This window comes from Dendrobium catenatum, unplaced genomic scaffold (genome assembly GCF_001605985.2).
Source record: "Dendrobium catenatum unplaced genomic scaffold, ASM160598v2 original_scaffold_51051, whole genome shotgun sequence".
Classification (NCBI taxonomy): domain Eukaryota; kingdom Viridiplantae; phylum Streptophyta; class Magnoliopsida; order Asparagales; family Orchidaceae; genus Dendrobium; species Dendrobium catenatum.
Genome location: NW_021369505.1, coordinates 159,361 through 219,827, shown reverse-complemented (window position 1 = coordinate 219,827; position 60,467 = coordinate 159,361). Strand labels below are relative to the sequence as shown.

The window sequence follows — 60,467 nt, the reverse complement described above, 5'->3', positions numbered from 1 at the left end:
GACTCGACCCGGTGGGTTGCCGGGTTGACCCGACCCGACACGGGTTGACCCGAAATTGGTGCGCGAGTGGCCGAGCTAGCGAGCGCGAGCGTCAGCGGTCGCGCGTGGCGAGCAGCAAGCAGTGGCTAGTGCGGGCGAGCGTGTGGCGGCAGCGGGGCAGCGATGCGCGCGGCGCAAGGCGCTGGTGCTTGACGGGCAGGCGGGGCAGTGCGGGCAGTTGATTTTAAAGGGTTCACAGGTTGACCCAGCAACCTGTCGGGTCAACACGAACTCGAACCTGTGTTTTCAAACGAGTCGATTTCTGAACCACGAACCCGACCCGTTTGAAATCGGGTTCAGTGAGAACCCGAAATTTTGTGGTCGGTTCGAGTCGGGTTTTCGGTGTCGTGTGCAAATATTGACACCCTAATATCAAGCAGATAATAAAAATTTAATTAAAATTACTTAAATTTATTTTTATTATAAAATGGAATAAAAATAAAGTAAAATTACATGGAATCGCGATTGAAGATGACACATTTTTTAAGAACTTATTGATGAGATTGATGCGTGCATCAAACTTTTAATTAATTGATGAATATAATCTAAATTTTCAATTTTTAAGTGTCAACAAAGACGTATAGTAAAATAGTATATATAATTGATGGGGGAATTGGCACACATGCACCTCCGTGGTTACATTTCGATTTTTCGAATAATATTGGAAACATGATAATTTAAGAACTTTAATTCTTATTTTTTAGTTGAGGTTTGGTTTTCATAATATCTAAAAAGGCCGGTATTATTTTTTTCTCATATAAGTGTAATAGAAGTAAGATAATGGTTCTGCTTTTTTTTATAAATTTATTAATTCTGGTCGAAAATATCTCAGACATCTTGTTATTATAGTGTAGAAAAACATCTGAAAAATAAATTAAAATAATAGTAAATGAAATGTGATTAATGTATGAGAAGTAAAGCAGTATTAAAGCTGTCTGCTAACAAGGTTGCAATAATGGTCGAGCGGCGTACTCGAGTCGTACTGAGTTGTGTACAATTAAAAAGGTGATAGGACGATTCTGATGCAATCTTGCGGACGGACGTTTAATGGACGGTCGCAACAAAGATATGTTTTATAACAGGACCCTTAAAGAGGTTAATTAAGTGAGTGCTTGGATCCTTGATGTTATGCCATGAAATAAACGGAAATTTTTGTTGGTTACCTTAATTGTAAGTGGAAAAATTTACTTTTGGCCCCTTCAATAAGAAAATTGCAAAGAACTGCCCGTCGAGCCAGTATTGTAGATTCTGATTTGATGCAGTGTAAGAGATTATATTAATTAATCAAATATTTACTATCTTAGCGCTTTTGTGTGCATAATGAAGCAAGAAATTACCAATTTCGAAGTTCACATTTCAATATCATCAAATGTTTGAGTGTTGATTTGTTACAAGATAAAGAAACTTATATATATGCCTGCTAATATTTTCGAGCCCAAAGCCATTATATAAAGAACCGAGAAAAAAAGGTAAACATATGCGGTAGAGCGAAGTTTCATTGAGAGATGGAGTTTGTGCTGTTAGTGCTTTTTATAGGCAGCTTTCTTTGTTATTTTTTTTTTATTTTTGGTTACTTAGAAAGAAATGCTATTAAGATGCCATGCACGAAAGTCTATCACTAAATAAAACTTAAGCTTCAGTTAGCGACAGATTTTTATGATGCTGCTTATTAGATAGTATCAAAAGAAAACTTAGTCTAGCTAAGAAAATATGATGTATAACACAAATGAGCCCATAATTTCATAGTCAAGAAGCAGTTCCAAAAATTAGAATGTGCTTTCATTATTATATTCTAAATAGATTGCAATGATTTAGATAATGAATTATTATAAAAATTTTAAGATTAAAATACTAATATATAGAAAGTAAAATATTGTAATGTTCAACAATAATAATTTTTATAGATAAAATACTTTACATTAATAGTATTAGTGGACCAGTCAAATTAGGATCTGAACATTGATCAAAACAATTATCTTAAGTCGGGCAACGTATTCTCAAATGCAAACTCAAGTTGGAAGGCTTTGCCGAAATTAAGATGGGAGCATCTTGACTCCGATGTTAGAGCAAACTTGTATAGTCAAACTGAAACGTCTCGGAAATTACGAACCAGAAGCCACTTTAAGGCCCTGAAGGCCTCCCGTCGAAACCACCACTGAGGCCCGTCCACCCTCCGGCCGGACACACCGACAAGAACGTCGTTGCTCCGCTAGACCGCTCCTTTGAGCCCTCACCGTCCGCCGGGACGCCACGACTGACGTCGTTGGCTCGCCAGACTCACCACTCTGAGGCCCATCAACCTCTCGCCGGACCACCACCTGACGCGGCATTGCTCCGCTGGAACCACCAACTTGAAGCCCTCTCCTCCGCGCCGACCACCGCCTGACATCATTGAAATTCCCGCCCATGGCTGGCGAGCCGGCTCGAGCTCGTTAACAGTGACACGAGCTCGAGTTCGAGCTCGCTTTCTATCTAACGAGCCGAGCTCGATAAGAGCCAAAACTCGACTCGTTTACACCCCTAGCCCTAATTCATATCAAGATGAGGTTCCAAAATTAAAATGTGGCTTTCATTATTATATTTAAATAGAATTTCATGATTTAATAATAATAATAATTATTATTATTATAAAATTTTAAATAAAATACTAATTATTAAGAAGTAAAATTTGTATGTTCAAAATAATAATTTTATAGAAAAATAATTAACATTAAGATATTATTGGACCAGTCAAATTAGGATAATAAATTACTCTCATCGAATATATATTTATCAAATACTAAAATAATTGCTGACTAAAAGTCTAAATCATTATTATGATAGATTTGATGACCATTATCATAATTTGATTCACCTATTTTTATTTAAGTGATTATTATGTGAACGCGTCTGAAGATCAATTCAGACTAGCCACTTCATTCAATACACTGTGCATTGAGTGATGTGACGCGTCCAGATTATCCTCTAGATGCGTCCGGAATACGGATCCAAACTGACATCCGAACGCATAAGGACACCGTACGGTATAATTTTTCCTTTTATTAACATATTTGTGTGCATGAGTTTTTAGTATTAACATTCTAATACACACTTACAAAAAATTCATAATGTTAGATACAAAAATTAATATAAAAATACACATTTTAACACTAAGATGTCTGATAAGCTCAATTAGATCGCATTTTATTTAGGGTTTAGCTAAGATTGACTTGGATTGATTTGGATTAATTTTAACTAATTAAAAAAGGTTCCCTTTTGGAAAACCTAAGGAGCAAACTATTTGACCTTAGGCGCGCCAAGTCCTTTGCCGGGTCAACTACGTCTTCCACGTCTGTCCGAAGCTAATAAATGTAGAAAAAACATTAACATGATGACTTGACGAGACAGACACAGAGAAAGGTAGAGAGCGTGAAATGATTTCTGGTCAAATGCAGCGCAAACGTCAAAGGTAGCTATCGGAAATGATATATATTAGCGTTGCATCTGAGTGAAGTGAGGAGCCAATGCTGTTAAGTCATAGGCGGAAGAAATCGAGTTGGAAGAGTGAGGATCTATTTTTATTTTTTTAATAAATTTTATTTTATTTTTATATTGAACGCATAATGAGAAAAAATGAACAAGATGAGAATATTAATATTTTTTTTTTACGTGAAAAGTCTTGATGTCATTTTGAAATTGCCAAAATTAAGTAATTGATGGTGAGAAATATAAATATACCGTCACGGTATAAGTATTTGTTATGTCTTATTTAGATTTCATTTTGTGATGTTTCTTTTTTTAAAAAATTTTTTTTTTTGTATCATAATAATAGGTTTTATCTAGCCTTGATTTTTCAAGGTTTTCAATAATTTTTTTGCAATGAAGACGATAGTTTTAAAAAAATTATTTTTTCTATAGCAACTTTTCAACCAACTTAATAAAAATAGCCGTAGTCTCGGACCAAAATGAATCCTTAGTATACTTAGGAGAGGAACGGGCCTTAATTATTAGGGGGGCGCAAATTTATAAAAAAATAAAAACATATACAATACAAAATTCAAACTAACATTTGATATTGCATTATATATGTGAAGAAAAAAAATCACAAATTTAACATTTTATTTTGCATTTTCTAATAATATTACATTACAACTTTTTTTAACGTAGGGTGACCCATCAATAAAAAAAACTTGATTAATATCATTTAATTATTATATTATTGAAATCAACTGTATGAATATTATGATTCAATCAAATATATATTTTTTGATATAATATGATTATATGCTATTATCTATTCTAGTCATGCAAATCCCACATTATTTTTATTACATATTTTTCAAAATAAAATTTAGAACATATCTTAACCTAAATTTTCTCCTAAACTATAGGAGAATATTAGCCCTTAGGCCCAAAAGAGCTAATTCCACTCTTAATCAAATATCTAAGCCATAGGTAACTACTCATTATAATTTGCAAATCAAATGAATTATTACAAAGCCCACTTCCGAATTGCAGAAAGAACAAAAAGACATATCACAGGTTAAAATCATCAAATAAAATGTTACATCACTCCTCTTAATCAACAATAAGAAGAATAGAAAGCCAAAAATTACAACTTAAAGTCGAATTCATCCGAAGCATGAAAAAAAAAAAAAAACATAGGAGCTTACTTGGATTGGAAGAAGGTATGGTAAGAAGAAGATGGGCTTTTTGGCTTTCGACCTTGGACCTTCGAGCTTCTGACGGTGCAACAACAAAGAGAAATAGAGCGAATCATCAAACAAACGAAATGTCACTTACGATTTACCAAGGGCATGAAAACGGTCTGCTAGGGCAAAGAAATAAAATGAAGGGCAAATTGCCTAAAACACCACCGACGTATTTACATTAGATAGAACATATTAAATTATTTATTTGAATATTATGTTTTTAGTAGTAAAATCTCATATATAGCCTCTTTTTCCAAATTTTTTTCCTATAATCTCAAATTCTTTTAGCTATAAGAATCATTTTCATCTATTCTGTCTTATTAAAAAACACATTTTCACTTAAATCTAATAAAAAACATAAATTTTAATACTTATGACAGTATTTTTAAGTGCGTCTATATTTTTTCACATAGGTTGAATATAATACATCTACTCTCATAATCATACAATTGGAAGGCAAATTAAACCATCTAAGGTGACTCTCTTTAATCTTATTTGTCACCAAAACTACTCCCAACATTTTCACGTATATACTCATTTTGCATTCTGTCTCTAATTAAGTATAAAGCCACTCATCCTCATAAGCATTTACGTATGAGCATACTTAACTTAATTTTATGCATCTCTTTTAATGGTGACAATCAGCCAATGAAAGTCTAGCGACGATCTGCTGGTGAAAGTCTGACAGCGATGGCCTGATGGTGGGGGTTCATAGGTGGTGCTTTTAGGTTGCAGCTTCAAGATTCTTCAAGCTTCATGGCTAGCTCTCTTGATCTTTAGCCCGAGGTTTAAGCTTCAAGTCCAAGCCCCCTCTCACGTTGGGGGGGGGGGGGGGGCCCCGCGGGGGGGGGGGGGGGGGGGGGTGTCTAGAAAAATTTGGAGTGATCAATTAGACGACTCATATTGATCTCTTCGACCATAGATCATTTCTTTAGTATTTAAGTGCTTTAATGATGTTAAAATTAATCAAATGATCTTGGCTTGTTAGATTCGCCTCATTGAATTGCTTGCAAAAATTATTTGATCACCGAATTAATATTCTGAAGCTTGTAAATATTCTTCCAGCCATTGATTTGGGCCAATTGGGCTCGTATTGGATCAATTTTGATGTCGTTGGATTCATCTCGTCAAGACATTTAGTTTGGCTATAAGTTTCTTTAAATCAGAAGTTCGAAAATCCCGAATTTAATTATGAAAGTTTCCAATTCAAATATTAATTGATATTCATGTCCGATCAAGGCTATATTTGGCGACCTATCAATAATCATTAAATCAATTTCATTATCATTATTCGTTTAATTTATAATCATAATCCAGTTTATTTTTACATAATAAAACTTAAGCTTTCCATAATTAAGCTCATTTTTTTTTTAAATAATCAATCTTATCGTTTTATATTTTAAGTAATCTATAAGAAAATGGATTTAATATTCATTAAAATAAAAATAATCATCATTAAGTTTGTAGCATAATTAAATTCTCTTAATGATTAATCAACATTTGTTTATATAATATTAGAGCATCATGATAAATTAGGAGCCCGATTTCTTTTTATATACATATAGTTTTATTTTATTTACATCTTAATATAAAGTAAAAATATATTTGATATTCTAAGTAAATGTTAACTAAATTTTTATTGCATATTACATAAATGGTGATGTTGGGCAATGGCCACTAGTAGCAGTGAGCAAATTATAATAATTTAAAAAAATATTTTTTGTTATAATAATTTAAATTATTTTTTACAAATAATTATAATTGCTTGGTATAAGCTCTATGAAAGAATAAACAATAAAATAATAGCATATTAATATTTTTATGACTAATTGTTTTAAATTAGAGTAAATTAGTTTGTTCGTGATATTTGTTTTATAAATGATATATTAATATCATGTTAAAAAATTAAAATACTAGATCAATATAATGTATAAAAAATTATGGAGTTTTACATGCAAATTTTTAAATATTTATGTATTTATATTATATATCTATAATACTTAAATTTATGTATTTATATTATATATTATAATATTTAAATTATTAAAAAATAATGCTATTGTATTTGTATATATAAATTGTGATATAATTTAGATACTAAATTAGTATAAAGATAATTAAAAAATTTAGATATTGAATATGTATAAATAAATAAATAATATAAATTTAAAATTAAAAATGATATCAAAAGAGTCAAAGTCATTCCATCGCTTCTCATTTCCGTGTCTCTCGCAGTCTCGCTACCCCCCCTCACCCCGCACACGCCTCTCTCTCTCTCTCTCTCGTTTCGACTGAGTTCCAATGGCATGGAAGGGATGGACATATCGCAGATTCTCCGTTATAGCTACTCGAGTCTTTTTCTTACTCATAATATTTCAAATCCCTCTCTTTAGGTGAGGTCTCATCCCCGATCCTTGCCATCTGAAAGTGAAAATTTTTATTCGTTCTTGTTTTAATTGTTCTCAATTAAGTTACCACTTCTCTTTATAATTCCCGCATTCAAGCTGAAGAACTTATACTTTATGATTTTTTTAAAATCTAACAACTGATTGACGCAAACCCTAAATTGGATTGAAAAGGCACTTTCTTGTGTCCTTTTTTTTGGACGACAGTTGTGCAGGAAAGAGGCACAAATGACAAGATCAAAATTCTATTTTTCCTTGATTGATAACTTTGTAGTATCCTTTGCTGTTTTTAAGAGGATCGAAGCCGAAATTAGGCAGTTTTTTAACCCCCACAGTTCAATGGACGAAGATTCTTTGAATGCTATCGGTGGAACTTATTATATACTTTGTGCAAGCGTGTAGTAGTAAAGGATTTAAGAACTCAATGGTGATCTTATGCCGTATAATTTCATAGAGTTCACTGCAATTTGAAAGGCTGTATAGTGTATTGGAATTTTTAAATCAAGAGCAATTTTAGGTTGATTCTCGTAGCTCCCATCTTTATTACCGTTATTGAATAGATTAATGGGCCAGTAAATTGTCAAGGTTGTTGCTACCCTGAGGGCTAACTCCCCTTTATAGGAACCAAATTACAATGTTTTATGGTTTGCAAATTTTTGTAGCTAGCTTTACTAATATTGGAAATCCCCATGTAACAGATAAATTCTCACTCATTTATGTATCTAAAAATCTTCAAATATCTAATTGCATCTAATTAGATGTATCCCGTCATCAATGTTTTATCTATAGTATGTCAATGGGAATTGTTTTGCAGACTAACACCTCTAACAAGGACGTTTCTTTCATAATGATTAATTTTTTAGATCTACAGCCTAGTGAATTTAATGACTTGTGTAAATCCTAATGTAGCAGGAAAGTAAGAAGGATACTTATGATCTCATAGAATATTATGTCTCAATTAGAAGAATATGAAGCATCATAAAAATCTTAGCTTGGTTGGCTAAATGCCCAAAGCAGTACAAAATATTAAATCTAAGTTCCAACTAAAAATAAACGATTCTTTATAAAAGTAGCCTTACGTCCAATTGACAATTCTCCTAAGGGATCTTTGGCATAGGAGGACTCAAACAAACTCAAAATTTGCAAACAAAATATTACATAAGCAAATTGATTATGATCATCAAAGAAATAAGTTCCACAACTAGGTTGGATAGCTGCCATTAATTTATTTGGGGATCTATGGTGGAGATGGAAGGCGGTAATGTGACTAGAAGACTCTCAAGTAGGCTGCATGGTCCGGAAGTTTATAAATTATCAAATTAACGGTAGAACCTGCAATGAGGTATTTGGAGGAATTGTCTAGGTGGACTTTCAGTGACCATATATAGAAAAAGTAATGGAAGGATTGTTACATCGATCAAATAATAGCCATTTATATAATACATATGAATACCATTCATATGAACATTCAACTTAAATACAAAATAAATGGTTCACACCACACGCACACGCACACACACACGCATATGCACTGTCACACGCACATATGCATATATGCATATACATAGAGAGAGAGAGAGTGTGCGTGTGAACACAACATAGATTTTTAAGAGGTTTGATAATGTTGTAGAAATCCATTATTAGGAAGAAAATAGGAGAAGCTTCACTATTCAAGTAGAACATTACAAAATTAAATGTATGGTAATTGGCAAAATTACAAGGCTTAAGTTGTTGTATATGCTAAATAACCCTTTTATTGTAGGCCAGAAGTTGAATTTTATAGACACAAGTTGAGGCGATGCTTGCATGTTGGCGACTTAGGGCACTGTGGTTATCAAGGTTTGGTAGTGTGTGTATTGGTCCTGATAGTGCGGAAGTAGTTGAATGCAACATCGTTGTGGCATGCATGCAATAAATGAAGAATCCTTGGAATTTTGGGATCATGATTTAGGTATGAAAGAAGTGAGGCATAGTTATTTCTTTGTACTAGAGGTGATCATATGGTGTCTTCCGAATGATTGGAATGAACGATGATGATTGCTGGAGGAATCTTTTACATTTGAGGAGTTAACTTAGTTGAGTTTAGATGATATATCTAGGCAAAGGCGTTGATCCTGTTGTTTCCCTCTTGATGATCCAATCTTACTTGGATTGAATAAAATTAAGCAACAAGCCTTGTAGCATCAATCTATTTTGGAGATGAAGAACTTGTTTGTGCTTCACAAAGTGGGAGTGACTTGGCTTGGTGCTGGGAAAGCCCCTTATAGATTAGGTTTTGAATTCAAATGGCTAGTACTAGAAAATTGACCAAACTAAATTTTGAATCTTCTTGACACATGGATGGTTTTGATGAGCTGTGTGTGAAACTAGGTGTTATAGCCATATAAATCATTTTCTTATCATAGTTTCCCTCTTCTATTTCTCTCCTTGGAAATATCTTTTTATTAATGGTTTGTTGAAATTATCTCATTTATTCTCATTGTCCTTTCACTATGTAAGCTTCTCCCTAAATTTCCTCATTTGCCATTAATTGGTTAGCCACATCTAGATCTCCCTTAAATTTAATTTTGTTAATTAGTAGTCCTTGTACTTTAGCCTATATATGGGTTTATTTTGTATTTTAAGATGATGATGAATGAATGAAAGATTATGTTAATGCTAGGGTGTCCCCTGCCTATTTAATACTGCCGTTATCAGGTCCCAAGTCCTGGATGAGAAAAGTGGAGGGTTGCGTTAGGTAGTCGACAACCAGCGTAAAATTTGTCGAACAATAATGACATGAATCCTTTAAGAAATTATGTTAATGTTGGGGCGTCTCCTGGAAGCGACGCGCTGTATGGCCTGAATACAGTGCCAACTGTGCAAGGGCCGCTGCACCGGCACCCGGGTGCCATGTTAAATAGGCAAGGGTTCCCACATTAAGGATGGATGTGGGCAAAGAAGCTAGTTCATGAAACTAAAATTAGGATATGAACTTGGAATATAGGTTCCCTTACAGGAAAATTAATTGAATTAATAGATATTATGATTCATAGGAAGTTAAATATTTTGTGCATTCAGGAAACTAAGTGGGTTGAAGAGAAGGCTAAGGAAATTGATAGTTTAGGATTTAAACTTTGGTATTCGAGTAGGAGTCGTACTAGAATTGGTGTAGGTGTTATTATAGATAAGAGTTTAAAGGATAATGTTATTAAAATTAATAGGATTGAAGCTAGAATTATAGCTTTAAAGATTGTTGTTGATGATAAGATTGTTAATATTATAAGTGCTTATGCTCCTCAAGTAGGTTTGGATATGAGTTCTAAATTAAATTTTTGGAATGACTTAGAAGAATTAATACAAAAGATACCTCTTGAAGAAAGAGTTTTTATTGGAGGAGATTTAAATAGATATGTTGGTAGAGAGGTAGATGATTTTAAAAACATTCATGGTGGCCATGGATTTGGAACAACGAATGAAGGTGGCAAGACCATATTAGATTTTTGTTTAGCTTATGAAAAAAGTGGCTAGTGATCTTAAGAATATTGCAAAAGATGTCCTTGGAGTATCAAAGGGAAAAGCTCCTAATAGTAAAAATAGTTGGTGGTGGAATCCTAATGTGCAAGAAAAGATAAAAAATAAGAAGCTTTGTTATAAAAATTGGTTTAATTTTAAAAATTCCGATAATTGGGAAATATATAAAGTTGCTCGTAAGGATGCTAAGAAAGCAATATGCGATGCAAAGACATTAGCTTTAGTGATTTATATAATAGATTAGATACTAAAGAGGGAGAAATATATATGTATAAGTTAGCCAAACAAAGAGATATGAGTAGTAAGGATTTAGTTCAAGTGAAGTGTGTTAAGGATGAAGATCAAAAATTACTTTTCTTAGAAGATGATATTCAACAAAGATGGATGAGATATTTTGCTAACCTTTTTAATGAAGATTGTGAAAATAAGATTGACTGTAGTGACCTTAGCACCCTAAATGAAAGTAAAGATTTCTGTTTTTATCGGCGTATTAGTAAAACTGAAGTTAGAGAGGCTTTAAATAGAATGAAGGGTGGAAAAGCTGTTGGACCTGATGATATTCCAATAGAGGTGTGGAAATGCTTAGGAGATGAAGGGATTTCTTGGCTTACTAAACTTTTTAATACTATTTTGAAGACTAAAAAGATGCCAGATGAGTGGAGAATGAGTGTGTTAATTCCTATTTTTAAGAATAAAGGTGATGCTCAAGATTGTGCGAATTATAGAGGTATTAAGTTAATGTGTCATACTTTAAAACTATGGGAGCGAGTTATGGAGCATAGGTTGCGGTGTGATACTAATGTTTCTCAAAATCAATTTGGATTCATGTCGGGTAGGTCGACTATGGAAGCCATACATTTATTCAGAGGTTTGATGGAAAAATATAGAGGAAATAAGGAGGATCTACATATGATATTTATTGATTTAGAAAAAGCATATGATAAAGTTCCAAGAGAAGTGCTATGGAGAGTTCTTGAAAAGAAAGGAGTTAATAATGCTTATATTCAAATCATTAAAGATATGTATGCAGGAGCTATTACTTGTGTTCAAACACAAGGTGGTTTGACCAAGTATTTCCCTATTTCGGTTGGGTTACATCAAGGATCAGCCTTAAGCCCATATCTTTTTGCTTTAGTCATGGATGTTCTCACTATACATTTGCAAGATGATGTACCTTGGTGTATGCTTTTTGTTGATGATATTCTTCTTGTTGATAAGACTAGAGAGGGAGTTGAAGGTAAACTTGAATTATGGAGGTCAACCTTAGAGTCTAAAGGTTTTTGCTTGAGTAGATCTAAAACGGAATATATGGAGTGTAATTTTAGCAGTAATAGTCCTAGTGAGGGGATTGTGACTTTGGGCGATCAAGTCATTAATAAGAGTACACGTTTTAGATATCTTGGATCTATTGTTCAGAGTGATGGTGAAATAGATGGGGATGTTATCAGTAGAATTCAAGTTGGATGGTTGAAGTGGCGGAATGCATCGGGCTTGTTATGTGATAGAAATGTTCCCCTCAAACTTAAGGGAAAATTCTATAAGATGGTAGTGAGGTCTGCAATGCTTTATGGTGCCGAATGTTGGCCATTAAAAGAGAAACATAATACTAAGTTAAGTTTGACAGAGATGAGGATGCTCAGGTGGATGAGTGGCTTTACCCTTAGAGATAGGATACGAAATGAGCATATACATGAAAAGGTTGGAGTAGCTCCAGTAGAAGATAAGATTAGAGAGAGCCGCCTTAGATGGTTTGGTCACATAAAAAGGCGGCCTTCCGATGACCCGGTTAGGAGAGTAGAAGTATTAGATTTGACTTGTGTTAAGAAAGGTAGGGGTAGACCTAAAAAGACTTGGTTAGAAAATATTAGGAATGACCTTTCTTTATTAGATTTAAACGAGAATTTGACTTTTAATAGGACACAATGGAGAAAAAGGATTCATGTAGCCGACCCCACGTAGTGGGATAAATGCTTGATGTTGTTGTTGTTGTTGTTTGTTGTTGATGAATGAATGAAAGATCTAAGAATTCCTCTTACATGTACTGTTCTTCCCTTTGAGGGCTTAGTTGATGTGATTATTGCCACTTTTAGCATGGAGTACATCTTTTAGTTTTGAGAATCAACTTCTTGATGAAGGATTACTCATGAAATTGCTTCTTCAACTTATCAATATCTTATTTTCTTTCTTTCTTTAGCTATCTATTTTTTTATTAAACCTCCTTCCTATAAAGTTTATTTTTAGCTTTCTCTTTTAGGTTATTATTAACTTTGCTCATTATTGGCTATCTCATTTTTTGTTTAGCGATAGTTCTTTATAGATAGTTTAAGTATTTTTAAGACCAACTCTAAAAAGTTAAATCACTTATTCATTAACTTAGATCTCTAAGTATTTTATCTTGAGAAAGTAATCGATAATTTATTGCAAGACCTCTTTTTTATGAAAATAGTGAGAATTATTCTTGCATAATTGGTAGGATAACCTGGGCTTTTCATTCTACATCATTTTGATATCAAATTAAGTTGATCATTGCTTTAATTAAACCTTAGATTATTAGCATGAGATTGCTTACTAGTTCCTCTTTAGGAGTATTTGAGTACTCCTTGGTTTATCTCATACAATGCAGAGGTATAGCTCTATCTTTGTGGTTATAGGCTGTTCTGTTCGATGCTAGTCATGTCTCCCGTGGCCTCTTCGTGTGCTGTCCAACCGATTGGTTTTTTTGGCCTTTTTGCCTCCCTCTGTTCTATTGGTTTATGTGGGTGGCTATTTGGCTGTTGGGATCCCTTTCTTCTCCTATAAATAGTGGTTGTTTTGTGGCATTTAAAAGGAGATTTTGGTGAGAAAATATTTGGAATGTAAAACCTGTGGGTTTTGTTCTAGCTTGCGAGCTAGCCCTCTTTCTCTTCTCCTCTATTTGACTTCGTCCCGGGCTTCTTATCTATTTCTTCTCTCCGCAAGTTTCCACCCCATTTTTATCTTTCTTCTCAATCAATATAAAAGTTGTAAGGTGTCTTGAGTCGTATTTTTAGGGTGTCATTGCAACGTGTTATGTCTTTTATTTCAAGTTTGTAGTGTCAAATTTTGTGTCTTACTTTTTGTCATTTTGAAAGGAAGACGTCAAGTTTATATGCAATATGTTGGTAGTCCCTATGCCTTGTTATTTTTTATTGCATAAAGTTGGTATTAGAGCTTTAGGTTGTAATGAGTCTTCCTTTCTTTGAGTCTTAAAAAAAAAGAGGACAGTCTGTGCACCTTGGAAGTCTAGAATATTTTTCATCAGGAGATGAAATTCTTCTGCCAGGGGAGAATTGATGTAGGTAGAGCCGGCCTTTTGGTGTTCCCCATGCCGATTTTAATTCCCAAAAGATGCATTTTCGGTTTCCCCTTTATGAGCCATTTAATGCTTCGGTTTTCCCCCACTTTTGGGGCTGTTTTGATGCTTCGGTTTCTTCCCCAGGTGGCTGCCCCTTCGGTTCCCGCTTGCTGCGGTTTTCAAGGGTATTCTATTGGCTGATTTTGAGGTGCATTAAATACATGTATTAATTATTTTTTTTACCTTTTCTTCCCCTATATAAGAGTTGTTTTGTGTATATTTTAGGAGGGTTTTAGAAATGAAAAATGTGGAATGTAAAAACCTGCGGGTTTACATAGCTTGCGAGCTATGGTCTTTTTTCCCCTGCTCTTAAAATTTATCTTGGTCTTCTAATCCCTTCTTCTCTATCCACGGTTTCCGCCCCATTTGTATCATTCTTCTCTAAAATATATATAAGTTTTATGATTTATGTTTGTCTTTTGTAGTTGAAGTTGTGTCTCTTAATTTGCAATCTTAGCGTTTATATTTATCTATGTTGTAAGAAAGGAAGATTTGTGTCTTTGTAATATTTTTTTATTGCATCAATTTGGTATCAGAGCTTTAGGTTGTGTACAAGTCTTTTTGTGAGTTTTTTTAAAAAAAATATATTTACAATAATGAGCAGAAAGATAACTTTTATATTAGAACATAAAAACACCTAACTTTTCATTGATTAAAAAGAAAGATTCTGATGGGGTGGACACTTGCGGAGAGAAGAAGTAGATAAGAAGCCCGAGACGAAATCTAAGAGAGGAGAAGAGAAAAGGGTCTAGCTCGCAAGCTAGAACAAAACCCGCAGGCTTTATATTCCAAATATTCTCTCACACAAAACATACTCTCGAATGCCACAAAACAACCTCTATTTATAGTAGAAGAAAGGGATCCCAACAGCCAAACAGCCGCTCACATAAACCAATAAAACAGAGGGAGGCAAAAAGGCCAAAAAAACCAATCGGTTAGACAACACACGAAGAGGCCACGAGAGACAGGAACAGCAGCGAACAAAACAAGCACCAGAAGGGGGGGAAGCATCAGGACAGGCAGAGGAACTGAATAGGCTAAAAGGGGAAATGAACCCGGTAACACAGAAGCAGCAAAAAGACAAATAAATCCCATTAAACTTCAAATCCTTATTTTTCCCCAACACCAAACAGAAACACCTAAATAATGGGCTAAGGCCCATTAAGCTAAAATCAGCCCACCAATTAAATACCCAAATAGGCATGTCTTGCTTGCATCAATTCTCCTATGGTTGAGAAATCTCATCCCTTGATGAGATGACTTTAGAGTTTTCCTGACGAGACGAAGGCGCCACATCCAATTCTTGTATTAAGGCCGCATATTTTCTCTGAATCATTTCTCTTTCTTCCTTAAACTGGGCTTGCAGAAGTTTCTTCCTCTTATCGTATTTTTTCATACACAAGTACATTTAATATTGAATTTTATACAACTTGTTCTGTATGGGATTGGTGGAACTTCCTTGCGGCGGGATCCATCGGCTTTTAGGAATAGCTTCTTCAAGATTATTTGGCTTACGTTCTCCAACTTCAAACTCAATTACATCATGATTTTTCATTTTTTCTTTAATACTTAAAAAAAAGGAAGACCCAACAAAAACCTAGACTCTGATACCAATTTGATGTAGACAAGATAAATTGCCTACAAATACAAAATTTGCAAGTCTTCCAAAATTGACCTACTTCAAACCAAATATACTGAAAAAAATGACTAATCGGACGACTTAACAACAAAATTACTAATTATAGATGATATGATAACAAAGACACGTTAAAAGACACTTAAACACAATACATTGATAATAATATAAGTTGAGAAGAAAGATACAATGGAGTGGTAACCTGGAGAGGAGAAGGTTAGAAGACCGCGATGAGGTTATAGAAGAAGGAGAAGAAGAAGCGGCATAGCTTGCAAGCTATCCAGAAAACTCTCAGGTTTTACATTTTCCAAATATTGTTCACACATCACATATTCTAAAATAACCCAAAACAATCCTTTATATAGGAGGAAAGAAGAAGCCCAAAAGCCCACAAAATAGCCCTCATAAATTAAAGAAAAGAAGCCCAAGAGTCACCCAATCGGCCCTATTAAAATGGAGAAGAGGAGTCCCAAAAATCACCATAAATTAGGAATTCCAAATGCCAATTCAACCGCCCACTCAAGCCAACCAGAAAAGAGAAGAAAAATGCAGCATTTAGTTTACATTGGGAGCCCAAGCATCCAACTTTATATACATACAGGAATCGAACAGCAGCCAGGGACCCGAACAGGCAGAACCAGGGAGCCGAACAACCAGCAAGAGGAATGGGACAACCAAGCAGGGAAATTGGGAAAGTACGAGCAGGAGCCAAATAGCCACATCAAAGGGAGCAGGAACCGAGCAACCACAACAAAGGGATCAGGATCCGAACAGCCACCAAGCAGCCAGTAAATCAACTGGCTCTTCCCATTTTGCTTGCATCAATAACTCTCCACTAAACCCACTTTAACCCCTTTAATATATTGTTCTCATGTTTAATAAACCCATCTCAACCCCTTTCTTCTTTTTTATCTCTCTTATTTCTCCTTCAATAATCCTCCACAAGGCCAACTTAATATCCATGTAATTAACAAACCTCCATCTTATCTCCTAAATATCTCATCTAATTTCCTCCAACAAAATTTCAAATTTTAAATCAATTATATCTTTTCCTGCCCATCTTTTCTAACTCTCCAAAAAAAAAAAAAAAAATTACAGACAACGTAAAAGAAAGAAATAAAGCAAAAAAAAATCAACTAGATTCTACAAGCAATTATGAATCTCCATTAATGCAATCCACCTTCATCTAATAAGTGTTAGTCATATTTATCTCAAGATGTTTAAATCATCTTATTCAAATGTTGTTTTTCCATTTTTCGAGAGTAGTTCATATGTCAATTTATCTGCGACTTCCAAATGAGCTTGTTGGTGTTTCTTCAAGATCACAATCCTTGGAAGTTTCATTCGTTGTTTTGTGATCCATAACTAATGGAGCATGATGTTTACTTTCTTTGTATCATGACTACTATTCTTTGGTTAGTGTTTTGTAATAAGTTGAATTGACATGGTTGTAAATTTTGAATTTTATTTTGCTATGGATATTTTGAATTATTTTTTGCCTTTTGGGTATTGCTTGGTATGGAGCTGTGAAGCTACTGCTGGATAATTTGTGAAAATTGTTAGACTTGTTGATTATATTTGGTGTGGGATGCATTTACTCTGCTGTGCATAACTCAAAAATTGATTTTACATGTTTGCTTGAAGTATTTTTATGTGCTATATGAGGTCGAAAGGTCAACATGACAACAACCATTCCAAGAAAATTATTATAAATGATCTAGAAAATCAAACTAAAAAATTGAACATCATATCAATGCTTTGGGTCTTCTTTTTTTGCATATCATTTAGTGAAGTTTTTTTATAAAAAAAAATATGAAATAGGTCAATGTATATCTTCCTCATATAGTCTCAAATCCCATAGATGATTTCTTTCCTTTGGTAAGTCCTTAAACATAGCCCACATACAACACAAGCCCATATGGTCAACTGTCAACTACTTGTGAGAGAATTTCAACAATGGCATGTGAGATTTTTATTCTTGTGCGGAGAGGTTCATTTGAGACCAGAAACGATTTCATGGGGAGAGGGTTGCGGATGCAAGGCATGCCAACAGGAAAAACAAATCATGGCGTCCTAGAGAAATGGGAGTAGAGGAGAATCATAGAGATCGCCAGAGGGAGAGTTGTTGAAGGCTTTTGCATGGGGTGAGGGTCGTGCAAGTGAGCTGAGGAGTTGATTGGTTGCGAGTATGGAAAGCTAAGGTAAAGGAGCTAAGGCTGTCAATATTCATACGCTTAGGCAATAATACAGAAACTTTGAGGATGTTGTGGACATTTAGTGTTTATGAAATGTTGCGTAGTAGGCTTCGTTTGGTACGGCTTTCTTTCTGCTTCTTAAAGTAAATTTTTAGTATAAAATTTTAATTTTTGCATTAAAAGCTGCTTTAAGAAGCAGCAAAAAAGCCGTCCCAAACGAAGCTTTAGTTTTTGTGAAAGGAGAAGTTGTATGAGATTTGCCCGTCTTGGTGCCGCATTTGCATGTCCAGCTTTCTGTGCCTCTGCTTCTTTGAATGGAGGATATGCTGCAAGCTCGCTTTTGTGATTTTGTGAGGGAGCTTTCTCCTCTCCCCTTTCTTGCCTCGGAGTACATCGGATTGCTCTCCCAAGCTTTAAAGCCCCCTCTGCAATCTACAATATTTGTTCCCTTTTCAGGAGATCATCCCCTATTGAAACTGCATTCATTTTTTTTATTAAACTGAATGAAATTTGATTACTTCCAGTTAGGTTTCCAGATTAGCAAAATTGAAATCAATCTTCCTTGCAATTCAGTGAATCAAGTGAATGCATACCCATGTATGCTTGTATACATCATCTAGCTCGCCAATATTGTTATTGTTTTTCTTATAATAATACAACTAACATAATTATCTTGTAAGGAAAGCTGTTAGAAGCTTTACTGGCAGTGTATGCTGAACTTGAATGTTATGATTTGCACATTTTCAACTTTTGTCTTCAAGATCAACTCAAGCAGTGCCTCAGCCAAAGTCTAATATCCAAATCGATCAATCCAGAAACTCCTCAGTTTATTCTTCACTGTGTACTTTGTTTTTTTTTTGGTGACGTGCATGACAGACATACTTTTCTTCTTCACTGTGTACTTTTCTTTCTTTTTTTTGTGATGCGCATCACATACAAGTAATTTTCTTTTAATTTCATTGTCTGTCAGTACATATTGAAATATTTCGGGGTCCAGCACTCCAAGAGTTATTTCTCTTTTCTTCACGTAGCATATTTGTCCATCAGTTCTCGCCTTCTCACACTCAAATTATTTTATTTGAACTGTACAGTTTCATTGAAAGCTTATATGTTGTGAATCTAATTGGATAAAAAAGGTCACGCCTACTCTTCTCGTCTTCAAAGAAATTTTTTTGGGATTAACAAATATTGAGAATTGCCTAGGATTGTATGCTCAACATGAATTACCGATAATGCCTATATTTTATACATCCACGGTTCATTCTGAAGAAAGTTTTTGATGGACTAATATCGATATCATTCAAGAAAATGCTACAGATGATATGATTGAAGATATTGGGTCGCATTTTAATGAAGCTCGCCAAAATAAATATGACATTGACTGATGTTGTTCTTAGTAGAATATTTAGGCATGCCTCCACGCTTGAGTCTATTATAGTATAAATCAAGCTCTTTAAGTGTCCATCAATTAAGATTATATCTTGCGACCATATTTTTAATTTAAATACATAAGGCAGATCTGTTTGAGAAATTGCAGTTGAATGGATGGCCACCATATTTATTTAATCTACTTGGAAGTTTGACCTTCAGGTCAAAGGTCATTGTGGCAAGGGATTTTTTCGTGCAGATGCTGAATATGTCCGGAGGCGAATGAGAAAGCACCACATCATGCAATGTAATATGCATTGGGTGATGCGGCACCTCCTCATTTGCCTCCATACGCGTTTGGCGTTGGCATGTAATAATTCTTCCATTGTGGGAGGGGGAGTGATTCTGTGGATCTAATTGAGTTAAGTTAGTTCGGGAGGGTTAGTGAGTGGATTTGCCTTTTATGCAGTAAATACCCCCATATTTAGGGAGGATTATGTTATTTTTATATTGAGAGTGCTGAGCAACATGAAATGCTTTATTAGTATCTTGGATCCTAAGGTTATAAATGACCAAATTGATTTTCATAAGGCTAGCAACGAAGTTTTTGTTTGATGGTTCCCTAGAAAATTTCGGCAACATCTGATTAAGGCTTCGTTTGTGATGACTTTCTTGTTGCTTCTTAAATCAGTTTTTTAGTATAAAAATTTTAATTTTTTACTAAAAAGCTGCTTTAAGAAGCAATAAAAAATTCGTCCCAAACAAAACCTAAATTGCTTGAGTGATTAAAAATGTATTTGCTAATGATCATTGAGTTCCATTCCAGCTTTGAACCTAAGAATCCTACAGACAAACTCTGTCTTAGTACATTCTGCAGGCTTTAGACGACTTCTGAGTGACGCTGCCAATTCCTTTTCATCACTGCAGAATTTGATTCTTTTTTCACAATTTTGCTTCTGCTATTAGGATACAATGCCGGTCTGGTATGTGCACAACACCTATACAGGTGACGGCATCGCAGTTAGTCGCAAATCAAGTATTTCCACAACCTGTTGTGAAGGCTCTCCTCTACCCCGGTGCAATACTAAATGGCATTTATACCAACTTGACATTTCCAAGCTGGGACAATCTGCTCCAAATATACAACCTCACTAATATTAATAATGCTTCTGCAGTAGTTGATCTTCAGCGCCTCGAGGTTCTTCTTCTTCGCAGCCCGAAACCTGTGAATTAATTTTTCATCAGTCTCAGGCTTCATTTGGAACAACTTTCTTTCTGCTTCTTAAAGCATAATTTTTATACTAAAAAGCAGCTTTAAGAAGCAAAAAGAAAGTCGTCCCAAACGAAGCCTCATTCAGTCAAGTCACTAACTTGGTGTGAAAGCTCAGGTTCTTGCAGGAAGCTACTTCGCGGTCGCCGGCGGTATAATAGGAATCTTGAATCCTGGGAGAATGAGCATGTTTGGTACTCTTCTAGTGGTTTGGGGCTTGGTGAAGGAAGGAATACTAGGAAAACCAGTTGCCACTGATCCAGAAAAGGCAGTTTATGTGTACCCAACAATGGTGATTGCACTCATATGTGCTGTATGTTCGGTGAAGTCTAATCCCAGGAAAGCTAGCAGAACTAGTAATGCTCAACCCACTGCGAAGCCTCTGAAGAGCTCAACAAAATCGAAGTTGAATTAAAAGGAGCTTCTGAGATGGTTTTAGTTTTATTACTGTATTTTAACTTTTCAATCTGTATGGATTCTTATGAGGTTTTACTGGAGTTTTCTTTTTGTGAGGCAGTGAAACTCTGGTCATGTTTATTATCCATTTGCAGTGCAAAGCTTGTAATGTGAAGGCTGTTATTGAATGGGGGATTTACATGCATAACATTATTATTATTATTTTTTAATTTGTATATTTAGTAATTTTTTTAACTTTATTTTTAATTTAGTACTAATCATGTCTCACAAAACTTTAAGGGCAATAATAAAAATATTGCTCAATTTTCATCTTTTGTTAGGGAGAATGATGCCCAAAGGTTTGGGATTTGTTCAGGATAATTTTCTTATTATTTTGTAAAACTATTTTTTATATAAAAGATTAGTGAGTTAAAAATTTCTTTATGAAAAAATTGACTTAGAAAACAGTAACAAAGTTATCCTAAATTTTGGAGCTTGCGTTGGATTAATTATTTTGTGCGGACACCATATGCTGTGCGGAGGTAAATCAGAGTACATCATGTCATCTTATTGCTGTGTATCATAGTTGTGTACCTTCTGTGCATCGGCTGAACTTGTGCGTTTTGATTCGTCTCCGGATATAGAGCTATGTCCGGTGTCCGTTATAGAAATAATTTCTCCTTGCAATGTGAGCATTTGGCCAGAAGATGTTCGGTGGGTTGGGTGGGGGGGGAAGCAAATGGATTAGTATGAACTTGCATTCAACAACAATACTCGACCTCGGTTGGTGGTTTGCAAGTAGGTTGAGCCTCGAGTTCAGCTTTTCTTTTTGTATTGGTTAGCTCGAATTCGATTTTTGGCTTGAGGTTGTTGGAGAAGTGTCACGAGGAACGTGTTGGGAGTTCCTTGGAGAAGATATCCACTGCAATTATAATAAAATTGATGGAAATCATACTCGAGAGAGAGTTTGTAGACATGAAATTGTGCATGAATTGAAGTATAGTATGATAGTTGCATTTCCAGCCAAAATCCATTGATTTAGAATTCGAATTCATGCTCTAAACTTATAAAATTTTAAAACAATTAAATTACAAAACAAATCAAATAATCCTAAATATTTATAAAAAATCATTTTGATTTTATGCATTTAAGGTATACGCAAAGGGGAATGTACCTTTATCTAAAACATAATGAATTCTATTTAATCAAATAAAATGAAAAATATTTATTTTAGTTAATCAATATTTATTTAGTTAAAAATTAATTATTTTTATAATATATTTATTCATTATACGAAAATCATAATAAACAAAATCATATATTAATAAATTTTATATTACATGCCATATATAAATTCTTATATTTATTTATTAATAATCAATCTAAATTATATTAAAAATACTATTAATATTAATGTATATAATCTCTTTATTTAAAATTTTCATTAATTATTTAAGTGGTATTTAATTAGTTTAATGATATATATATGATAAATTATATTAAATTTTAATTACTAGCCATACACAATTATTTAATTAAACTTGTTAAAAATTATTTATTATACTATTAATTACTTAACTTCCATATTTAATTAACTTATTTATTAATATTAAATATATAATTAATAAAATGCCTAATTTATTTTAGATTGTAATAAGATTTAAGTTGACAGACCATATAGCCTTTAGGAACGTAATTAATTTACTACTTTGAAGTATAAGTTAAACTACCTAGTTATTCTATTTTAATAACAATCAATCAATAATTATAATTAAAAAATATAATTGAAAATAGTTAAATAATTTCAATACTTATTAATTTCAGTTTAATTATATTTTAATATTAATTATTAAGTTTTATACCATCTCAATAATTAACAATTATAAACACAAAATTAACATTCTATGTGCTTAGAGTTTGTTCCTCTTCTCCAGACTTGTTGTTCCTGTTCACTTCGCATGCTCGAACGGTGAATGTAAAGTTTAACCATGAACAAAGCTCTCGATAAAAGACTTCTTCGCTATTGCTGTCCTTCCTTACGTCAGGAACCATCACGATAACCCTCCGCAACTTACTTTTGATTTATCAAGTCCAGCTAACGACGACAGCAGGGCGCAAAGCTCGCTCTTTGCAAAAGTAACCATTTCTTCCCGTCGCGTGCTTCTCGACAAAATCCCATAATCCGCCCGAATCCCCTTAATCGGACGATTTACGCAAAGTACACCAGTCACGTTTAATACCATCCGCCGTAAAAGCGAGATCGGAAACGATTATTGGACCTAAGAGATCGAAATTTTGAAATATGCAGGCATTTACCCTAAGGCGAGCGTTTTGGACAGCAATTTTAGGATTCATTTAATAGGATTCACCGAAAATCCTACCAAACTCCGGATTACGAAATCCGAGGGTAAATCCTAAAGGAAAATTTAAGATTCATTGATAAACCATTAAATCCTCTCTCGCTACTGTTTGGCCTAGAATCATTTTAAATTATAAAGACGGTTAAAAAACTGACATACTTTATACAAAATAATTAAATAGTTAAGACTTACCAATTTCAATCGATTATCAACGATTATTAGTTCAAAATTACTTATTAATTTTATTACACTATTAATTACCCCATACCTACTACTATTTTAGTAACTATATTTTTTAAGTTATATTAATTAAAGCTAAATGATATTTATATATTAAAAATATATCATTAATTTTTACTAATTAAAAATAGATAACATTTATGAACTCCATCTATACTATTTAATGTACTCAATTTTATTATTTAAATTATATTAATTAAGTTAAGCAGTAATAACAATCCAGCGGCGTATCGAGTTTGCCTTTCATCTTCTCTTTGGCTTCGTTGCTTCGCAGGAGGTTGTAAGATTTTCACGGCGTGTTCTTCGGCTCCTATCGTCCTTCGTGGCTTGCTCGACTTCGCTCCTTCGTCGATTTTCCTTCCTATCGGATCGGAAGTTACGACATTTTGATTCGGATTCAACAACGGGAGCTCGCTTGCTGTGAAGGTAACTTTCTCCCTTTCGCGCGCTTCTTTGGCCAAATCCCCTAAATCCGCCGAAACAAAGGAATTTCGGAAATCCGGGAATTTAGAGCGAATCGGACGGATTTTCCGCCGTCCACGGAGGATTTCGTTTTGCCGTGAGAATTTGGATTTGATTTTAGGCCGTTTGGCTGATTTTGCCCAAATCCGGCCTTAAATCCGCCTAAATCCGCCATACCAAACAGCCACCTAACTATTTGGATAGATATTCTCAGCGCATCATATATTCAAAGATTAGCGATTAATAAATTTCCAAATCCGGATTTACGAAATTCTAAGGGGTTAAATCTTGAAAACTGTTTGGTAACATTCATGATAAATTTAGTTAAATCTTATGTGACTGTTTGGCTGTTCAATTCAGGATTTAAGGCGGTTAAAAGAGTTGACATATATTATTAGAACAATTAAAGTACGACAAAGAAGTTTAAATAAAATATAACAAAATTTATTAATACTAATTAATTATTTAATTATTATTTATAATATTTTATAATAATTTTTTTATTTAAGATCATGTTTAATCTTATTAATTATTTTGAAATAACTAAGTATTTAACTAAGACTGAAATGAAACGCTCCGCTCCTTTGAGAAGCAAACGATCTATCCAAATCCAAAATTCGAAATATTTTTCTAGTAAAACAGTTGTCCTTTCAAGACAGAGGTGTATACATGTAATTAGAAGTTCATCATGTTCGTAGATTAATCTTTGCTTTGAATATCTTTGTTCAAACTTCTGGTGCTGGCTCCGGAGGTATTAATAATTTTATCAATTATTTAATTATTTTCATTTAATTATTAATATTTTAAATTATATTAATTAAAATATCCAACAATTAGAAGTAGGTTTTACTTTCTCTTCCTCTCTTTCGTTCGTTCGGCTTTGTTCCTTCGCACGAGTGTAAATTTTTCACGAGTTCTTCATCCTCGCCGTTCGACTTTGCTCCTTCGACGATATTACCTTCCTGTTCTGTTGGATCGGAAGTTACGACATTTTTTTTGATCTGAAGCAACAACGGGAGCTCGCTTGCTGTGAAGGTAACTTTCCCCTTTGGCGCGCTTCTTCGACCAAATCCCTTAAATCCGCCGAACCAAAGGATTTCGTAAATCCGCGGCTTTGATTTACCGTGAGATTTGATTTTGCATTTTAGGCCGTTTGGCTGGATTTCACCCAAATCCGGCCTAAATCCGCATACCAAACAGCCCCTAAGTTGCCAAATAGCCCCTTTAAGTTGCCAAGGTCCTAGGAACGATACTTCACTTTGTTGACCTTGCTTCTGAGTATACACTCATCTGCATCTTTAATTTTATTCCAGTCCCATCTTGCAGCGGATAGAAGGAAAATGACGGAGTCGGAAGTCAAAGCTACTCATACTAAGAAAAAGAAATCAAAGAAGAGGCTAAAAGCAGATTTAGATTGTTCCACTGGAGAGAAACATGTCAATACTGAAGGTATTTGGAAACTTAAATTGTAACTTACTGTTGATGAATCTATCTTTTGTTTAGGATTTCAAATTTTCTCTCTATTGAAATTGTTTTCTGTTCATGTCAGAGCCTTCGCTGCATTTGGCCGTTGCACTTTTGTCTGGCTTTTCTTAGCTTTTTAATTCTTACATTCAGCAATTTACTTTTTCAGTACTTTTTTTTACCATTTTCTTATGTGAAATGTGTCCAAGCTACCAGGTGAAATGCAAGAGTTGGATGCTGAGCTTGACATGAGTGGGCCCACCATGGCAGAAAAACTTGCAAGTCTTGAATTGCTCAGTGACAGTGGTGCAAAAAATGCTTCTGAGAAGGAATCACTTCCCTCTACAAACATTCCAAGTGTTGATTCCGTACATGTTTTGTTGAAGCAAGCAATTCATGCTCAAGATTATGCATTGCTGGTGAACTGTTTGTCCACGACTGATGAAAAGGTATCTCATTTTTAGTTATACTTAGTAAATTACTTAGGTGATTTACGTTTTCACACATCTTTGACATCAATGCAACTTCTTCCACCAAGACCACAACAATCAATGTTATGTTCACAGATGCAACTTTCAAATTCTCAGTAGGATTTTTGGTGTATTCTAAATTTGGGCAATCATTAAATGAAACCCAAAGATAGGAAGGGCTGTTTTGTGCCTTTTTTTATAACTTTATATCAGGACTTATGCAAAAATATGAGATTGAAACATTAGGCATTTTTAACATGATATGAAACATGGTGCGTCCATTGTATGCTTGCGGCTTCCATGCAACCATGACAATGTCCATGCTCTGGTTTAACCAAAAAAATTGATGCTTTCTTGCAGGTTATCACAAAGTCAACTGCACTTCTAAATCCCTCAGATATTCTCAAGTTTTTGAAATCCCTTCTATCTATGATTGAATTAAGGTAGAAAATTTTTAGTCAAACTATTTTAAATTTTGCAGTTATAGAGCTGATGTTAGCTTGTTTTTTATGTCCCAATTTATTTGTCTTTTTAATGTGCACACTGGTACACCAAATTTATAATCTAACCCTAAGCAAATGTTCATGCAATGCTAACACTTAGCACATTTTCTTCTATCTTGTTCATTGCATTTAATGTCATATCGGGACTTCAATTATGTGAATTTTTTTTCTTAAATCCATTTTATTTAAAGGTTTTATGTTGTATAAAATAAGTAGATAGGCACTTCGTGTAATATAAACCATATTACTTGTGTTGAACAAAGATTTGTCAATCACTGTAACATTAATATTGTACAACTTGCAAAAATTGCTCACCATGAAGTATTGCTTCTATGCTTTAATTTTATCATATTGACCTTTATCATTTTTTATGCTACGCATCGCAATCACTAAAATTGATTTGACTTTTATTTCTAAGCCCTATATCAATTTCATCATGGATTGTCTAATTATTTTCACTTAATCTGTTTCTATTTGAGGTTGTTTGGTTGAGAGTATTTTTAGTGTACTATATTTAAAATGCAAATATTTTAAACATTTGAGTGATTGATTGAGCGTAAATTAAATCTAAAGTAGTTCTTAAGGAAATTTGAAACCCACCCTCACAATATATCATTTTGGATGCATTTAGAATTCACTCAAATCAGGTGAATTAAGGGTAATGAACTCGTGTGAAATCTAATTCCCGTGCCTACTGATGGCCCTATTGATCTTGTCCCCAAAACCTGCGATGTTAATGCCTACCCTCGAAGCCTCCAACAATGATAACACCGACATTTAGGGTTGTCTTATCTCATTCCTATGGCATCTCACATTTGTACCATGCACTCTTGTGACTGCTCTACTAATGCTGAAATTGCTTACACCACCAACCCCATCTACCACTTCAACTTCGTCCTTGAATCTACCACTCATGTTAACTCCATCTTCCATCGATGCTAAGCCCCCAAACCTTGTTCGCCTAATGCTATGTACTAACAAAAAAAAGACCATTTACTTTACAACCATCCAAATACATTAAAGAATTTTAGATATATTGAATTTATTTACAATGCATTTAAAATAAATATGAATTCTATATACTTAGAACCAAATAACCCTTTAAGGAATTTGTATACCATTTCATGTCCAGAAGGAAGTCTTAGTGTTAATTTTACTTGGTAATTTGATGTGATAATGAATTGTATTTTATTGTTGCAATTAAGTTTTCAACCAATATTCATATTAATAAAGTTATATTTAAAAGCTTCTAGGACCACCACGTTAGGAGAATCATATTTATGAGAAAGCATTATGCCATATACATCCAAATCTTTTGTTTGTGCATCATTTTTTGAAAGATTTTTTTTAAAGACTTTGATGTAGTACTTTAGGTAATAAACATTTATTTAAAAATGATTTATAATTTATAAAGTTATAATTATTTATGACAACAATTGGAGAGAATTGGTTGAGTATTTATTACAATATGTGTATTTATAAAATTCTAGGAGACCTTCTAATAGAAAACAAACAATTAATGAAGAGTAATTACAATATTCCCTTGATGGATGATTATGTAGAATAATAATTACAAACTAATTATAATATTCCACTCATTGATGAGGTGGTGGTATTAATCACGCGGACAATTAAGGTGGAAGTAAGTGTATATGGTGGAGGATTGTTGGGCTCGACGAAACATTGATGGAGGCTGAATTAATGGAGCGAAATTTATGGAGGAATATTTGATGGACGTTGGTTTTTGAACAATTTAAGACCTTAACGTTGGATACCTAAATTGTTTCAATTGTTTCACAACTAACTTCTTTCGGATGACTTCAACATAGATTGCTCTATTAACATTGTCGTTGATGCCGCCTCTCACATTTGGTTGCACTTCTTCAGCTGTTGTATTGCCAACTTCTGACTATGGCTTTACAATTCACTCCAAAAATGACTTATGCACCATTTGCTTCTTCGATTTGACTGCAACACCACCTCTTTGATTTAGCCTTCTCCTTCGACACGATAGAATTTATCATAATTGCTCGATAACCAACATTTTCAAAATATAATAAAATTGATAGAATATTGGAGGTATGAGTATATTTATATTTAATAAATTGAAGATAAATAGAAAAGAAATCGATAGCAATAAATCTGTGGCAGGAAATGGATCCTACATTGTTTAGTGGTTTGATACTAGATAAAATGATTAAGCATCTTATGCTCTCTCAATTAAGCAAGGGAGAGATTAACTATTTCAATTCGATGGCAGTTAATTACTTGAGGCATCATCTTATAGATGGCCATGAAGCAGTGATAGTTTTCCTACCTTAGCCACAAGTTCCCACCCCAGCACTTTCTTTCCTTAGCCAAAAGTTCCCACCACCTCTACCTTTCTATCCCTCCTATCCAATGTTGAGAACCTTCACATTTGCAAATCTCCTGTGTCACTAGTCAGCCACCAAAATCATTAAAATCTAGATCAACGGAAGCACCTCCTTGTGACTCTAAGAACTCATCATGACCCTCCTTCCATACTTGAATGTCTAATCTCCCAATCTTCATCATTCATTTTGGTTGATTTGACTTTTATAGGGTTTACTCACAACAAAAGAGGAAGGGGCGGTTTTGAAAGTTGAATAGTTTGTGAAGAAAGCAAGAAAATAACGAGCAAAATAATTGAATAATTTTTTTGGGTTTTATTTTATGCTCCTGAGTTCTGAACTAAATTAAATATATATAAAAATAGTAAACATTTTTAAAGAAATGAAAATCCATTTTATAATAGAGCTCTCTTCGTTTTAGAACTTTTGAGGGAATTTTCTCTCGTTTTTGAATTAGTATTTAGTATAGAGATGTCTATGTACTCGCCTGCTAACCATAAACTTTTAGATAAAAAAGTGATCAAGGATATTCTTCATTCCTGGTGAATCTCTATGAAAAGTATCAGTGCTAAGGAGGGCCTTAAAAAGGAATATTGGGGCTTTAACCCGCAAAGGTACAGTGCTGGTGAAGATCCTGAGCTATTATGGACTAACATGACTCTACCGATGGGAAATATTTTGGTAGTAGCCCTTAACCAAGCAAAATGCCTCAAACCTGCCTATCATAGAATTTCATTTTTAGGCTGACTTGAACTTGATCCATGCCAATAATACCCCTAGTAATCACGTTTTTGAGAGTAAGTGCCAACCTAGAAGGTTAGTTTTTGGAAATTTGTGGTAGCTTAGCTCACTAGTTGAAATGTAATATAGGATATCCAGCTTGCTGAATTCCTAAACCATTTTAACATTTCATTTTAATAGCTAGTGCATTCCTTACAGTATTTACAATTGATTCTAGTAATGGTCGAGAGAGGAATACATTCATATGCAATTGAGAACTAAACCTTTTCGACAAAGTAATAAGTTTATGGCACTTTTGAAGTATTAGTTTATTCTAACAAAGCATCATTTGATTCTAATGCAATCTGTTAGATTTTAAAAACATTTCTTCTGGTATTTCATTCGGTAGTTCGTTACTGGACATCTTTTTGTTGTTTTAGAGGTACAGTTCTGGTACGTGCACTTCCATGGCTAAGAAGTCTTCTTTGTCAACATGCTAGTAGCATAGCATCACAGGAATCGTCCCTGCTTATTCTGAACTCTTTGTACCAGGTTAGCATCAACTTGGAACTCCATGGATTTGATTTCATTTGGCTTTATTCGTATTATTTCATTTTAGTTAAGATGTCCATCTAGTGTAATTTGGTGCATATTTATGCTATTTAATTCTTGTAAACTTTATGAACGCTATTAACAATATTGGATTTCCATTTACTGTACTGCTCATTTTGTTATCGAGGTAAATGATACTTGGAAGGCTTTAATATGCTTTTCCTCATAGAGCCAACATTTTCAGAAACATGCGACAGGTCAAATAGAGCAGCCAGTTTCCAGTCTGCCAACCCGTTTTCTTTTATGTTTGATCATCCGGTTTTTGTGATGCATCTACCTGCCGAAGTTGTAGATTGATTCACCATCACGGCCATCCATTTATTTCTCTCCTCTGATTGTCCCGCTGAGACTGTTGTAACTTTTGTAGCTGTCATCTTCTTTGAGGCCAGCTCGCTGTAGCTATGGGAAGATGGATTTGCTAGCCTTTATAAGCAACCTTAAAGTATCCTGATCATGTTGAGTGCCTTCTTTATTTCTTGTTACTCATGTGTTCTCTTCTTCTTTTTGTGCCTCATCCCTTAGCCGATCTCATGTAGTGAGATAAAGGTTTGATGTTGTTGTTGTTCTTTTTTACCTTATCCCCTCTTCTCTCTTTCTCTATTTCTGTCTCTTCTTTGTTTTGTACCTATATCACTCTCTATAAATTGAGGTGACATTGATTGTGGAAAGTGGAGTGTGATGGGCGAGTTGTTTTCTTTTCCTTGGTGAAGCAGGAGGGGGAGATGAAGGATAAAGTAGGGATTGCAGAAGTATGTTGCTTTAGAGGTGCAGTTTTTTGTGTCTCTCTCACACATGTTCAAATAATTCAATCTTTGAATTGCTTCATTTTTATAACACGACACAGATTTATGTTTTCTATGTGATTACTGCTTTATATAGCATAGTTTGGTGCTAAATATAGTGTTGCTTTTTACTGTAAGATTGCTTGTTATTTCATGTATGCATGAGATCAATGAATATAGTCTAAGAAGTGGCCAAAATTCTGAATTATTTCAAATTTTTGTGGCATATTTTGTGCACTATTTATATTAATCCATTTTCCATATTTTTTTACTTGGAACCCCAAACAATCTCAAGCAGAGAATAACTCAAATAATGTAAATTTGTGGCGTATCTCAAAAGGATGATTTAAAATTGTAAAATTTGAATAATTATATGGCTAACCTTTATGATGTGGATTAACAAGTTAAGAAGTGGTTGGTTGGGGGGATTTACGAGGGGCGGGCCAATATCATGAATAATGCTTGGATTACATTCACTAAGTTTCCATATGTTTATAGATTAAAAATTAGTCTTTTACTAAGAGTAAGAATTTATTAGGGAAGGTCTCATTGAGTTCGTACACTTTAATGTCAGTGATCTAATCTAATTTATATCATTATTATAGTATTATAAAGGTGAACCCAGCCCATAATTAGCCATAAGTAAATCTATTAAATTGATAACATTAGCTCCAATTATAATAGCTAACAACAAAAGAGGAATTCTATTAGTTTATTAGTTCAATGTATGAGTGCATTCATGCATACATGTGTGTACTTTTTGGCCTCATCTCAACTTATTGGCTTAATTTGATTTAGGCCTAGCTCAATTCAGCTTTGATTTGAGCCAACATTGCTAATTAGTCGGCTAGTTGATATCGATATGAACTTATTCCGAAGCTAAAAGTAGTTTAGCGGTGGGGATGGGATTTTGTTTGAGGCATCTTTATCTGTTTCTCTAATCTGGAGGCAAGGTAGCGATGATTTGAAATGTGAGATAAACTTGAGTTGTCTCTTTTAACAGAGCTGGGTAATCAAGAAATGGGCAGTGTGAAGGATTGTTTCTCTGTTTCGAAGAAACAGAGAATGTGGTAGATGAATATGCAAACTGAGCGCTGCGACTTGTAGGGACTACAAGTTCTGAGAAGTGGTCAGACTTCAGAGTGGTGCATCCTAATGTTCATTGCTTTAATTTTTTTAATATTTTTTTTTTTTATTTTTTTTTGTTTTTTTTAGGAGAAATAGTTTATTTGGGTTCATTAAAGCTTCAGATCAAATGCTTTCCATCGATGTGGATTTCTTGTTACCGGGGAAGGAGTTAAAACCATTTTCTTCTGCAAATTGGGTTTATATGGTCTCTTTGTTTTGTTCCATCCAACATGAGTTGCAGTGATTTAATTCGTTTTTGATGTTGCTTCTCATATGCGTATTGCATGTAAATTTTGCCAAGTTTGGGCAAAGCATTGTCAGCAGAAATGCATTGTAAGAATGAATCGTTTTACCAATGGAACTGAAGTTCTAAGCTGAAAATTGTAAGCTGAGAATTCAAGTAAATTACTAAGGCTTAGAAAATGAACGCCAACTTATTTGTGGAATATCATGATCCATTACCGCTTTTTTATTAAGAGTTTGATAGGAAACTCTTGTAGATCTCAATTATTTCCTATCAATCATCGGAAAACAGCAAGTATTTTCCACAAAAATTCACACAAAACCACGAAAACAGTAGATAATTTATATTATTTGATAAAAGGGAAACATAAAATACCAAGATACAATTGACCCTCTATTCGAGACGATGATCTCTCTCTCTCCCAAATATCTAGATGCCGCTAGAACCCAAAATCTAAACCTAAGAGATCTCAAATTTCAGCCAAATTGAAGATGCCATAATCTTAGGAAAACAAACTATTTAATGCATATAATCCAAAAGGAAATTTGTAAACAGTCTCTGCATTCAATTTTCCCTCCCAACTCCCTAAAAAAACCTTTCTAAAAAACTCTTTGGAACTTGACGGTTTGCTCGGCATACACAAGAGGTAGAGAGTAATGCCTCTGTATCCATAAGCCGGTCCCGTATGGACCGGCTTGACCGGTCCGTTCTATCAGAGTTCTTTTCCCGGCATTTTGTTTTGGATTTCAGTATTAGTTAAATTCTCAGTTTCTGGCTTATTCTGAAATTTGCAAAGGAAAATTAGCTTTATTTTGTTCGAAGAGAATGGTATAGCTTTCCACTCGATTTCATCTCATATTCTCACTTTCTAAGTCAATGCCACTTGATTATTTTTCTGCAATTTTATTATATCAGCTTTTACGCGACTAAAAATGCGTTATGGCCAGCTTATTGAATCAAGAACTTCAACATACCAGTCTGCTCTTCAATTATCGACATGTCTGGATTGTCTATTTGCTGAAGTGAGTATATTTACTTCTTTAATGACCAAATCATATTTCTGTATCACCATGATCTTGATCAATCCCTCTTTTCAGCTACCTGAAGCTGAAGAGAATGCTTCTCCAGTGGTAATCTATGAGGATAGTGACAGCGATGAAGAAGAAGAATCTGAGAATACAATGGACATTGACGAAGAAAATGAGGGGCTCGGGGCTGTGATTCAGAATTCTGATGGAAGTGATGTCGTCAGTGATTGAGGCTTTACGGCTTTTTTACGACTTCTTAAAGCAGCTTTTAAATACAAATATTTTAACTTTTATACTAAGAAGCTGTTTTAATAAGTAGAAAGAAAGCCGTCCCAAACGAAGCCTGAATTGTGGGGTTTTGATCGCATCGCTGTTTAAGGATATAGGTAATTGTTCTAATTTTGAGTTGAAGTCTGTTTGCTGAGTTCATGGTCTAAGTAGGTTGTTCTGATTTCAGTTAAAGATGATTTAAACACAAGCAATGCTTTTCAATGTGAATTCTATTTTTATTATTATTATTTTTTTATTTGATAAAGGATGACAGAGACATTTTATTAGAGAACATTAATTAACGTAGTAGATGTTAGTTGATTTGTTCATTAAAAAACGACTAATATGAGTACTTTTAAGCTTTCATTTAGATTTCGTTTGGAATAATTTTAGATCACTATTTTTTCCTGCTTTGAGGGTTTTTATTAAAAAATAATTTTATAAAATAGTAAAAAAGTCATCCCAAACAAACCCTAAAGAAGTAATTAAGAAATTATTTAAAAAAAAAGTAAAAAAATTGTCTCAAATAAAATTTAAATGGTTGGATCAATAAAAAAAAAAAATTTCAAGCATAAATTCATTGACTGCTAAGTTTTTATTGGCCTACTGTGAAAATTTTTTCACTGAAATTTAAAAGCACTGTATTATTTCTACATATATAATTAAGCTAATCATAAATGCTTCATTCTATTTTCTTAAATGTCTTGGGAGATCTTACTTTGCTCAAGGAATCTATCAGAATTCCAACCACAGCTTGAAGAATTAATGGTCGAGTCTAAAGGTGTCACATAAGAGAGAAATCAGGAGAGTTAAATAGAACTTTAGGATCCGTTTTAGATAGGCCATAATTTTTTATAAAGGTCATTATAAAATTATTGTGTAAAAAATATATTTTTTTAAGCTGATGTAAAAAGCAATTTTTTATTATAAAATTTTTCTGCATCGTATGAAAAATAGTTGCAAAATAGAAACGATAGTTGTGGTTTAAAAAACAAAGTAATAAGAAAACTGTCTTAAATGAAGGGTTCGTTTGGGCCGGCTTTCTTATTGCTTCTGAAAATAGCTTTTTAGTACAAAATTTTTTATTTTTGTACTAAAAAACTAATTTAAAAAGCAACAAAAAAGTCGTCCCAAACAAAATCGAAGCCTTAGTCAAATTAATTAGCAAGATGATTGTAAATATTATTATATAGAAATGCAAGATTGTTCCTTTGGCATAATATTTTTCAAAGGGCTTTGTTGAGGTGCAAGGCAAATTCAAAGGGAACATGAGAGGGGCACATGTTACCACTAAATTTTTAATATTTTTCTATATAATAGATATGTATTAATAAACTTAACTATTTGATATTTTCAAGACAAAAAAAAATTCAAATTGTCATCTTTGTAGTTAGGACAATATTGGTATAAATTTAAGCAAAATTAAACGAAGATGAAAAATGAAGACACCAAATAATGAAATCACAAGACTTATGTGATTTAGTGATATTCACCAAGTCATATAAAGAGAAAATATTTCACTAAGCCTTAAAAGAGGCCAGGAGTGCATTTAAAATTTCTTTTGCATATAAAAAGATAAGAATAGAGATATCCCTTTTACTATGTCAATGGTCGAGAGGAAGTACAACCACGACATAAATAAGGGCTAAATGTAGAGAAGGGGATGTTAATGCTATTGTTATTTCTATCTTTCATTCACCATTGTGGGAACTTTTTCTTCTCCTCTCCTCTATCACAATAGCTTCTCCTTAGTGTGACTAAAAGCTTTAGCCTTCTTACCTATCTCTTCCTCTTATTCTTGTTTGCTTTTGGTTATGAGATGCTTCAACATATACAAAATAATCTCTTTATATAGTGCTAAAAGATGGTAGGTCACATGCTTGATTTTATTAGACATGTGATGGAAGGTATCATAATAATGATTTTAGGCAAAGGATGGTAGGTATTAATTTTGTAGGATTTAGATAGGCAATGATAAGTAGAATCTTATAGGATTTAAGTTAAGATATTTTTTTTTTTCATATCTTAATAATAGCTATGGCAAAATTCTCCAAATAAATATAATATCTTCAAGGCATATCTATCATGAACAAACTTTGATCAAAATATTCTAAATCAAATTATTTTCTAATGAAAATTAATGTTAAGATGCTAGCATTTGACTTTTATAAAAAATTTTTAGAAAAGAATTATCACTAGAAAATTCATCCCATTAAGCACAAATCTTAACAAACATATTTGCTATAAAAACTTGGAGAATCAAATTCTTGACTATTTAAACTCTATTTCCAATAAATTTGTAGTTGGAACATACATCTTGATGAGACAACTTTAATGAACTCATGATTGCTCAGTTTTGATGTCATTGAGACACTTTAAAATTCAAATAATATTATTTGATCAAAATAATCAATATAAAGTATGCAAGAGAGAGTTATAACTTCTGGTTAAAATAATTAGGAAGTCCGTCTAAGAAAATCAATAAATAGATTTGACTTTCACACACTGGAGTTGTTTGAAGGACGCAAGAAAGGATTTCAAAGGAGCTATCTATAGCTCTACCTAATAATGTTGACACCCTTTTTTGCACCAACAGATTAGCATCTGCTATAAATAGCAACATCGATGTATGTTGTCGACATCAAAGTTGATACCCGCATTCAACATCAATATGAATGCTCGCTATTAACACCAACATCAATGCTCATTGTTGCCATTAAAGCTGACTTATGCTATCAACACTAATGCCAACGTCTACTATCTCTAACAAGGCCAATGCCTGTCATTCACATCAAAGCTAAAGCTCGTCATTGAAAGTAAGGTTTACACCCACTCTCACACCTAGAAAGATGCCCATTATCCACACCAAGTTAGACACCTGCTCTCGACACCAAAGACCATCATCAATAATTATTTTAAGCACCTACCATTGATATTAACATTCACACGTACTATTTTTATCAAGATAAATATTTCTCATTTTCTTGGTATCTAGTCTTTTCTCTTATAAGGAGAATGATCAAGTAGATCACGCACAATCATTTGATGACAGTTCCATATGCCTAATGATTCTTTCTATTTTCATCACGAAAGTTATCTTCCATAACACATATCTATCATATTATATTAATGATTTCTTTAATTTTAGAAAAGAAAATTTTCTGCAACTTAGAACTCACATTAGTGAAAACATTTCAACTAAGTCAGCACCTATGATTTTTCTATTCATAGATTTTTCACATAAAAAAAATCTCACATCTCATATTTGTGTGAGTGATTTTTGTACCATGCTAAAAAAATAAACTCTCTCTTTACTTGTCTTTCTCTGTACTATCACAAATGTTTAACTCACAACGAAAAATAAGATTGAATGAATAATTTGACATTAATTTTAATGTAAACCTATGATTACTTTTATTGTAAAATAAAATTATATGCATATATTATTAGCATTTTAGGTACATTTAATTAGTTTGGCTTGATCAAACCTTAACTTTCGTTAGAACTCGATAATAAATAAATAAATTCTTATAAAATTAAAAATTCAAGTGAATAAGAAAATTAAATAAACTTAATATTATAACAACAACAACATCAAACATTTATCCCACTACGTGATCTTCACTACATGAATCCTTTTTTTTTTTGTTAAGAGTCAAATTCCCATTTAAATTTAATAAAAAAGGTACATTTTTTATATTTTCTAGTCAAGTCTTTTGAGGTCTACCTCATCCTTTCTTAATATAGGTCAAATACAATACTTCCGCCCTCCTAACTAGATCATCGCTAGGCCAGCATTTTCTATGGATAAATAAATTAATACACATTTACAGCCCTTCTAAAGTGGCGATTATGGCAGCCCTTGAAATAGTAGGTCAGGAACCTGAAATCCATACATAATGACTCTGCAAACCTTGGGAAATATTCAAGATAGGATTGTTTCAAATGTGATGATAGAGATAAGCTCATCTTTTTCTCTTTCAGTTTTATTTATCTCTTTTGAAGAGGAAAAATTGTTATCTTTCCAGTTATTTTGATAGTTGTTCGAGTTGAATAAAAAAATAATTTCGGTATTGACCTATCCGAGGTTGTCTGTCAGAGCCTTGCTCGATGACATTAACGTGAAAGATGTCGAATAGAATCCCCCTGTGATCGATTTTACCTTGATTAGGAGGGGCGAACAACACTTGTATCCCGAATCAAAGGTGAATAATGGTCAATCTTTAGTCTGTTACTGCTTTTTTGAGGTCGAGATTAAGACCTTGCCCATAGAGCAGAAGTCCAGCAAGGGACTGCATAAAACTTATAATTGATTGGAAGCATCCTTGCATTTGCTAGAATTTTATTGTAATATCATCTTGATGTCGAAAGCATTGAAGGTTCTTTTTTATCACGGTTGGAGTCAAAGTTGCCCCACAGTCCATATCTGATTCTTATGAAATTGATGTTGCAATGACTAATATCAGGATATTGGCATGAGCAATCATTTGAGATTGGAGTAATAGTTGCCTCCTATGAAAGTGCTCTGATGGCACTTGAAAGTTTGACAGGAATATTAAGCCCTAATGAACTAGTCCCAAGGCTAAGCAAGAGGGGTGGGGGGGTAAATTGGTATTTTTAAAAAATCTCTTCAAACAGAAAACACAATTTTAAATCAAAACCAAGATTCACCACAGAATTTAAAGTGCAGAAATTAAATGCGGAAGCAGTAATAAAAAACATAAAAATTTATAATGGTTCGGTCAACATGACCTACATCCACTCCCCGGAGGCGCCCTCCGAGTATTGCACTAAACTCAGTGTCTCTCCTTTTGCCCCCACAATAAGGCGGAGAAGCATTTACAAACCTCCTTTCAACCAACCCAGGTGATTCAGAGAACCCAACTTTTTTTGTTTCCTCCAGAAGTAGGCAGATAACCCAACTCCTTTTTCTTCCTCCTGAAGTAGGCAAAGAACCTTAATCAGATGCTGAAGTAGACATCTCTAGAACCCCCAAGGAACTAAAGATGATGATTGGAGACAACGACAGATCCTTGCTTGGAGCAACCTTTGTGAAACCCCTCACAAGATCTTCTCTATCTCTCCCTTGCTCTCCCTCTCATCTTTGCTCTCTCAGGTCAGAACATCAACAAAAGATACTCTCTTCAAAGGAATAAGAGTTTTTCAATAAAAGAGCTTCGGAATAGCTCTTAATTGTAACAAACTTACTTTATCGTCCAAGATGATATAAATATCATATTGTACGATCAGTGCAAATTAAGCTCAATCATCTATGACGATTTGGGATGATTAGAAGGTTTTTGTTCATATCATCTAGGCTGATAGAATATCGTCCGATCCTGTATGATTAGTATAAATCGTTGAATATCGTCCAGACAATTGCACTGAATGGGTGTCTAGACGATGGAAAAATAGCTTGATCGTCCAGGCTGATCTCATGATCGTCCAGGACGATTATTTCAAATCCATGAGAATCGTTCAGAGCATCACCCTGAATAGCAGCTGGCCGATGTTTGGTTGTCCAGAAATAACTAAGGTTTATGAATTGATCGTCCTGGTCGATCCTGTGATCGTCCAGGCGATATGATCGAGCAATCAAATCTTAATTGCTTTCCTTAATTACCAGATTAATTTAAGCATAATTACTTTGCTTCATCCAGGACAATTTCCAAAAATAAACAATACCTAAATAGACCTGGCGGCTGATTCTTTCTGATTTGAGCCTATCGTTCCAGCTGATACGAATATCGTCTAGGATGATGAGCTTAATGATGGCTTCCTTAACCAGGATGCCCTAATTAGAGTTTTTATTTTTAACTGATCTTCCAGAATGATTTTTGGATCATCCCGGACGATGTGAGCAAAAAATAGAAAACTCTAAATCAGACAGAAAAAATTTTCCCTAGTGTGTGTGCACGCAAGGTTACTTAACATCAGGAACCACATTGTTTATAATAGACTCAAGAAAAGGAAAAGTGTATAAACTGACTCAGACCTAGTTTATCAAATCTTGAGCTGGTTCAAATTACAGTTTGATCTTGTGAACCTTAAATATTAATAGGCAAGACAGTCATAGAGAAACAGAAGTGTTTGCTATCATTGAAATCATATTCCCTGAAAATAGATTCACAACACCCTAGTCAGGAATGACGTTCCCACAGACAGTGCCAAACTATTGCATCTTGGAGTATTCTCGATGGTAGGAAAATATAAATTTTAGCGTCTTAGCTTTGTACGAATATCACACACATATAAAGATAAAAAGAGAGGGTGCAATATTCATAAAAGACCAAGATTTTTATATGGAAAACCCTGAATAGGGGAAAACCCATGGGGCCTAACCCAATTTGAATGAATCACTAGTATTTTCAGTTGATTACAAATGAGGCCCTTCACTAGATGGAATGTCTTGGCTTGATATAACAAATATAAATCATATAAAGTGTGTTACATTGTGGGAATAGGAAGAATTATTGTTAACATATTCATTTGATTGGAAGGATCATAGTCGGCGGGCGACGAAGGTCAGAAGGATCGTAGTCGGTGGGCGACAGTGGCAAAAAAGACCGTTGGAAGGGCTGTAGTCGACAGGCGATAAAGGACCACAGTCAGCAGGCAAGAATAGTAAAAAAATTGTTGTTTGGTGAAGGAGATCAGAAGTACCGTAGTCGGTTGGTGACGGAGGTTGGAAATTCAGTGAGGGCGGAAGTTTGACATCGGACTGAAGTCCGATGAAAGTCTAACAATGGGCAAAAGTTTGGTAAATGGCAGAAGTCTGACATCGGGTAAAAATTTGGTAATGGACAGAAGTTTGGTGTCAAGTAGAAGCCTGACAAAACTCCGACGACGAGCAAAAGTTTGGTGACGAGAATAACTTTGGCTTCGGATAGAAATCCGATGAAAGTCCGACGATGGGCAGATCAAGTCAGGCGATGGGCGGAAGTCTGGTGTCAGGTAGAAATCTAGGGATGGGCAGAAGTCCAACATCGGGTAGAAGTCTGTTGAAAATATGGTGATGGAAAGAAGTTCAGTGACGGGCAGAACTTTGACATCGGGTAGAAATCCGACAAAAGTCTGGCGATGGGTAAAAGTTTTGCTTAGGGTTGAATTTTGACAAAAGTCCGACGATATGTAGAAGTCATGCGACAGGTGAAAGTCCGGTGTCAGATAGAAATCCAGTGACGGGCGGAAGTCCAACATTGGGTAGAAGTTCGTTAAAAGTACGGTGATGGGAAGAAGTTTGACGACGGGCAGAACTTTGGCATCAGGTAGAAGTTCAACGAAAGTCCGGCGACGAAAGGAAGTTCGATGTCGGGTAGAAATACGTTAAAGGTACTGTGACGGGAAGAAGTTCGATGATGGGCGAAACCTCAGCTTCGGGTAGAAGTCCGACGACGGTCAGCGGATGGGCTGAACTCCAGCATCATTTAGTGGTCATGCAGAACTCCAGAGTTGATTGGCTGTCGGGCATAACTCCAGCGTTAGTTGGCAGCCGGGCAGAACTCTGGCGTCGGTTGGTTATCGGGCAGAACTCCAGCATTGGTAGGCTGCCTAGTTGAAGTCCGGTCGTGGTCGAGAAAAAGTCTGGTTGCAAGAGAGCTCTCTCCCTTCTCTTCCTTCTCTTCCTTCTCTTCTTGTTTGGGTCTCCTTGTTTTTCCCTTTTGGGGGTCCCCCTCTATGAGAAATGAAGGATCTATTTATAATTTTCTTAGAGGGTAATGACTAGAAAATAGGATGAAGATCAGGGGTAAATTGGGAGTGGTTTGAATGGATGACCGATGTTGAATTCCTTGATCATGGACCATTTATTGGGCATGAATGCCTTAATGATATCAGAATTAAGTGATCTTGGGCTCGTTGGATTTGTCTTGTCGAGCAGCTCGATTTGACTATAAGCATGTCATGTTTGAAAACTGTTTGGTAATCAACATTATGGTTTGAACCTTCCAAATGAGCTTTGGGTTTTCGATTTGGACCCATTTGTACCCGGATTATCAAATTTGATGTCGTTGGGTTTGTATTTCCTAGACGTTCAGTTCGACTGTAAGTTTGCTGAAATCAAAGTTTAGATGTCTCCGATTTATTTTTTGATATTTCCAACTTGATTTTGCTTCGAGATTCGTGTTTGATCAACATAATTTTTGATGATATATCAAAAATAATTTGTTTCTTGTGTTTATTTTAGCAACGTTTGTTGATTAGCTTTATTTACTACCACTTTTAAATTGCTTGGAATGTGATTATTGAAAAGTTGAATAGCCGATTGTAGGTGCTATTTTTTTTATATATAATATATTTTAGCTACAGGTTTGCGGAGAATTTGCGGCGGAATTTTGCTGCAAACAAAGAACTGATGAAGTTATATCGTACATTGCGACAGAAAATTCCGTCGCAACCTAAGACGGATTTGTGGTAGACATTCCGCCACAAGTTGTGAAAATTACGTTGCAAATGGCGATGGGCAAGCCGCCGTAAATTGTGACATAATTGACGCCACAAACTAGCCGCAACTGTTTAAAACGAACACGTCATTTTCTTGAAGTTACCTCCATCGTAAATTTGATGCAAATTATTTGTGATGTATTATATCCGACTCAAATACTTTTCCAACGTGAGTTTTAGCGTCGGAATATTTTCTACTGCAAAGCTAAATTTGCGACGCAAATACCTCACTTTCCATTAGTAGAGTAGTTTATACAATCGTATGGATGACTCATGCATGAATGCTTTTGTATTAATTATATTGAAAATGACATAATTAATAGTATATGTAATAAAATGATAGTACAACAATTTTAAAATATGAAGACTCAACAGAGAAATTGTAAATAACATGCAAGGAGAAGATGAAGAACAAGCAATTATGACAATTTTTTTTATAAATCATCAATGTTGGTCTCAACCCCAGATGAAAAAGCTTGATCATTATATTTTAAAAAATCGATAGTTTGTGTCCCTACAAGGAAAAATTATAGTTCTGCTCCTGCTTAGTTGATGAACACTTCATTATTTAAGACCAAAGTTACATATCTTATAACCAGATTCTTAACTACAACTAAGTAAGCAAAAATACCTTATTACAAAAAGGATCAAGAAGCAAGAAAGATTGGCATAGCTCATTAGTAGAATTATTTGAGTACATAAACTACATCAAGCTCTCAGAAAAGAAGTCTTTTCTTAAAAGCCACTAGCTCTTCTAGTAACAGTCAACCACCTGCAATTATATGGAGTTCATTATGTTCAGATAAAAATATAAATGCATGTGATTTTTTTAAGCTTAAGATTTTGTGACAGCTTTCTTGTTACTTTTTAAAATAATCTTCTAGAAATTTTTATACTAAAAAACTATTTTAAAAAGCAGTAAGACAGCTGACCCAAATCAAACCTAATAATTTGCAAATTGAGATTTACGTACCAATGTTTTCCCTCGGCGTATTGCATCGAAAGCATTCAGACCTGCTTGCAAAATTATGTTCATTGCATCCAAGCCTGCATAATTATACATAACATGCATGACAATCAATTATTTTAAACTCACGCATTATTAATTATGAGAAGATTAACTGATCATTTGAACTAAACTTAAGAAAAAAAGAGAAAAAACTTGTATGAATGATTAATAATGTGATTATGATTAAGATACTTCCTTCAGTATTAATACTGATCAATACGTTAACCATGCTAATAGCCTACCTGTTGCAGATCCAGTCACCAGATTTCCAACCAGGAGGGCGAGAGCCATGGCCGGAAGATGGAGCTCCGGCATTGCTGGCGACCTTGGAAGCTCCACATTTGAAGCAACTGTAACGGCTAGCATAGTTATGAGCACAGCAGGAGCAGCAATACCAGTCGCCGGGCTTAAACTCCACCATCCTCGGCGGCGGCTGGTTTTCTTCGTTGAAACCAGCGGGAACGCCGATCCTCGGCAGTCCACAGTGCTGGCAAGTGTCCCGCCGGCTGAAGTTGAGGTGGTTGCAGGACTTACAGTTCCAGTCCCCTGCCTTCCTGTTCATCTTCACTAACATTTTCATTCCAACATAAATATAGTGCAGTATATATGCTCAGAACAATCAGAGAAAAAATTTATATGAGAAGGGATTCCATATATGTTATGTGATAATTCGTTCAAGATATATCTCTTCATCTTCATGGAGGTAAAATTATGCTCAGCATAAAGAGAGAATGTTGAACACTAAATAGAACCAATCTAATTAAGGAGCATTAAGCATTTTACTAGTTGTGAAAATAGAGATGTCAGTAGCAATTTTTTTGCTGAAAATGGGGAAATTTGACAGAATTGTACCTCTGCAACACAAAGAGAAAAATTTTCATCTTTCTAGGCATGCTCAATAATTTTTTTTTTTCAAAAACAAAATATTTTCTAAATTTAATACTCAGTTTGTGAAGGAAAATACCTTAGAAGAAGTGAAATAGAAGGCCAAACAAATGAAGTAGTGATGTGTTAATTAGGCTTAATTGGTGAGATTAAGGTTTGGAGGAATGGAGTGTGTTTTTATACCATTAAAAAAAAAAGTTTGTCACCTTTAAATTCTCTCCCCTCAATAATAGAGAATCAAAGAGTGGGAATCATAGAAGGTCTTCACTCCCCTTGATATTGGCTGCCCATATACTTGAACAACAATGAAATCTTGCAAAAAAAAAGAAAATAAATTATTAGCTTTTAAGGTGGAGAGATAAATATGAAAATTTTGGACTAAAAAGAGAAGGGAAAAAAGGTTAGTGAATATTTTTAGAAGTGCCCTTTTATTAATTTCAAAAGTTCATCTTTAGGACGTGGCTTGTAGATTTCAAAGAGAAAAAGATTTAAAAAAGGCAAAGAATCAAGCATTAGTGAGGGATTTTGAGGTGAAAATATTCCTTTCTTCCATATAATTAATATATTTTGAGTATTATCTTTTTTATATTTTACGTACATCATAAAAATAAGATATTTATTAACAATCTAGATCTCTTTCTATTTCACTCAACTCTTTTAATATATAATATGTTATATGAAAATTATGTTGACTTTCTTAAATTGCGTAAATCATATATTTCGTGCTAAAAATGCCTCCATAATGGAGAATGATTAGTCTTAACTATTGCTTAAGTGAAGATTAAATCAAGTGTTATTAAGTATGAACTTGAAAATAAGTTATTGTCAACTATATAATTGAAAGTTGGCTTATGTTTTCACAACCATAAGGTTTAGTATATTTTTCAAGATATCCTCTTAAGTTGTTTGTTATATATAAAACAAATGCTATAATGTATAAGATTATACTAAGTTCATTATTGATCTTAAGAACACTGCATCAACTAGTGCTATATAATTACATATTTGAACTAATCTAGTTAGGCTATATATACTTCATGATTTTCTTCTTTGTAGATTTTTTTAAAGTAATAAAATGTTAAATTTCTTATGCACAGTGAGAAAAATAATGTTATACTTATAGGTTATATATATATATATATATTCCATCAATATGAGAATAGGTGATACTTTTCCAAATTTTATAGAAGATTAATTTGAGAGGTGGTTTGTAGAGCGGAATATATTTGTGGAGTAATGATCAGATGAAGTTGGTAAGAGATTATGAGGGAAAATAGGATTTAGGGTTTAATAGAGTAGGATAGGAAGTATATATTGACATGATTATCCCAAGAGAACTCATCTGTAAATATGTTACCAGCACAAATGACATTATTAAATCTTATCAAACCGAAGTTTATTGGAAAAAAACAATTTCAAAGATTTTTGATGATATAGAAGAGCTTATCTCTTTCATATGCTAGTCATTATAAGGGACGATTGTTCCATGATCTTATTTATGAGATTGAGAGTTATTAAGACTCATAAAGAAAGATGAATGAAAGGGTTTAACTAAAAAAAGTAAGAAGACTTTGCTCTTTATCCATTTTAATTCATGGAAAAAGGAACCCTTTATTTTTGGGGGTTTGCTCGAAAACAGGGAGAATACACTTTGAGTTTTGGATGTAGATATTAAGGCCGAGAGCTAGCCAGAGTTTATCTTATTATTGATGTGGAGTATGGGGAGAGGTATAGAGCTATAGAGCATTAGTCATAAATCTTCTTGACTTTCTTATGTATTGCATGCATGTTGATCATGTGCACACTCATATCTCTAATTATTCATGAATCTTCATACTTATCATATATCATGCATCTTAATTATACTATTACATTATGATAGAACCACATTCATTCTTCAAAATGTCATGACTTATTGTATATGTAATTTACATTCATTATATGTTCAAAACATCTATATCTTTAGCATTCGTGATTTTCTTTTCATTTACAACAAGCATATTGCATACACAATATTGCAACAACTAACATATAATATTTGCATTTATTTTTACTTCTTAATAATGTAATTTCTTATATAATCTTATAATGAAATTTTAATGTTGCTCATATAAATGTGAATCGATATCAATAAATACATTGCGATTTCGCAATCCATATCATTCAATCAAATATTATTGCACATGCACCTAGATCATACTAAATTAGATGTACGAATATGCAAAGAAGATCAACTTAGGCTTCATTTAGGACAAATTTTTATTACTTTTTAAAGTAGCTAGCTTTTTAGTATAAAAATTTCAAGTTCAAAAAATTTTTATATTAAAAAACTTCTTTAGAAAATAATAAGAATGTTGTCCCAAACGAAGACTTGAAAGGCAATATAAATAGTAGCTAATCACCCCATCACCTCGATCAAAAGAAAAAAAAAACCGACACCTTCCCTTAGATCTTTATGCTGATTCTAAATTCTTAAAAAAGGCAATAATGCAAGTACATTGAACATATGCTCTTACTTATTATATAACATAAATTATCACTTGTGTTGCTTCTTAGATTTTGCACTAAGTGAATACTTTAGGGATTTTGTTGATAAAATATTCTTGCCAAATTCCGGTTTTTTTATGGAAAGGGATGCGGGCAGGAGAAATGTGTGGCCTCCACAAATGTTTTTTGGTGCTTGCCACCACAATTTTCATTGAAGATTTGCAAGCTTCAAAGAATATATTCCAAATTGAATAAGAACCTAGCTAAGATTGCCCTATAACTATATGTTCACTTCATAGACCCAAAGCTCTTTCTTACTCAATGAAAATTAGCTTGTTACATAATGAGTCAAATTTGAGGAATAGTAATCCAACTTATGGTCAAAATTAATTTATAATTGTTGCGGACTAGAATATACGTGGCGATAGAGTTAAAAAACTTCCGTCTTAGCATTGTATGAATTTCTAGCACACAAAAAGAGAATAAATAGCAACACCATGATTTTAACGTGGAAAACCCTAATGAAAGGGGAAAAATCATGAGGCCACGTCCAATTGAAAGAGTATAGTACCACTAGTGTTTGCTTGAAATACAAGAGGGTGACTCATCCTTAAAATTTTAGGACAATCAGGTTACAATGAATCTTTTTAGGATTGAAAATCAGTTACAACGTTGAGCAGAGTTCCGGCTTCACTTGGCGATTGTGCGGAGTTTTGGCATCCTTCGGAGGTCGGGCAAAATTTCGGTGTCGTTCAGAAGTTGGACAGAATTCTTCCGTCTGATAGAACTCTAATGTCACATGAGCGCCGGACAAACTCCGGCGTCACTCAGGCGTCAGGTAAAGCTCCGGCGGTGGTCGAGGAGGAGTTATTCCCTCCTATCCTTCTCTTTTGTTCTTCTTCTCTTCTTCTTGCTTGGGTCCCCTCTCATGAGAAATGAGGGGTCTATTTATAGATATTTCGGAGTGACATAGCTTGTAAATAGGTGTGAGATCAGGGGTAAATAGGGAGTGGTCGAATGGACGACCGATTTTGAATCCTTTGATCGTGCACCGTTCATCAGACATTTGAAGGTCTTAATGATCTCAGAATTTGGCGATTTTGGTCTCGTTGGATTCTTCTCGTCGAGCCACTCAATTCGACTATAAGAATGTCATATTTGGAAACCGTTTGGTAACTCGAATTATGATTTAATTGAACTTTATAATAGCGATTCAGGTGCTTGATTTGGACTCATTTGGGCTCGGATTGAGTTGAATTTGGTATCGTTGAGTTCGTATTTCCGAGACGCTTAGTTTGACTGTAAGTTTGCTGAAATCGAAGTTCTGGTCATGATCCCGGATTTAATTTTTGAAGTTTTCAGCTCGATTTTGCCTCGAGATTCGTGCCTGATCAAGATAATTTTTTTGAGGATATATCAATAATAGAAGATGAAATTTCAATTTTCTCTTGAAAAATTAATTGTAATAATGCGAAGATCAGTGTTTATGAAGCCATGGACGTGTTGTTGATTCTTAATGATTTAATGGGATCATACATCCCTGCTAGATAGAGAAAATAAGTTGCGATATCTTGAACAAAAAATTGATCACAATGAGTTATAAAGCAATTGTATTTAAATTTTTTTGGCGGGGAGAGATAGGGCGGGTGTTCAAACTAAGACGACGATAAGGATTCTCAAAATTTTTTTTTTTTCATAATGTACAAAATAAAAGAGGGATAATTCAGTGTAAAATATCTTATATTTAAAATTTTTAAGACTATTAATATTGTTGTATTTAAAATAAATTCATCCAATTACTTTGTAATATTTGATTGATAAAAATGAAATAAATTACTTTTTAATATTTGATTCAATAAAATGTAGAGTATTACATTTTAATTCAATAATGTAAGATAAAACTTTAGGTGGTCTTCTCATGACTGCTTCTCCTCGAGACAGGTGCGCCTGAACGTGTCCACTAATCTATGCAGCCTAATTACACGTGTCACTCACACATTACACCTCACGCCCTATAAACTTCCTCCCTTCCCCAATACAAAGCAAACGAACCCAAAGTATTTAAGTTGATAAAAAAAAAATTCAGAAAAAGAAGAAGTGAAATGGCGTCGACTCAGGACAAGACTGCTTACCACGCCGGTGAGGCCAAAGGCCATGCTGAGGTTTCTCTCTCTAGTCTCTCTCTCAAACAACTAATTTTTGCTCGCTTTATAGGTTATGCTTAACATCGTCTCGAGATCAATCAAAATGCGACACGTCATTTCTTCTCATGGCACTATGGCTCGATAATAATGACGTGACTGTATTTAATTCGCCTCCAGATGTAAAACTACATCTGATATCCACACGGAATAATTTCTCTTACAAATGATAGAGGCTTTGGGATGTTCGATCTTCTTATTGATTTTTTAAAATATTTTTTTAATATATAAATTATTTTAATTAAAATTTTGAACTAAAAAAATTAAGAAAGTTTGTCCGAAATCTGTTTGGAGGATTGCAACTTTTTATAAAAATGATTGTAATAATATTATTTGATGAATCATTTAAAATATATTTAGTCTTCAAATTGTTTGTGATCCGTTAAACACGCCCAGAAGATTGAGGGGTCAGTCGTTTACTAGGATAAATAGTTTTAATTAATTAATATCCTGATTAGCATTTCAAAATTTTATAATATGGGTGGTAGTCATCATATAATATTAGTATTTTATTAGATATGTAAATAGTATAAAATAAAGTGATATGTAGGTAAAACCTCCTAAAATAAAACTAAAGGAATACAAATAAACATAAATTTATTTTTTTCTTATCATCATCCTAAAATAGAGATATTTACATAATATATTTAGTCTTTATTTAGAACTTTCCTATTATATTTTAAAACAAACAGTCTTTTAATACAAAACTTTATTTTTAAAAAAGTATTTGTACTAAAAAATTGTTTTAAAAAATACTAAAAAATCGGTTCCAAATAAACCATCACAATTATAATTAATTATTCTTTTGCACTTGTTGTAATAAGTCTTTTGTGTGTCCAATTCTCCTATAATTTGATCTTCAAGAACAGGTTAGATGTTCTCACAGTACTACAAAGAAAATTGTATATTATCGGGACCATGTCCAACGGAATACATTAATTTTCCGGCAGTTATGAAAATTTCCATAGCTATTTTCCTGCTGTTTAAGGACAGCCAAAATAAGCCCCATAGGAAATCAAAACAGGCCGTTTTCCGATGGCTATAACAACCGGAAATTACGGTTGTCAAAATCGCAAGTAAACCGCCAGAATATTCCGGTGCAAATACCACAAATTAACCGCTAGAATATTCTGGCACTACGGCGGTTAATTGGTTTTTAACCGGCTGCCCAACCGTCGGTATTCAGTGAATTTCCTCATTTCTTGTGGTGTCAAGAGAATGGTCAAAATATTGTACAGTATTCTGCTTAAAAGAATTTTGCAAAAGTAAACTATTTGCTCAATCAAATATGTCCATTGATGAGAACCTAATCTTAAAATTGAAACGAAATCATTAGTTTTCTCTCACATAAACCTGATTCCGTTGTTGCAGGAAGAAATGAGGGAGAAGATAGCAAAGGCGAGGGCGTTGGCGGCGGAAGCTAGACAGAAGGCGGGCTTGACGGCTCAGGCAGCGAGGGACAGGGCGTCGGAGAACGCGGAGACTGTCAAGGAGAAGACATCGGAGACTGCCGAAGCGGCCAAGGAGAATGCAGTCGAGGGAAAGGAGAAGACTGGTGGCTTTCTACAGCAGGTATATATTATTATTCGAAAATATTTATAAGATTTTCATTACATTTTTGTAAAATATAATATTTTTTTACTCATTTGTATATATTTAACATAGTAAAAATAAATTTGGATTCTGATTTATTTATATTATTTTTTATTAAATAAGCTTAATTTGTTCGAGCAGGCTAGTGAGAAAGTGATGAATGTGGCGCAGGGAACAGCAGAAGCAGTGAAGAGCTCTTTGGGAATTGGTGTAGACAATAAGGACAAGGAGACGGCTGCTGGAGGAAATAATATGAGCAAATACTAATGAAAAGATGGAAAGAGCCATTGATTGGAACTTTTATTTGGTTCGGTTGACCGGATGCAAGAAGCATCCGATCGTAGGCAAAAAAAAACGCGGTACCGAGGTGTACCGAGTTTTTCAAAAAACTCGGTACACCTCGGTACCGAGTTTTTTTTGCCAACGACCGAATGCTTCTCTGCATTCGGTCGGAGGACATAATAATTGTTCCATTGATTGTGTGTTTTTTTTTTTTTCCTTCAATGAGAGTACTAAGAGCACACAACTCTCCTTGGCCTATTGGTTGAGAGCTTAGGCTTCCAGCTAAGAGGTCAAAGGTTCGAGTCTATGTGTATGCGTTGTGTGTGTGAGTTTGCCTTAAATGGCCTAAATGTCCCAAAAAAAAAGAGTACTAAGAGCCTTGGTACAAATTTAGAAATATTAATGTTATTGTAACAGATTGTATTATCTTGTTCTTGAATTTCTCCTAAATGCTTTGATTTCGATAATAATCAAGATTTTATTTAAACAGTTCTTTGCTTAATAATTTTGTTTCACTTTTACTTTCTGATCATTTTTTTTTAGAAAATTTTATACTAAAAAAGTGTTTTTTACAATTAGAATAATTATTGTATTTTTACCACTGTTATTTCACAAGCAACTTTATAAAATGATGCAACCGCCTCAAATAAATTTTAAGAATTACTTTGCGAGGCTATGTGCATTGTTCAATATTTGATTGGTTCATCAATGTAAAATAGAATGTGTCCAAAGTCAAAAAATTAATTCTTTAATTTCATAAAACTTTATCAAGCCACTAACTTTGTTTTTCACTCCGGACATGTTCATAGACCAATTCGGATACGCAACGTTACCCAATGCACAGTGCATTGGATGATGTGGCTTGACCGGATTGGCCTCCGGACGCGTTCGTACACCGCACAGAATAATCTCTTATGTGCAACAGTGTAGAGAAATTAGTATAGCTATTTTCAAATTTATTGTCATTCTTTCTTGCTAGACGTGACATACAAGGAAAAAAATATCAATCATGGGAGAAAATTTTTAAAAACTCTGAATGAACATAAGATCAGAGGGTTTAGATACTGTTGTGTTTGATAAGAAAATAAAAGGTTGTGGAGAGACAGAACAAATGCTTACAGTTTTTACATGAATGAAAGTATAGCATCAGAAGTTTGTCGCGCATCCATCAAACATAGCCAAGTAGAGAAAAAGGAGCTGAGTGCATAGCCTTTATGCCTTGTATAATAAGACCAATTAATATTTGGCATGTAAGAGAAAGCCTAAGTGCTAAAGTGGTACCCCAAAGAATTTTTATCAGTCCATGGATCATCTGAGTTTGATAGTTAGAAATGGAGACTACCTTTAATGGCGTCGTAGACAGTCTCAATAAGTTTTGACGACAAAGAAGAGGGATCGAATGGCATGGCTTGCAAAATAAATCATATTTAGAGTGCCACCAATTGCTAATAAGGCCCAACGAACTTAACTGATGTGAAACATGTTAGTTAAAACATTCCTTAGGATTAGCTTATCTAAATTTGTTACTTATGGTTTCTAGAATGCTCTTATTAGCCTATAAATAGACAAAGTATTGTAGTAGGAAATATTATTCTCTTTGAAGCTTTTGAAGCTTGATGTTTATCTTTGTTCCCTGGATTGAAATTTTCTTCTTGCATCCTCTTCTTCCGACGATCCAATGATTATCCCCCCACATCATTAACACTCTCCTAAAAACATGCTGCAATGTTGATATTGAATAGAGACCTACCTTAGCTTATAATTTTTTTTTCCCATGACATCAAATGAAGCTTACATAAATATTCCAATATAATGAAAACTAGAATATTCCAATCTAATCAAAGTAGGCAAGAGTTTTCTAGTAAGATAAATTTAGTGGTTGAAATCTCCCGTCAAAGGAAGTAGATTTTCCCTTCCACCCATTTAGTATTTGATAAATCTTATGTAGAAGATGTTAGAACTCAATGAGATGGAGATGATTAGGGGTGAATAGGGATTCACATATATGTGATCTTAGAATCAATCAAGAGAATCATGATTAGAGTTTAGAATAATATCATGCGAAGCTATGAACAAGAAAAAAAAATGCTTTTTGGGTGATTATGTGAAAGCCAATAGCTCACCGAAGTCATGGAGAGTATCTTTTAAGGAATTTGTATTGATGAGAGATGTTTTTCGTCCAAATAAATGCAAGTCATATACATAAAGCAAGGGAAAATGGTGATTGTTATCGCTAATAATGTATGGTGAGGAAAAGAGTGGATATCCTTCTCATAAGCCAAAAGAGGAGATGAAAAAAAACCTTCAAGGGAATCATTATATATGTTGAGAAGTCAGCTTGTTCATTGCAAGCCTTTATCCAATCAAAATAATAATAAGGGAAAGCCATTACAAAGCATTTTGGATACAAGGAACTAATAGCTAATAGTGTAAAAAGCTTTTTGGATGTCTTGTTTTGCATAGAAATTGTTATTAACTATGATGTATTGAAATTCATAGAATTTTACAAACTAAAATTTGTTGGCAATTGACATTCCGCCCAAAATGAATCCTGGTTGGCTTAAGTGAATGATATAATACAAGATAATTTTTGGTTTGTAAGCAATAATAATTGTTGCGTCCTGGAATATTCACGGCGGTAGAGAAATATATAGTTTAATGTCTTAGTGTTGTACAAAGATTTAGCACGCAATCAGATAAGAGAGAGATTGTAGCGTTCATATATGAAAAATAATTAATTCTAAATATTTATTATAGTCATTTTTTAGGAAATATAATTTTCGTCGGAAATTCCTTCGGAAATAAATTCGTCGGTAAGCTAATCAAAAATTCAGCCGGAAGTCCATCGGAAAGTCTGCCGAAAATGTTCCGTCGGTAATCCGTCGGAAAAGCAACCAGAATTTGTGACGAATTTATTTCCGCCGGAAATTTTGTCGAAAATAAGCTATTTTCTTGTAGTGATAAGAGACACCAAGATTTTTACGTGAAAAGCCCTGATAAAAGAGGGATAAACCACGGGGCCTGGCCCAGTTTAAATGAATCCACTAGTATTGAAGTTGATTACATATGAGGCTCTTCCTTGGGGGAAGAACTTATCTTGATGCACATCTTATAGAGTACATTATATGGTGGGAATACAAACAATCATTGTTGATATGTTTGTTTAGACGGAAGGATTGTAGTCAGTGAGTGACGTAAGCCAGAAGAACCATAGTCGGTGGGCGACGGAGGTCGGAAGGACTGTAGTCGGTGGGCAATGTAAGTCAGAAAGACCGTAGTCGACGGACGACAGAGGTCGGAAGGACTGTTGTCTGACGAAGGAGGTCAGAAGGACGGCGTTAGGTGAAGCCCAACAATGGACATGAATCTAAAATCAGATAGATCGATGTCCGGCAAAAATTTGACAACGGGCAGAAGTCCGACGTCGGTCGGCGCACGGGGAGAACTCCTGCATTAGATGGTATTCGGGAAAAACTCCAGAGTCACTTGAAGATCGAATGGAACTCCATCGTCACTTGGAGGTCGAGCATAATTCCTGCGTCATTTGGAGGTCGGGCGGAATTTCGACGTCACTTGGAGTTTAGGTAGAACTTCTACATCACTTGAAGGTCGGACAAAATTCCTGCATTACTTGGAGTTCGGGTGAAACTCTGGCGTCACTTGGAGGTTGGGTGAAATTTCTGCGTCACTTGGAAATCGGGCGGAATTCTTGCGTCACTTGAAGGTCGGGCGGAATTCCGGCGTCACTTGAAGTTCAAGTGGAACTTCAGCGTAACTTGAAGGTCGGACATAACTCTGGCGTCACTTGGAGGTCGAGCGGAATTTCAAATTTCACTTGGAGGTAGGGTGGAGTTCCAGCGTCACTTGGAGGTCGGGCAGAATTCCGGCGTCACTTGAAAGTTGGGCAGAATTCTGGCGTCACTTGAAGTTCCAAACTTCAGTGTCACTTTAAGGTCGGACAGAACTCCGGCGTCACTTGGAGTTCGGGTGAAACTCTGGCGTCACTTGGAGGTCTGGCGGAATTCCGGCGTCACTTGGAGGTTGGGCGCCGGCAGAATTCTCGTGTCACTAGGAGGTCGGGCGGAATTTCAACGTCACTTGAAAGTTGAGCGGAACTCTGGTGGTGGTCGAGGAGTTTCTTCACTCATATTCTTCTTTTCTCCTCTTCTTACTTGGGTCCTCCTTCCCTCTTAAGAGAAATAATGGGCAATTTATAGTTTTTAGAGAGTGGCATGACCCATAAATAAGGGGAGGATTAAGGGAAAATGTGGAGTGGTTTGGATGGACAGTCGATATTGAATCCCTCGATCATGGACCGTTCGTCAAACATTTGAAGGTCTTAATGATATCAGAATTCGACGATCTTGGACTCGTTGGATTTGTCTCGTCGAGCCACTCGATTCGACTATAAATATGTCATGTTTGAAAACCATTTGGTAATCCAAATTATGGATTGAACCTTTCGAATGTGCTTCGGGTCTTTGCTTTGGACCCATTTGGGCTCGGATCGAGTTGAATTTGGTGTCGTTGGTTTTGTATTTTTGTGAGACGCTCAGTTCGACTGTAAGTTTGCTGAAATTGGAGTTCAGATGAACTCAGATTTAATTTTTGAAGTTTCCTACTTGATTATTGCCTCGATATTCGTGCTCGATCAAGATTATTTTTTGATGATGATTGTTGTCTATTCTGTGCAGCTGTAGAGTTTAGGGTAAAATTCAATAAACATAGATGGGAGACTGTCATTTTTCTTTTTCAAATGTTACAGGTTTCCAGCAGCCAACCGGCGGTTTGGCTACCGGAAACCTTGATACCGGACGACTTATTATAGTGACTGGAAGTTCACTAAAGCCGCCGGTAATTGTTGACGGTTTATCGACGATTGCTGGCGGTATCCGGCAAGACTCCGGCGGTTTAGCCGCCGGAAACCGTTTTCTACGTGGTTTATTCAGATGGTTTTTAAACCGTCGGAAAGCCGCCGGTTTTTTAATAAAACCGCCAGAAAAAATCGCCGATAATGCCTTAATTTCGAGACTTTTGCTACTATGATTTTCTTTGTTTTATTCTTGCTCTGGATGATGATGATCGATTATTTTTGTCCCCTCCATTCCCGTCCTGGGTGGTCTCCGCTTCTCCAGCTCAGGCAACCGGGTGTTTCTTCTCACGAGTGCTACGCTCTAATCAATTCCATGATGTTTTTTGGATATTGCCTGAGTCCAGATAGGTCCATGCATTCCCTTTTTATTTTGATAGTTTGTTAGCAGCACCCTCTTTTGGGCATACTTAGTTGTACTATTTTATTTTCTTTTGTACACTAAGCTTTGTCAGTTTTTTGGAGCAGCTTCTATATGTATTCTATTATCTAGGAATAATTTCAATCCTGCCTTGGAGATTAAGCTTTTAAACCAAGGATGAGATGTCCATAACATTTTAAACTGGAACCTGTGTGTGGGAAGAATCAATGGAGAGTGACCAGAGCAACTTCAGAATTTGTTATAGTGCCCCCTAGCAGAATTTTTTAGAACTTGATTCTTTCTAGTTGGATTTTGGGCAATGCTGCAGTGGTTATTCCTGCACAACCCAGCAACTCATGGTAGCTACCTCACTTGATCCATCGTTTATGTTTTTTACAGCTCTAATAGTGCACGCCTGTGTGCTCATTTGGTCCGAGTCTCTTCCTGACTTTACTGATGTGTTTTTTTTGTTTAGTATTTTCGGCATTTTCAAGTCTTATTACATACATTTTATCTTGTAGAGCTATGCCCTTTTTCCTTTTTTGCTTTCAGCTTCCTTTTTTTCTCTTATTACTTCGCAGAATTGAGCTATATAGTTCCTGTGCAAGCTCTTGAACTTGCTAGATAGGAGAAATTATTTTGTGCGGATGTCGAATGTAGCTTTATATCCGGAGACCAATCAGAATGAGCCACGTAAATAATAACGGTGCGGTATCGATCTGCGGTACCAATGTGACTCATTTTGATTGATCTCCAAATGACATTCGCAGAATAATTTCTCGCTAGATAAGGAATAGTTATCTAAGCATTTCACAGTGTAAAAAAGAATAGTCCCAAAATTATCATAAATGAAGCCTAAGTGTAAAAAATCTCAACTACGTGGAAAAAGCTCTTCCACCGGCCTCGGCTTTTATCCGCCACATCACAATATGTAAAACAATTCCAGGATAAGATAAACAATATTATCATATAAAATCTTAGGTGTAAGATATCATATCTACGGATTAGCTGTACATCACCGACCAAGACACCGCCTTCTCACTTCTCCCCCCATCGACAGGTGCCCTTCAACGTGTCACCTTATCCATGCAATCAAACACACGTGTCACTCATACATTACATTTCACGCCCTATAAATCTCCCTCCCTTCTCCTTCACCAAGCACTAAATTTACTCTTCAGAACTCTAGCAGAAGATCAAGAAAAAGAAAGCAAGTGACAATGTCGACTGGTGACAAGGCTGCTTTTCACGCCGGCGAGGCCAAAGGCCAAACTCAGGTCTCTCTCTCTCTCTCACTCTGATGCTTCACTGATTTCTGTGCTTCGAAGCTTAGACTTCCTTTGGGGCTGCATGTTATTTTATTATTTTTTAAGATAGCATTTTAGTACTAATATTAACAGCTCTATACTAGAAAGTTGCTTTGAGAAGCTGTAAGAATGCCGTCCCAAACTAGGCACAAATTATTAAGTCCGGTCACTTGATGTCCGGACATCCAATACAGACACGTCACATCACCCAAATACATCAGGACCCGGTGTTTTTTTATTGATTTCACCGTCTGGATTGGTGTCCGGATGAATCCGGACATTGGACGTAATAATTTGCCCCCAAAGTAAGCTTTAGACTATTTTAGGTGCTTAATTTTAAAACCTGATCCCGTTGCTGCAGGAGAAAACGGATAATTTGTTCGGAAAAGCTTCGAACGCGGCTTCTGGAGCTAAGGACAAGACGGCAGAGACGGCGCAGGCGGCAAAGGATCATGCAGTAGAGGGAAAGGACAATGCTGGTGGCTTTCTACAGCAGGTATTGTTATTTAAATTTATTCATGATTTTAGTTACTTTCTTGTAATATACTAAGATATACAAGTAGATCTTTAATTTTGTTGATGAATAAGACAAATTTGTTGCATGCAGACTGGAGAGAAAGTGAAGAACGCGGCGCAGGGAACTACCGACGCTGTGAAGAACACTTTGGGAATTGGAGAGGAAAATAAGGGAAACTAGTTAGCTTCAGAAGCTCGGCTTAGAATGGCATCACATTGAATCTCGATTTGTTTCTGTTTGCTCTAACTGTTCTTGTCTTGTTGCTTTGATTGTAGTAGTAGCTAGTAGTGTCATCTTCCATTGATGGTTGTTTAATTTCAATGTGTAAGGTCTGCAAGTACTGAATTATGGATTATATTATTAAATAAAGTGATGGCAATTGCTTTTTATTGTTTGTTGTTCACTGGTAAGTGCATTTTAATGGCGCAGAAGTTTGATCGATCATTTTGTATTAGCTACTTGCATTTCGACAAATAAACAAACGAACCAGCAGTGGGTTTAGGAGTTAAGAGCTTTGAACTGGAAAACTGGCATTGGGTTAAGATTTTACTTGGGACAATTTTTAGCTTGTCAAATTGTTGTACTAAAAAAATTTTTTTGGAAAACAAAAAATATAGCTTCTCAAATCAAATGAAGTCGCCTTTACATTATCTTTTATAACTATGAAAATTACATAGTTAATTCTTCGACTTAGCTACAAAACACTTTTTCAACTTGTTTCAAATAGATAGATTTGTTTTATTTAATCTAAAGTTTATCATTATCACATGCAATAAGAGGCCTATAGTTAGTTCTGTTTTCAAGTATTAGTGGATTACAAATTTTTACCAAATGAATCTTTAAAATATTATTTTAAACTCGTTTTTCTTTTAGTTAGATTTGAGAGATATCATGCATGTGTGAAGTTTGATTGAGATTGTATTATGTGATAGAGGGGTCTGAACTCTTAAAATCCATTCATATATCATTCTTATGATAGAGGAGCCTGCGCATTAATTTTAGAAATCAATTTAGGGATTTAAAGCTATTAATGTTTTACATTCAAAACAAAAAACTTATATAAGCTTGAAATTTCAATTAAATTATTAAAAAAATAATAATAAGAGAAGATATGGGGCGCCAAGACCCACCACCCAAAAATGAGATAAGAGTACAAATAGATTAAAAAGATTAGTTTTGGATAAGATTAATTGTATTGAAAGAGGGCACAATTCATAACAAAGCAAAAGAAGCTACCAGCTTGCAAAATAACTTACAAAAGCACAATTCCAAAGACAAGTTTAAGCAACATATAGCACACATGCAATCAATAGAACTATAGAAACATCAACCATGCTATTAAAAATGAATCCAAGACTTATGTTCACGATCTAAAGCCTGCAAGATAATGAGAAGCACAGTAGAAAAAAAGGATCACAAGCATCATCAAAAAGGGCACAGAATAGCCAAAAAATCACCCACTATATAACCAACCTCACACAACAATTCACAAGAAGCAACCATGCACAACACCAAGCCAAGAATAGACCCACTAACAACCAAACCCATAAAACCTGAACCGACAAGAACAAAAGTCACAAAGCTCAGAATAAAAACCAGAAAGACACCAGCACCCAGGATTCCTAGAAATGACCCAAAATAAAGAATCTAGGCCATCAAAGTCAAACCAACCCGCAACAAACAAAGCAACCAACAATGAGCAAGACCCCATTAACAAGAAAACCCAAGCCCAACATAACTAAAAATTATAAGTAGGATTAGAGTAAGCTTTAGATATAGTAAATCAAATCTACATTCATAGTACTTGAAATTATGCACAGATTTTTTATTTTTATTTTCCTTAGTTTTCCTGCCTATAATTGGAGAAACCGTCTTTAATAACTGGAGAAATCATCATTACCAACTTGCACAATGTTCAAATCAATATCATGCATCCTAAGAGCCATTGTCAAGACCTGCCTCAACCTCCCGAACACCCTAATTGACTAACTAATCACAACGGATCAACCAGTCGGATTGATAAATGTAATTATCAATTACATTGAAATATAAATGTTGCTTCCCAGGCCACACCCAATTTTAATAACACATAGGAGAACATGATTTGTTAATTATATGCATCTTATTAGAAACATCCAAAACACTAGGAATATTACCTTATGTCTCCTGATCAGGATCATGAAAACCATTAGCATCTAAACTAGAGGCCACATTTAACATGTTTTTACTGACCCGATGATTTACAAAACACTTTAAAGATAAAACAGTTTGTTGATTACCAGAACTATTAATAACAGGAGCCAAAAAAAAAAAGTTTAACAACTATAGTATTAATAAAGCCCACGATATCCTCAACAATGACATTAGTATTAATATGAGGAGCTAAACAAATGTTTTCCTTAGCTACAATATTCACCGGCTTGGGATTATTCATTGATTCATTTTCTAAATGAGGGTGAAGGCTAAAACATTCAATTTAAATATGGCCCAATGTTTTGCAATGTTCATAAAAAGGAAGAAATTTCTTCATCTCAACATGTTGAATATAACCAATTTTTCAGGCCCAAGCCAAACGCTTTCGGGATATCATTTGGTGATATCTAATTCCATCAAAATATGAGCAACTAAGGGACAAGATCCATTCAACGTAGCATTATCAATTTTAAGCGAGCGATCAAATAACGATCCAAAATCATGAAAGATACAGGGAGAAAACAAATGGGGTCGCATAGTAGGGAAAGAAATCTAAATAAGGATGATGGAGGATTCCACAAAAATGTCAAAAAAAATGTAACCATTTGATCAATTTCATAAAACAGTTGTTGACAAAGTAAGAGTGATGGGCAAAAATTTTGTTTTAATCCATATCATTCATGAGTTTAATCAACACATGCCTAGGATGCAAAAGGGTAACCAAGAATTCACCGCTAAGCTTAAAACTAAAGAAAAATTTTCGAATTGAGTCCATAGCA

The 60,467-nt window shown here is 34.6% G+C and overlaps 4 protein-coding genes across 7 annotated transcripts; 3 read left to right on the top strand and 1 right to left on the bottom strand.

The window, feature by feature from the left end:
* The first annotated feature begins 6,945 nt into the window (after nt 1-6,945).
* Nucleotides 6,946-21,116, top strand: LOC110116040. Its single transcript, XM_020849480.2, has 3 exons — nt 6,946-7,123; nt 20,187-20,418; nt 20,609-21,116. Exons 1-3 carry the CDS (start codon nt 7,032-7,034, stop codon nt 20,903-20,905), a joined length of 621 nt encoding a protein of 206 aa, XP_020705139.1. The 5' UTR covers nt 6,946-7,031; the 3' UTR covers nt 20,906-21,116.
* Nucleotides 21,117-23,890: 2,774 nt separating this feature from the next.
* LOC110116027 (WD repeat-containing protein 43) lies at nt 23,891-33,503 on the top strand. Of its 4 annotated transcripts, none has more exons than XM_028691694.1 (7): nt 23,891-23,912; nt 25,275-25,397; nt 25,629-25,861; nt 26,243-26,325; nt 29,918-30,029; nt 33,191-33,265; nt 33,341-33,503. In XM_028691694.1, the coding sequence occupies exons 2-7, from the start codon at nt 25,289-25,291 to the stop codon at nt 33,500-33,502; spliced, it is 774 nt and encodes a 257-aa protein (XP_028547527.1). In that variant the 5' UTR covers nt 23,891-23,912; nt 25,275-25,288; the 3' UTR covers nt 33,503. The 4 variants fall into 4 exon arrangements, with proteins under 4 accessions (XP_028547527.1, XP_028547526.1, XP_020705122.1 ...); XM_028691693.1 differs by having other exon boundaries at nt 25,262-25,397; XM_020849463.2 differs by lacking the exon at nt 23,891-23,912 and adding an exon at nt 24,793-24,983.
* A 9,029-nt stretch (nt 33,504-42,532) lies between these two features.
* On the bottom strand, nt 42,533-44,007 carry LOC110116049 (zinc finger Ran-binding domain-containing protein 2). Its single transcript, XM_020849491.2, has 4 exons — nt 43,957-44,007; nt 43,235-43,554; nt 42,957-43,030; nt 42,533-42,755 (listed from the first exon to the last, which is right to left on the bottom strand). The coding sequence occupies exons 2-4, from the start codon at nt 43,552-43,554 to the stop codon at nt 42,748-42,750; spliced, it is 402 nt and encodes a 133-aa protein (XP_020705150.1). The 5' UTR covers nt 43,957-44,007; the 3' UTR covers nt 42,533-42,747.
* Nucleotides 44,008-48,466: 4,459 nt separating this feature from the next.
* On the top strand, nt 48,467-57,721 carry LOC110116055 (late embryogenesis abundant protein 1). Its single transcript, XM_028691703.1, has 7 exons — nt 48,467-48,526; nt 49,937-50,137; nt 50,300-50,414; nt 55,206-55,392; nt 56,834-56,948; nt 57,340-57,474; nt 57,586-57,721. The coding sequence occupies exons 1-7, from the start codon at nt 48,467-48,469 to the stop codon at nt 57,673-57,675; spliced, it is 903 nt and encodes a 300-aa protein (XP_028547536.1). The 3' UTR covers nt 57,676-57,721.
* Nucleotides 57,722-60,467: the final 2,746 nt, after the last annotated feature.

Excerpts from the sequence above, each read along its gene's own strand:
- LOC110116040 (XM_020849480.2), top strand. The coding sequence starts at position 7,032 with ATGGCATGGAAGGGATGGACATATCGCAGATTCTCCGTTATAGCTACT. Across the intron at positions 7,124-20,186 it reads TTTCAAATCCCTCTCTTTAG|GATACAATGCCGGTCTGGTA; the intron begins GTGAGGTCTCAT and ends TTCTGCTATTAG. Across the intron at positions 20,419-20,608 it reads TTGATCTTCAGCGCCTCGAG|GTTCTTGCAGGAAGCTACTT; the intron begins GTTCTTCTTCTT and ends GTGAAAGCTCAG.
- LOC110116027 (XM_028691694.1), top strand. The coding sequence starts at position 25,289 with ATGACGGAGTCGGAAGTCAAAGCTACTCATACTAAGAAAAAGAAATCA. Across the intron at positions 30,030-33,190 it reads TTCTGAACTCTTTGTACCAG|CTTATTGAATCAAGAACTTC; the intron begins GTTAGCATCAAC and ends CGTTATGGCCAG. Across the intron at positions 33,266-33,340 it reads TGGATTGTCTATTTGCTGAA|CTACCTGAAGCTGAAGAGAA; the intron begins GTGAGTATATTT and ends CCCTCTTTTCAG.
- LOC110116049 (XM_020849491.2), bottom strand. The coding sequence starts at position 43,554 with ATGAACAGGAAGGCAGGGGACTGGAACTGTAAGTCCTGCAACCACCTC. Across the intron at positions 43,031-43,234 it reads GGTGACTGGATCTGCAACAG|GCTTGGATGCAATGAACATA; the intron begins GTAGGCTATTAG and ends ATAATTATGCAG.
- LOC110116055 (XM_028691703.1), top strand. The coding sequence starts at position 48,467 with ATGGCGTCGACTCAGGACAAGACTGCTTACCACGCCGGTGAGGCCAAA. Across the intron at positions 48,527-49,936 it reads AGGCCAAAGGCCATGCTGAG|GAAGAAATGAGGGAGAAGAT; the intron begins GTTTCTCTCTCT and ends CCGTTGTTGCAG. Across the intron at positions 55,393-56,833 it reads CTACGTGGTTTATTCAGATG|CACTAAATTTACTCTTCAGA; the intron begins GTTTTTAAACCG and ends TCCTTCACCAAG.